At 48.3% G+C, this 71595-nt stretch overlaps 2 protein-coding genes across 2 annotated transcripts; both read right to left on the bottom strand.

The window, feature by feature from the left end:
- Positions 1-38190: 38190 nt before the first annotated feature.
- On the bottom strand, positions 38191-44222 carry LOC8027293 (glutathione S-transferase Mu 1). Its single transcript, XM_002407667.5, has 2 exons — positions 43392-44222; positions 38191-38984 (listed from the first exon to the last, which is right to left on the bottom strand). The coding sequence occupies exons 1-2, from the start codon at positions 43772-43774 to the stop codon at positions 38615-38617; spliced, it is 753 nt and encodes a 250-aa protein (XP_002407711.2). The 5' UTR covers positions 43775-44222; the 3' UTR covers positions 38191-38614.
- A 739-nt stretch (positions 44223-44961) lies between these two features.
- Positions 44962-64082, bottom strand: LOC121832846 (glutathione S-transferase Mu 1-like). Its single transcript, XM_042291066.1, has 2 exons — positions 63606-64082; positions 44962-46221 (listed from the first exon to the last, which is right to left on the bottom strand). Exons 1-2 carry the CDS (start codon positions 63983-63985, stop codon positions 45852-45854), a joined length of 750 nt encoding a protein of 249 aa, XP_042147000.1. The 5' UTR covers positions 63986-64082; the 3' UTR covers positions 44962-45851.
- Between the last annotated feature and the right edge of the window lie 7513 nt (positions 64083-71595).

Here is a 71595-nt window from a genome sequence, read left to right as displayed (position 1 = left end):
GCATTAGTCAGAGCGAATCTTCGTCACACGTGCTTCGTGGCGAGGCGGTGCCGTTTAGACACCTCTCTTCTTGCTGGCGATGCGGTGCCGTTCAGACACCTCTCCTTGCTGGTGAGGTGGTGCCGGTCAAACACCTCTCTCTTTTTGCTGGCGTGGCAGTGCCGTTCAGACATCTCTCTCTTCTTGCTGACGAGGCGGTGCCGTTCACACACCTCTCTGTTCCTGGCGAGGCGGTGCCTTTCAGACACCTCTCTATTCTTGCTGACAAGGCGGTGTCGTTTATACACTTCTCTTCTTGCTGCCGAGGCGGTGCCGTTCAGACACCTCACTCTCGTTGCTGGTGAGGCGGTGCCATTCAGACACCCCTCTCTTCGTGCTGGCGAGGCGGTGCCTTTCAGACACCTCCCTCTTCTTGCTGGTGAGGCGGTGCCGTTCAGACACCTCTCTCTTGCTGGCGAGGCGGTGTCGTTCAGACACTTCTTGCTGGCGAGGCGGTGCCGGCCAGACACCTCTCGTTCCTGGCGAGGCTGTGCCGTTCAGAAACCTCTATCTTAGTGCTGGCGAGGCGGTGCCGTTCAGACACCCCTCTCTTGCTGGCGAGGCGGTGTGGTTCAGACACTTCCCTTCTTGCTGGCGAGGCGGTGCCGGTCAGACACCTTACTCTTGTTCCTGGCGAGGCGGGGCCGTTCAGACACCTCTCTTCTTGCTGGCGAGGCGGTGCCGTTCGGAGACCTCTCTCTTGCTGGCGAGGCGGTGCCGTTCGGAGACCTCTCTCTTGCTGGCGAGGCGGTGCCGTTCAGACACCTCTCTCTTCTTGCTGGCGAGGCGGTGTCGTTTATACACTTATCTTTTTGCTGGCGAAACGGTGCCGTTGAGACACCTCACCCTTGTTGCTGGCGAGGCGGTGCCGTTCAGACACATCTCTCTTCGTGCTCGCGAGGCGGTGCCGTTCAGACACATCTCTCTTCGTGCTGGCGAGGCGGTACCGTTCAGACACCTCTCTCTTCTTGCTGGCGAGGCGGTGCCGTTCAGAGACCTCTCTCTCTTGTTGCTGGCGAGGCGGAACCGTTCAGACACCTCTGTCTTCTTGCTGGCGAGGCAGTGCCGTTCAGACACCTCACTCTTGCTGCTGGCGAGGCGGTACCGTTCAGACACTTCTCTTCTTGCTGGTGAGGTGGTGCCGGTCAAACACCTCTCTCTTCTTGCTGGCGAGGCGGTGCCGTTCAGACACCCCTCTCTTCTTCCTGGCGAGGCGGTGCCGTTCAGACACCTCTGTATTCTTGCTGGCGAGGCGGTGTCGTTTATACACTTCTCTTGTTGCTGGCGAGGCGGTGCCGTTCAGACACCTCACTCTCGTTGCTGGCGAGGCGGTGCCATTCAGACACCCCTCTCTTCGTGCTGGCGAGGCAGTGCCTTTCAGACACCTCCCTCTTCTTGCTGGCGAGGCGGTGCCGTTCAGACACCTCTCTCTTCTTGCTGGCGAGGCGGTGTCGTTCAGACACTTCTCTTTTTGCTGGCGAGGCGGTGCCGGCCAGACACCTCTTGTTCCTGGCGAGGCTGTGCCGTTCAGACACCTCTATCTTAGTGCTGGCGAGGCGGTGCCGTTCAGACACCCCTCTCTTCTTGCTGGCGAGGCGGTGTGGTTCAGACACTTCTCTTCTTGCTGGCGAGGCGGTGCCGGTCAGACACCTCACTCTTGTTCCTGGCGAGGCGGCGCCGTTCAGACACCTCTCTTCTTGCTGGCGAGGCGGTGCCGTTCGGAGACCTCTCTCTTGCTGGCGAGGCGGTGCCGTTCGGAGGCCTCTCTCTTGCTGGCGAGGCGGTGCCGTTCAGACACCTCTCTCTTCTTGCTGGCGAGGCGGTGTCGTTTGTACACTTCTCTTTTTGCTGGCGAAGCGGTGCCGTTCAGACACCTCACCCTTGTTGCTGGCGAGGCGGTGCCGTTCAGACACATCTCTCTTTGTGCTCGCGAGGCGGTGCCGTTCAGACACCTCTCTCTTCTTGGTGGCAAGGTGGTGCCTTTCAGACACCTCTGTCTTGTAGAAGAACTTGTAGTTGGGCTAGTTGGTAAACGTTGGTATTCATGTTACAAAGCGCAAAAACACGGACACAAGAGAGAAAGAGACAAACAGGCGCCTGTTGGTATTCATGTTACAAGGCGCCTGTTTGTCTCTTTCTCTCTTGTGTCCGTGTTTTTGCGCCTTGTAACATGAATACCTCTGTCTTGCAGAGCCCTATATGTAGAGAGTTTGGTCATTCGTTGGGAAGTGTAGGAGACAAATGAGGAGGCGCCATTGGCTGAAAGCGGGCTGGGCGTGTTCCAGGGCGTCTTCAGAAATTCGAATGTGACCAACCAGAAGCCGGAAATAATACACTGGCGGTGGTCGCGAGAAACAAACCTGATAACGGCATCGGAGTGACTCTCGGTGACTGAAAATATGGTAGACGTGATATTTCAATCACGCTCATCCAAAATGATGGTGGAAGGGTGCGACTAGCGGAACAATCGACATAATCCATACGCCAAGCGCCGAGGGCCGGGAATCTGCCGTCCGAGCGGTCACACTCTGTCCGAGCAAGATAGAGTTCGAGCGGCGCATTCGTTTCTTACATCTTTCTGCATGATCATAATCAAAACAACACGTGCACCCTATTTTCAACCACGAAGAGTTACTACACTTCGCTCTTGTGCGCTTATTACAACCATATACGAACATATACCTTTGATCAGCCTGTTTCTCGCTACCACCGCTAGGGTATTCATTTCGGCTTCTGGTTGGTGAAGAGAGCATGCCAAGCCCTCTTTCCGAGTCTGGCGCATGCCCTGGCTCTGCCCGCGGCTCCCATTGACCAAACTCTCCCTATACACGGTTCTGCTCTCTCCTTGCTGGCGAGGCGGTGCCGTTCAGACACCTCTTTTCTTGCACCGTAGTCTCCGTTCAATCCTAATCTGACAGTGCGGTGAACTGGACCAATGAATCACGTCCCATTTCATCGCCGGTCCCCTCTCCCTCTTTGCATTGGTATATGGGCAAGAACGTGATCATGTGGTGAAAAAAAAACCGTTGCCGAAATCGTCTCGTCGTTGAAATACGACAGCATTTTGCCCCGAAATTTGCTGCGTAAACTTAAATTGCGTAAGAATTGTAGAAATTCTGAGAACCTTTTTTTTGTCGACGTTCATAAAACATTTTTCCATACATAAAAAAACAGTCACCGACAGCTAAAAAAACAAAAACAGGGTGTGTTTTTTTATATTTATGCTCCTTGATTGGTTCTTCGGCGATCAGTTTATGCCGCCATCTGATTGTGTGCGGATCGATAATAAGATGCTCGGGGTAAGAAAGACCCTTCCCGAGCTGTCAGTGAGTCCATCAGTTCCCATAATTTTCTGATCAAACTGTTTACTTCCCGCGGCTAACGACTTTTGTTGCAGCATTACTGCAATTCAGAAAGGTTCTCTGTTACGACAACCATATACGCGTAATGTGTATTAAAAAAACTAAGACCCTTTGTAATTGTAATTTGTCGTTAAGAATCTAATATATCATGCTCGTTTGGCACATATTGCCCCCCCGTATGCATAAATGAAGTAGGTACGTAACAAATACATGCCGCCTGCTTCGTTGATCCATAGCTTCCTGTATTCTCACACAAGCCTGGCAGTTCGACGACGGAGCCATAGAGCGCCCGGTCGCAGATTGGGAGCGCGGGGATCTGGTAGCAGAGAGTATTTATCGGGGAACCTAGGGGAACCTGGTGTTCAGCGCACAGCTTTCGCAGCGGCGAGGGCCCGAAATATGGCTTTCAAACCCGACGAGAAAAGGCGCGGTAGCTCGAGGAGCGCGAGCGGACATTCCATCGCTCGGGAGGAGTGTGTTTCGGCGTCTCGCCGCAGCGGGGCGCCAGTCACGTGGCTCTCCTCTCCTCCGTTGCCTGCTGCTCTACCTTTTCACTTTCGGCGACCGCGCCTCGTGGCGATCTGCCAGGCTTTCTCAGTATAGGTCCGTAGCTCTCATGTTTTGAGCAGCGCTCCAGGCGAGCGAAACAGAATATTTGGCTCGCGTTTCGAACGTGCGTCATCACGCTTCGCCACTACAGTTTTGTATACTCCGTTCCATTCTACGTGCAAGCGTAGTAGAGGCTATACTCCATTTCACCTTATGTTGTACCGCAGAGAAGGCTAGAAGCGTGAGCTCATAGCGTTTGGAGCCGCTCTTAACGCACGAGAGCTTGTACCGCCGAGATGTGCCATAGAGCAAGGAGCTCGCGCTTGCAGCCTTTCCTGCGGTACAGCATAAGGTGAAACAGAGTATCCGAGACTACAAGAGCGAGCTCCGAGCTTGCAGTGTCCCTTCAAAGCACGCGCGTTCGTGCAGTGCGAGCACCGTCCAGGGGAACATGTTTTTGCAAGTAGCCTCAGCTTCGCTATCACGTGAACTAAAATATACGGGCTCACGGAAGCTGTGAAAGAACGAAATACAATATTAAAGCTGAATGGGACGCTGAGGCCGCGAGCTGCATAATTCTTGTTCTTTTCCCTTTGTTTAGACGTTTTGTTGTCGCGCGTCTACAGATGGTAACAGATGCCTGCATTTGAACGTGACAGGTGCAATATCGAACGTTACAGCGCCGCCTGGAAAGTGCTGCCAGCATAACATGGTCGCGTCTTGCGGACGCGCTCGCGCCCCCTGCCCGAGAGCGACGGGTCTATAGAGGAGGCTATGGTTAATCACAAACCGGGGCGCGGACGCGTAAGTGCGGAGGGTTCGCTCAAAAACGCCGTCGCATTTGAAATCGACGTGCGACTGGTGCGACCAGTGTTGCACACGTTCCTCCAAAGCAGGAACGAAAGCTCGTTTCTCCTTTCTTCTAAATCTTTGAACGAGTTCCTGTTACAAGTTTCAGGGGTTCAAAAGGAACACGTTCCCGTAGCTTTTCTGAGGTCGGAAAAGGTCGTTTTAGTAATGTTACATTTGCACGGTGTAATTCAATATTGTTCCGGATATTTCGTACACGAAGTAAAGCGAACAAGTGAGAATTCCCACGTCGAACTGGCAGTTCTTAGTTTTCGACTATCTCTCGGACACTTCTCGCTGGATTGGGAAATGGTCGGTTATAAAAATGCCCGAATTAATTCGGGTATAAGAAGAAAAACGAACGCCGTTTCTCCTGTCGTTCCCTATACGTAAGGAGTTCCCGTTCGACCGTCGCTACCGCGGCATCCCTCCGTTTCCCCAAAAGGAACGCGTGCCAAAGAACGCCGTTACTTGGAACCAGACTGCTCCCGTTACTCCAAAAAAGTAATTAATTACTATTGCAATTATTAATATTATTATTATTATTATTGGTCTAAAAGTAATGGATTACCTCTAGATATTACATCTCGTAGAAAGTAATTGATTGATTACTTCATTACTCTACTCGGTTACTTTTAAGTTACTCCGAGTTTGGCATCGGCGAACTTCGAAACGCGATTACCCCGAACATGGGGTTTTTCTATCGTTGGTGTGTGTTGTTGAAATAGGGGCTGACTTACCCACTAAAACCAACTGGCTGAGAGACAAGATGCGGTATGTACTTGCGTTTGGGTATATTTCGAAGACTCCCGCTGAAATGGATACTGAACCGAAATTCGGAGCTCAGAAAACAAGGCATGGAGCGATAGGCGGGACGCTGCAAAACCCCCCAAAACATCGCTCATGCAGCGATATCTCTAACGGACGGCCGTAATTTTGGAAAAGAAGTGCGCGATTGAACACGGCCGTCGAGACACGCCACGTCCCACGATTCGCATTCCCTCCCTCTTCGCCTCGTCCCCTCTAGCAGGCGGACCGAAGCGAGTTGAAGAGAAGCAAGGCCTCATTCTCAACTGTTCCAGGAGGATCGTGACGTCACAGTCCTGGCTTGATTGTGCCATTCTTTTCCAAAAAGACAACCCTTCTGCGGCCTATTTATTTTGCAAAAACGAATGACCCACTTGATCTCCTTTGTGGATCACCACGTTCATCAGAACCAAAACATCGCATGAAATATTAATGCACAATCTTTCAGCTGTACAGAATTTGCCGTTAATGAAAAAGAAGAATAATAATAATAAAAAAAAAAAAAAACTTTTGTCAGTGATATGGTTTCACGTCTTACGCGTTTACAGCCGCCTTCGCTGCATCTACTCCAGTGTGCAAGTCAGCCACTGTTTATTCTCAGAAACCTCGAGCTGTACGTGTTCCCTTTCTGTAAAATTTCGGTCTAAGTTCCCGCAGGCAAAATCCGCTGACAAGAACCCCAGCTTTCTCGTTTTTAAGAATGTGGCTTCAGTTTTGAAGTCCCAAGCCGTTCTGGTTGTGCTCCCCGGCCAGCTTATTGCCCGCTGTCTAAAGTTACTGTTTAAACTGACACCAGGGTTGATGCCAATTTTTTTTTTTTCCAATGGATTACTGCTATGCACCCCTTAGGTTTCTGTCTTACGCACTCGCTAGTGCGAAGTCAAGTGGCGGAAGCCACACAGCGAGCTGGTCCAGGCTGCCTTCAGCTTTTTCAGCGCTGTCAAGGATAAACAAGGGCGAGGTCTCGTTAGAGCTGTCTGTGTTTGCGGGGTGGGCGTTTGTAGGCAGAAACATGGACAAGCAAAATACGGTTTCGTGTAACAACGACACACGCACACACACACAGAAAACAGAAACGCTCATTAGTTTTTGGGTGACAAGGCGCGGGGGGAGAGGAAAAGAAGGGGGGAGAGGGGGCGGGGGCGCGAACATAAGCACCACGGTCACGGCGTCCACGGTCCTACTCCTCACGAACCCCACGCTACGGTTCTATGGGCTATAAGATGTCCGCTCTTTTGTGCACTCGAAGCAGTCCGTTAGTTTTCCAAGAAGTCGAAGCCTGTTGCCTTCATGTAGACAGTCGAATCCTCCCGGCCTGGCTGACCGTACGAACGAGTCGAGGATGGGGCTCAGACTTGGCTGTGGCGCTTTCCGTGAATACCTCTCGTCCTTTCCCTTGCCAGCACTCTCTTCGCTATAGCCAGCCACCATCAGGGTGTCGAACCGAAATTTTTATCGGTTCGGTTCCGGTTCGGGTTCACGGCTTTCGGTACGGTTCCGGTTCAGTTCCGGGGAGCCAAAAATAACGGTTCAAACCGGTTCGAACCGGTTCGAACCGGTTTGAACCGCTAAATTGAGAACATATTTTCCGCGTTCTTTTGGCAATATACACTATTTCCGTTGTGAAACGATTAACTATATAGTTTCTTCGATCGTCCGTGCAATTTACTTTTATTCTTAGGTACCAAAAATATTAAATTCAGTTATTTAATTTTGACGCAAGAGTAGAAGAAAATCTACATTAACATACATAACGTCGTGTTCATACGACTCAATATCTATTTGTTTACGAGTAAAATATATTTTGCCTGAATCAAAATGTTTAAGTACAAGAGTAAAGAGTGGAGCTTGTTGGTACATACCTGTAAATAGATCAGCTTCTAATTTAGAACTATACTGTATTTTTTTGTCCTTTCTTCGTGTTAAAGTAAAATTCTGAAGTTCAAGCTGATCTATTTACACGGTATAAAATGTTGTCGCGAAGTGTGGTAGGTTGTCTAAAATACCCGTGATTGGTACAACTTTGTGTGTCAGTGTTAAAAGTGAAATAGTGTCATTGAACCAAAGAATTAATTACATCACATAAAAATATGAAATGAGGTGAGCATGCACCTCGTGGCCATATATCATGAAATAAGGTTTACGAAATACACTTCACAATATATATATATAAATGATGACGACCCAACTGAGCTAAAAGCAATGAAATCTTCGAAATGTAACAAAGTTTCAGGATAACTCCTTTCAGTCTATCTTTTATAGACAATTGCAAGCATGGCGCCACAAGTGGTGCCCCATGCGTGCAAGCGCGTGCAACGTGCGGATGAACGTAGCTTTGGCAAGCTCGTAATCGCACGGGCGTGCCTGCTCGAGCAGAGACATGGCGGCGGCCAGTCGCCCAGCTTGCAATCGTCTATAGAAACACCGAGCAGCAATCCAAATGCCTGTTGTTCTAACCAAACATTGTTTACTCTCAGCACCGCACGCATGCGACTAATCATGGAGCAAGGAGTAATTGCAATTGTTCACTCTAATATATACGCACCTCCGCACTCGGATCGAATCTGGCCCAAAATAGCGCTGGCCCAAGTGAACATTTTTTTATACAGAATAAGCTGGCATAGCCTGGCTGTCGAGGTTTGTTGTTGACAAGATGCCGGACAATGTAATTTGCAAATGAGCATCACCCTTGCTAATTGATGATAATGATAATTGGGGGTTGTGGGGATATTTATACAGCGTGTAGTTGGTCTGCCATCAAAGTTGCGACGAGTCACACGCTGCAGATGAGCAATTTAGCCAGTGCAGTACAACCGCTAGCCTGGGGTCTTTAACGTGCACCACGCAGTAGTGATACACGACCGCACGCCGGTACGATGCTCATCCAGACCGAAACGGGCAGGGGTGGGGCTCGAACCCAGGATCCCTGGGTTCTGCAGCGCGAGCTTTCGCTCCACGCGCGTCGAGCTGGGTGTGCGCTTCAGCCCACTCGGCCACCGAACCCCAATAATTGATGATTTTAACACGATAGCGTTAACGAGCTCATGTCGCAGAAAAACAGATGTCGTTGGCGTGACTGGAAAATCCTGATGGGTCGATAGGTTCATGACGTCAGAGCTACATACCCTAGCGCAAGAATTTCAAACCCACAATGCTTACGTGAAACGTGATATCACGCGTAGAATGAGGGTGATTAAAACATGATATGTAATGCGAAATAAAGGTCAACGTATGTTTCAAATGATTTCACTTTTGAAAGCAATTCCTTTGCCTTAAAGAAAAAATTAAATATTTTAGGCAGGATTCGAACCCACAAGCCTTTAGTTGCGAGTCAGACGCACCACACGAGGCACGCTTGCGCGGCAAATGAGAATGCGATGCAAACGAGGCCCGTTGACGCGATCGCGTTCCACTTTTAAAGGCGAAGCTTAAGCGTCCTTCAAAATTCTTTTTTGTTTAGTAAAACGAAGTAGTATTTCACGTTCTACTCGACCAGGCAGCTACTTGATTGGAAACTTTCTGACGGTTTGCGTGCGTAATCATCATAGTTCCACCGCGCGCCCCTGTTTACTTTTTTTTCGTCCAGCCCACAGACACATAAAACCAATGTTCACCAGATCAAAAAGGCAATAACAGACTTCTATATGTTTGAGAAGTTATATGTGTGAGAAACACATAGTTATTTAAATTAGCTTTAAAATCAGAAATGTATGTAAGGCCGTCCCATATCACTTACAACGTGCCTGTCAAGGATAAAAACGCCGGAAAAGATTGGCAGAACCGCTTTCAAATAATTTGGGGGGCATTTTAATTAAATATATTTTATATTGATAAAAAATTTTACTTTATAAAGTTCACATAACCGCTTGAGACCGACGCGGAAGGACGATACTCGAAACTACGCGAGCTGTGGAGTCTACGTAAAAGTGTTTTTCTGTTTGCTGATTGGCAGTGTGAAACATCGGGTTGCAGGGTACGCTAAAAAGGACTCTATGCTCACATGATGAATTGGAAGTCAAATACACGAAATGTTCAAAAAGAGAGAAATAATTAATGTTATGTTTTCCAAATAATCCCTTCCAGAACGCCTTACTGCGTAAAGATGCACGCAATGATATTCATGATTTTACATAAATAGCGCGAAGGACAGACAAAGATTCTTGAAATCTTAGTATATTACATTTCATCAGCTTGCATGAGCTCGAAACTTCCGAAATACTGCCTCGGGAGGCGAATGCTATATTCGGTTTTACCTGCACTTGTTTTGGGCCCTCACTTTACAGCACTATGCTAGAATAGTCATGCGTTCTAACATTTCTCTATGCTGCCATATCTCATCGCGAGACTGCTATAAATACTTCACAAATTTACAATTAGGACATCTATGGCTAGTGTTGCGAACATTATATTTCACCAGAAAGCTGAACTATTTAGCATGGTATGCACGTGACGTTATCACACTATAGGCTGGTGGTCATTCTGATTCCTTCTTGCTGAGAAAGCCGAATTCGATGGTACAAAAGGCACGCTGCAGGAGGTGCAAGCTCAGTGAAAGCAAAGTATTTGAAAGGCTGGTATTATTATTCTTAGTGCATCGTCGTGAGGAACGGCGCCAGCGTCTGGCACGACAAAAACGTGCTTTTTGGCAAGAGCGCTTTTCCAATCAAAGTAGTTTCTGGGGTCACGCTTTTTGGTCTGCGCCAAAGATGCAGGGAAGAGGAACCTTTACAACACAGTATGTTTCTAAAACTCCCCCCCCCCCCCCCACACACACACAGACGCACTTCTTTATACAACGGTGCTGTTAAGGGCTAGTCATGCGTTACCGCCATCTATAAATGGCGACGGCAAACAGACAGCCGGCTTGCCAGTTGTTTGGTTGCCACCGTCGCTCATAGATGGCGGCAACCCCTCCAGCCTTTCCAGTCTAGCTTGCCGACTTGCGGCCGGCCATTACTTCATTCCCACCATAGTACAGCATTTCTGGCCTTCCTTCTTCACCAGAGTGGAAAGGCTGAAAGTATTCCTGAGGAATTGCCTCCTTCATTTGTGTCTGTTAATTCGACAATTTTATTTGACACTTGTTAAACGCAACCTTTCATTGCTTTTATTTTGCACCCCGTGAAGTTTAAAGGGGTCATGAAACGATATCGGATTGGAATGTGCATGACTTTTCCGAGGCATACTGGTCCCCTGGTCCAAGTGTACTCGCACAGGGCGCCGCTGATTCAGAAGCTTCTTTGTCGCGGTGAAATGGCGAGGATTGAACGAGACTATTTCTTTTAGTCTCGCCTTCTCAAATATTGATGTCGTAATTGTGGGATCAAAACCACCCGCCTGTCGACAGTCGAGCGCGACTCATGGATTGGGCAGGAGAACTGTGTGAGCACTGTACATCGGCTCGTAACAATCAATGCCTCGGCGGACACTTGGGTAGTGGCTCGTGTCCAACCACTGTGGTGATGAGAATAGTCGAACTCTAACAATGCCTGGAGCTCCAGCACGCGTTTTCTTCCCTTAAACTCCAGCGCGGGGGTATGATTAACGTTGGCGGCATAAGATAGGCACCAGGCCACGTGGCCGCTTCTGGCTCCGAGTTGAGGGGATAAACGATGTTCATAATTCTCTAATTTTTTCGGCGACTACCATTGCCTAGAAAAAAGAGCAAAGTCAAGTTCAATCAGTTATTAACGTTAGGGACTGATCCTGAGTAGTATTTAGTAATGTATAGAAATATGTTATAGCTCATTTAAACAAAATACAGAGGGGTCGAAACTTGGGCAATAACTTGAGAACGACGCTCGTGTGAGACTTACAGCGACTCCCATCGTTCGGCTCTTCCTCTCACGTCACTAAAATATCTTCTGTTTTGAGGTATTCCTTCCGTACACACGTGTAGTTCTATGTAACGTCATATTAATAGGTCGCATTTAGTCATTTCAAAACTTCTATTCTCAGGGACATCTTTCGGATATACTTCAGCAACAACCAAAAATGTTTCAATGCCTCAATTATGTAAAATTGGTCTTGCAACATTTTTTTTGTACTTTCAATAAATAGTGTTAAGAAATAACCCGTGACGTTGATAGGTTGCGGAAACATCCATTAGTTTTCCCCTAATAACAGATGCAGAAAAAATAAAGGACAGAGACAGCTGTCGATATCTCCTCAACTCGCAATTTGAACAAGCGGCCACGTGATCTGACTCTAATTATATACCGCCAGTGTTCATCACAGTCAGCCCTAGGCTGCAAGGGTTTGCAAAGCAAAAGCTTGGGCTGATCTTCAGATATTGTTAGTGCTGGGCTATTGATTATCATATCTAATTGACATGAGCCGTTACCTGAATGTTTGGCCATGCTGATTGTCATGAACCCGAGCACTCGACTAGGGGTTATGAAAATCGCTTACGTCACGGTGTCACGTGACTCTCGGTGCGAAATCGTGATGTCATGTTACGTCATGCTGTCAACAAGGATAATACATCTAGCGACTTCCTCAAATTAAATCGATTTAACGCAGTGAGTTACCTGACGTCACGAGGCCACGTGACATTACTTGACAACATGTATTGACACCATGACGTCACGTGACAACTTGACACATGGTTAATCACAGTGCCAACAAAGGTGCCATGAAAACCCACAATTTATCATACGTTGCAATTATCAACAGATAGAAATACAGCCGCAAATTGTTTATTCCCATATGTTCATTTTGTGATACTAGCAAAGAAGAAAAAAAATATTACCTTGAACCGTTTTGAACCGGTTACCGTTATATTTTTTTTCGGTTCGGTTCCGGTTCAGTTCCAAGATGGCGGCGAAGATTTCGGTTCGGTTCAGTTCCGGTTCGGCTAAAAATAACGGTTCTGTTCCGGTTTTCGGTTCGGTTCGGTTCCGGTTCGACACCCTGGCCACCATCTTGTGTTACCTTGCAAGAAGCGCGAAGGCCATCGCGCCGGACTCCGGCGCGGGAGGACTCGAGCGGAACTTCTACTGCACGACGTGGTCGCCCCCGGTGACTGCCTTGGTTGCCAGACACCGCGCCGTGCCAGCCACCAGCGCTTTCCCCTCCCCGCGCCCCCCATCTCCCGGAAGCCCAATATTTGACCAACTAAATTAATTAATTCTCCACGCACTTCCCCCGACATGACCCACCCCCTTCTCTTAGACCTACTCCTATATCCCCCTCTCTTTCCCACTTTTCTCCCACAAACCCCAACCCCCCCGAGAGTCAGTGACAAAAGCGCCCAGTGCGCATACACTATTGGCCCTCACCTCCCCCCCCCCCCCCCTCCCCCCAGCCTCATTCTCAACGCTTCTCTCTCTCTCTCGATTGCATCGCCCTTCTTCCACTCTTTCTCTCCCTTTGTCGAGAAGGAAGAATTGTTACGAGTACTTTCAGTGATTTGTTACTGAAAAAGTAATAAAAATACGTTACAAATTACATTTAAAGAAAAACTTGCGCATTAATGACTAGATTACAAGGAAAACAGTAATCCTCTAATGGATTACTACTAAGTCTGCATGGAACGCCGTTCCGTGGAACAGTGGGTCCAACGAGCGGGTAGCTTGCACCACACTGTCAGCCTGGGGATGACCGGAGCCTTGAGAGAGGCCCGGCGTCGACGTAGCTTCCTCGCTTCGCTCGAACTCTCCGAAGGAACACGGGCCCCGCCGTGCGCCGTTGCACGACGGGGGCACGTTACGGTGACGTCCTCTCGTGCCTCGGGGAGCAGTGCCGCGGAAGAGGCGTTCGTCGAGGACGTGCTCCAGCGAGAGCGGAACGCCCGCCCGCGATGAAGAGGAGCGTGCGGCGAGACAAAGGAACTCCGGAGAACAATGCTCGCAATGACCGGAGGGCGCCAGTGCGCAAGGTCAGCCCTCTTAACGTGGTGCACATGCCGCCGCCGTTTGTCTCTGGGGAGGAGCAAAGAGAAACTAAGTGCTCCAAAGTGTTTTTAGCGTAAGTGCGAGCGAAGGAAAAGCCGGTTCCACCCTCTTTGAGCGGCCACGCTGTGCACGAGAGAGCGCGGGGATTCAAAAACGCCGAGCTCGACTGGAAGGATTCGGGGCCAGACGCCTTTGTCTCTGCTCGCTGCTCGAACGCGTTTAGACGCGTACGGCGAACGTTGGACGCTGGTGTTTGGCATTCGAACGCTTTCGAAGAGTGAGTCAAGGGCAGCTAGCTTTGCGTCTGTATGCCTACGAATCATTCCAGTCAGAGCTCCCCTCCTCTACATCTGTTTGAACCCGTATACGCAGTTCCAATGTTTACGCAACGACAATCGTGTGCGAGGCATCGGTAAGCGAGCAAGAACATACAAAATGGCACGGGTCAGAAACATTTTCGTTTTCGCTCCAACTTAAGTAAAAAGAAGTATTGAAAATGGTTGAAGCTAGTTTCTTGTTGCGAGGTAAAGAGATTTGCGGATTATTGTTATTCTTATATTCTGGGGATGTTTTACGTTCACCAAGAAGTAAAACTTGGAGAATTCGAGCACCTTTGATAAGCTTTCTCACCGCCAAAAAGAAAAAAAAAAAAAGGCTTTTTTGTGGCATGGCATTGTTCGTACAAAAACAGCCTCGAGACACGTTCGAAGCCAACGTGCTTCCAAGTTGCTCGAGGCATATCCGCTGATAGGTTCTCTCATCGCGTCTGCTGCGCACATGGTGCCCTTTCTATGATGTATGGGCCATGTCACCGCCGCGTCCTTTCTGCCCACACCGCGTCCCTTGTATGATGCATGGGCAGCAGTCACCGCCCCGTTAAACTATTTCCGAGTCCTTCTGGTTCCGTCTGCAAAATCTCTGGGATTTTGGTTTTGGAAATGGCGGAGCATTCTGTTGGCAAGTGGCGTGGAATGATATTAATTATTGCGTCACAGTCTCGAACGCACATTGCTACGAGTCACAATGGCGCTTACGGTACAAAAGGATGAGGCACCGACAACAATGGGCGTTATAACGCTCGCGCTAAAAGGCCCTCCACGTAGAGGGGCTCCCCTCGTCCTGCCATGGGTCGGTGCGAAAATCCGGTGCCGGTTTCGTCGACGGTCCAGCGAAGATCTAAGTTCATCTCGCTTAGACATCTTGTTTGTTGCTGCCGTTGTTGTCGAGGGCCTATCGGAGCGTTGCTCGTCTCTCCAAGAGCGTCGTGGACCGTTGCGGAACGGGAGCTAGTAGAATCCGGCCGTTACTTTAATTGGGCGCCGTTAGGCTTTGTCTGCGGGGCTAGTTTGTACTGGCCCGTGTCGATGAACACCATGAAAAAAGAAAAAAAAAGAAGTAATAGTGGCAAGTGGCAACAGCTATATTTATAGAGACAGTGGTGGTTGAACTCGTCCAGTTCTTGAGCTACGCTATTTGGTCATATCTAAAATAGTTGCTTTGGGGACTTTTATCTTACTGGCCACTCATAAAGTGTTTACATGCATTTTGCATGACGTAAACACGTACGGCGTGTAGACACGAGTTTGCTATTTAAAATATTAAATAGAATTAAAGTTAAGTTGAGAATTATCGTAGAAAAAAATGTACCCCCTAAAAAAATGCCTAACCGTTTACCGAGGTTGACCGTTGCCTATAGACATTTGATTTGATTGGTTGAACATTACTATCGAACATTTGATATCCTACTTTTCTTTTTCGAAATAATATTTATATTCGAAGATAACTGAACAAGAAACGTGAAAACAGGTACGCGTAAAAACAAACATACAAAGAAGCAATATAATGATGGAAACAAAATAAATGGGTAAGCATATCTGAATTAATATTTAGGAGGAAAGTGCGCTACTGGGAAAGATACACCCATAGTAAAATGGGTGTTTGGGGAGTTTGTCTTGGAGCGAGGCTTGACTAGTTCTTTTGGATCCGTACTGCCTTTAATGAACCCTTGATACGATAGAAAAAAAGTATCTTTCCTCGCTTATAATATCTTGTGAGCATCCGTTTTCGTCAGAAGTTCGAATGTTCCTTTCAGGCGCTTTCCCATTATTCTTGCCCCTAATATCCTCCTGCGAAGGAGCGATCGGCAGTTCTCATCGACATAACGAAAACAGCATTCTTTCCAACCAAGATATTCTTCGCAGTACCATGTTTGAGAAACAGATTCTCGTGCGACTGCCCAGTATTAGCGCCGAGAGAAGTGCCGGTGGCGCCCTCTTACGGCTTCCGTTCGTGACGTCACGAGCAGAATTTGCGTCGCTGTGACGTCACGAGTTTTTGATGAAGCTTTACTTTTTATAGCAGTGATGTGACTGCTGCGCCAATTTCGCCAAACTGCTCCCACGGACTAACCCTGCTACATCCTGCCACATTTTGCCGAAATATGGGTAATCTGCGCCAAGCCTGCGCGAAAAGACCAAGCTTGGTCGTCTTTCAAAACCGAAACTAAACTGAGTACCGTAATTGAGCATGCATGAATGAGCTAGGTAGCGCATGCGGCCGCCCAAAAAAACGTACCCTGTATCATTCGTCCATCTGGTTTTGCACAGTCTTTCCCGCCATCTCTCGTTTCACGCTCTCGTCGTTCATGTGTCTCGTCTCGCGTCTTTTTTAAAAAAAATTCAACGATATACGCGGACGTGTGTTGAGGCTTCAGTGCTTCAGTCGTTGTACAAAGCGCTCCAAGTACTTTTTGACCCTGACTCGCGATGTCTTGTTTTGACCTGACTCGCTCAGGTTCTTTTTTTCTGTGTGTTTAGCTTGTACCTCGCCCGCCGGCCTGGCAAGCACGTGCCGCTGGACTGTTTTTTTTTTTTTTTTTTTTTTTTTTTTCGTATTTTGCATACAACTTTGGGAACCAGTTGGTGACGGAGCGGAGTGGCCTGGTGTCTGTTTCGATCGAACAGCCATCTCCGCTCGCGCGACGAAGCACGTGCAAAATCAAGCCTGCCGAAGTTGCCGTCATGTCATGTGCATGCGGACATGGCTGCACGACAGAGGCACCAGCCGGGACGCTTGCAACCCATTGTTTTACGTTTGCTTACTTTTGACGAAAATCTGGCACGTCGAGAACCAGTAAAACGGTGACAAGCGGTTTTTCGGAATTGCTCGGCAACGCCCACAGCACAGTTCACTTGTGGTATGTTTCAATGTGTCTTTGGAGACATTGAAAGTGGGAATTCATTACTAGCCAAAGGCAAAGCGAGGCTTGCAGCAGCCTTGTAGAAAGTTTGGAAAGGCCAAAAGAAAAGCACCCGCTAGTCTTAATGCACCTTTGTCTTGTATACAATTTCGCAATGCACTGCAGTAACGTGTTTCATCAGTCGGAGACAGCGTCCATTTATTATAATATAGTATAACTATGTAGTCAACCTAATGATGTGATATTTACTAATAAGCTGGTAATTTTCAAATAAATTTTAATATGTGCAGTTTGGTTCTTATTTTTTTATAACGGTAGATATATATGTATAATTTAACTGAAGCATTGCAAAACGCGTCATGTCATTGGTTCTTCAGTTAAATGTTGAGAGACTCCCAGTGGTCGAACTTGACCATAATTTGTTTATTGCGGCGAGCGAAGTGGCCTTCGTTCGTTCAGCACTTAAAACGAATATGTTTATTTTTCTAAGAATATCTGCTCCAAAAGCAACCTTTGCTGCTCCAAAACACTGTTTTGCCTGCTCCAAGGGCCAGTTTCGCTGCTCCAAAACAACTTTTTGGCTGCTCCAAAAGGTGCTCCAAAACGGCTTAGGCCAATCACATCACTCTTATAGGGAACAACGATGGATTGCGAGGCCGTAAACGTCACGAGTTTGTAATCCTGGCTACCTAAATCCCCGATGGCGAACTACAGGTTCGATGGTATGTGTAAAAATCACGATAGGAGCTTAGAGGCATCGCTTTCTTCGTTAAATCAAAACTCTCCAAATTGACAGATTGCCGTTGTTTCTGTTTCCGTTGATTGATGGAAGCAAAATTAATCCAAATAAAGGCGTCATAGCAGGAGTTCCCCCAGGAATTTAAGTTAGGGGGGGGGGGGGGGGCATTGAGATTAGAGGAGTCGTTGCGAATTAAGGGGGTGCTTTCAGAGAAACAGGGGGAGGGGGTTTACACCCCTCCCCCTAGAGGGAGTGTAGGTCAATCACTGCGTCATAGTGAGCGTTTTTGCCAATCACGAATGCTGATCGCAGCGACACCTGTGGTCGCGCACGTCGTCATATTGTACGTAAAGGGACCATGAAGACGATTCGGAAGTTCAGTCGAACGATGGAAATAGCTGCCAGATGTCGTTCAGGTAATGTTGACGAAGTTTTCGTCCGAAGTTGCGCCTGCTTGCCACATACTTATTTATATTTTAAGAGATCCAGCAATAATCAGGCCGGGACCGACATGGCGGCGATGTTCGAGACTGCGAACAAATTCAACTTTTGAGTCACGTGGACCGTGACATCAATGGAGGCTCGTCAGGCGATTGGTCGAAGCGAGCGGGCTCCGGTCGTCTTCGTTTTCCATCGTGAGTGATTAAAAAAATTAGTTTTTTTTTTGTTTTAACTCAATAACATCGCGAACCCTATATTTTTGTCAGGGTTATACTACAATAGGAATAAAACGCTTTCAGTCCGCTGACGGGTGGACTCAAATCGCCGAGCGCTTTCCACTCGGGAATATTGGGCGGGGACTGACTTGAAAAGTGTTGTGCGGCAACAGCGTAAGCTTTTCTTCTTTTTTCAAAAACAAAAATGGCGCAACATTGTGTTTTGTCCGTTTTATCGCGCGATTCTCGGTCCCACGTGTGAAAGGAGCAGAAACTGTCCCCGGGTGACAGGTTGCAGTTTACGGCGCACCTTCGAGTGCATGTCAAAAAGCTCCAGTCAGACCTAATAATAATAGTTAGGGTTGTGTGGATATTTATACAGCGTGTAGTTGGTCAGCCATATCAAAGTTGCGACGAGTCACTGGCTGTAGATGAGCAATATATCCAGTGCAGTAGAACTGCTAGTCTGGGGTCTTTAACGTGCACCGCGCAGTAGGGATACACGACCGCACGCCGGTACGATGCTCATCCACGTCGAAACGGGCATGGGTGGGGACTGAGCCCACGATCCCTGGGTTCCGCAGCGCGAGTTTTCGCTCCACGTGCTCCTAGCTGGTGTGCGCTTCCCGTCGGGCCTAATCTAGCACGCCCAGATCTTTGCTGCAGATCCATCCAGCCTTTATCCCCGCAAACGAACGACTCAGTCTCAAAAGTGAAAAGGGTATTCCCAACGTCAATCTGGTGTGGACGCCGGGACTCGAGTCCGTCGAAGGAAATAGCCAAGCACATGCTGAAGCCCGAGCGAGTATCCCTCCGGGCACCTTCACTACAAACGGACCGTCCAGAACCGCTACCGAATCAGTTCTCGGAGGTTTTTGCCCATCAGAGCGAAATGAGACATAATTGCCCCACCCCCGACAAGAACCTTTCTCGGCTGCGGGTTGGCGTCAAATACAGACAACTGCATACACACTTAGGTAACCTAGACAAATTCTATCCCGATAGATACTCCGATAAGTTCCCGCATTGTGGCGGGTATCCGACACTTTACCATGTAACGTGGGGATGGTTATATTATCTCTCTCTCCCTCCTAAACGCTACCCTACCTACGAGATATGGGAAGCTGCATGCGCTGCTCAGCTCGCCTGTTCAAAGCCAGCGAGAGCTGGTTGAGCGGGCGATACTGGTGGCGGAAAGCACTGGATCCCTAGACTAGGGGCCCCACCTAGAGCAAGTATCTTTTTCTTTCAATAAAGTTATTTCCTCATCCTCCTTCACCCAACGAGACCTTTCTGCGGCTATGGTGTAGTGAAATGTTCTGCATGCGCGAATCTGCGGGTGAACCCCCCTGATCGATCCCTGACTCCATCGCTTTTACGCCGAGCCTCCTCGAGGAGCACCATGCTTGTATCTTGGGTTAGTAAAGCTGATGGCGTCCGCTTTAAAGGGGTACTTCAACGAAATTCGAAATATACCCGTCGTGTTCAGAAATAGGCTGTATATGATCCACACTATCTGTAAATGACGATCGGACGTTTGTGTTCTGAGCCTGATGGCTGTATTTTCCGCTATAATCGGCCCACTCTGGCAAGCGCTCGGAGAGCAGCCAGCGGAGAGCACGTGACATCCGCCGCAATCGTGACGTAGATTGTCTCGGGGCGAGCAAAGCTGCGGCGAGGCTGACGTTGACAAGGTGTCCTAGCCGTTCCAGTCAACGACGCGGCCCAAGCACGCCAGCGATCGGGCCGCCGCAAATAACCCCAAAGTTGCTTTCGTACGAATTTTGAGTGACGGGTTAATCTTCTATAATCTTGTAGGGGGACCATAGCGATGTCTGGGACACACAAAACAGAGTCCCGTGGAGAGGGAAGTTCCTTCTCTCCCTTATCTCTCGGTTACGTCCCAATCCGGCTGAAGCCGCAATTCGGCTATTGCCTCGATTCGGCTAGAAGTTTCGATTCGGCAGCACGCTCCAGTTCGGTTACATCCTCAATTCGGCTAGAAGTTTCGATTTGGCTGAACGCTTCAGTTCGGTTACATCCTCAATTCGGCTAGAAGTTTCGATTCGGCTGCACGCTCCACTTCGGTTACATCCTCAATTGGGCTAGAAGTTTCGATTTGGCTGAACGCTTCAGTTCCGCTACATCCTCAATTTGGCTACAAGTTTTGATTCGGCTGCACGCTTCAGTTTGGCTAGATATTCAGTTCAGCTACAAGTTTCAATTCAGCTGCATGCTTCAGTTTCGCTAGATCCTCGTTGCAGTTCGGCTGGACGTTGCAAGTTGATCGAGTTGGACATCCAAGCGTAAGGGGCCTCCAATTTTCTAGAGAGACGTTAACTATATCCGCATCTCGCCTTAACATTGCAAACTGCGAGTTCGAATCAATAAGTTCAAGCATCTAAGAAGGCTTTAGGTACAGAAACATTAGTGTTTGTGTTGTTTGTTTGTGGAGCAGCTGTGGGGCGAACACCAGTTCTCTGCTTCAAAATAAAATAATTAATTCACTTGCCAAAGAATGGATATAACAGCAGTCCAAAGATTGCTTCTTCCATTGCTGGCCACTGTTCACGTAAAACGGACAGGACGCCTTGGCAGCTCCTACGTCAAACTGAGTTGAAGAAAAAAGAAGGTACCTGCATCAGTTTTGAAACAAAACAATGTGGTAGGGATTCAATCCAACAAATTTATACTTTCAGGAGGCTAAGAGGAACGTAGCAGTATCCCTGTAATGTTTTTCAAGGTCACGGATTTCAAAGGTTTTTCGATGCCCAAACTACGCTTTGAGCTCGTGGAGAACGGTTTCGGCTCAAGCGCTATATCGTCCCCTAGCAGTGTAGCCACGAAGAACGTTTTCGAATGAAAAAGTGGAGCTTAAAAATACCCCTTATAGGTTTTTCACGAAGAACCCTTTTAGGGGGTGTTTAAAATAACCTTTTAGGGTGCCGCATATGGACGAGCCCAAGAAACCCCTAAAAGGTCTATCATAACCTATTTTTTTTTGTAGTGTGTAGGTGGTAATGGTTGGCGACGTTCGAGCGCAAAGAAATGTTGACGACCACAGAGTTTATCTCACACGTCGAAGAGCAGCGTTCGTTGGTTGTTGGCTTAGTGGTAAAGGGGGCCCTTGCGTTGCGCTCTTCAACAAAACGCAACTCAGCCTTCCTGTGCACGCTTCTTTTTCAAAACTTTGCTCACTAAAACCAAACGTCGAGACCTCCATTTACAGGTTGGAGATGCAAGGCCGCGAATAGGGCAACAGCAAAACAAAAAATAATTCTTAGATTTTTTTTTTCGGGCACATTGGCACAGTGCGGGGGATGTAGCGTGGATTTATCCGTCTCGTAAATCTTAGGCGTCTAAAAAAGGCCACCTCTTATCTCTTAAAGTATGGTTTGGAGAGATGATGAAGCGACTACGTGCCCCAACAGAGGACTCTCGGTGTTTCTTCGCAGCCAGAGGGGAAGCCGAACTATCCGTTTTTGCGAAAAATACGCGGGCGTCGAAAGCGACGAAGGGAGAGAGAGAAAGAAAGAGAGCGAGTGGAAGAAGAAAGTTCAGACAGGAAGGATGCCCCTACGTTACGTCGCGCGGATAAATCTCGGGAACATATATCGGGGCCGTTATTTATAGAGTCGCCAGGGCAGCCTGCCCGCGCCAACATGGCTGCCGGCTGCCATCTTTCTTCTTCTTTTCTTTCTACACCTGGTTCGTCGCTTTGACTTATGCTATGGCGTTTCCGAGCTCACTACTTTCGAGACTCGTCTGTTGCAGAGAGAGAAAGAGAGAAACACATTTTTGTTTCCTCCGTTTTCCGTCGGTTTCGGTCGCGCGCGTGGGTGGAGTTTTCTGGGAGGGGTTCTTCGCACCCGTGTCGCTCGCCATGTCTCTGGCCTCATCTGCTTAGCAGGTGGGACTTGCGTATGGATGCGCGCCCAAAGCTTTTTTTTTTTTTTTCTTTTTGTCTTAGTCTTGCGCAGTGCGGATTCTTTCGGGGTGCTTTCGTACATACCGGGCCATTTGCGTTCCAATTTTTTTACCTGTTTTTCTTTTTTACAAAGGAATCCGTGCCGCCACTTCTGAGCTTTTGACGGAAGTTGTCCGGTTATAACGAAACCTGTTATAACGAAATAGCGGCTACAGCGAAACGATAACGATTTCCCATTCCCTTTTGTATTTCGTTATAGCCGAAGTCGGTTATAGCGAAATAGCGGCTACAGCGAAGTGATCATGATTTCCCATTCCCTTTTGCACTTTGTTATAACCGATGTCGGTTATAACGAAATAACGGATATAGCGAAGTGATTTCCGATCTCCGTTGACTTCGTTATAACCGGTCTCGACAGTACTCCAATTCTAACTCTCGTTTAAGTACGACCCGACGCTGCGATTGAAATGTAGGCAATCAAGCGGCGTCAGAAGTGCTTCGTCATGAAGCTCGGCTGCCTTTGTGCGCTTGCTATCGCCGACGAAACCAAATCCACCGAGGTCCTTTTTCTTTTTTTCGGTGCGTGATTGGCTTAGGTAGCGACAGCAGGGACAGCGACAAAGACACCGAGCGCCTTCACGCTGTCTTCTGACGCTGCCCGATGGGCTTCGTCAGACCGTAGCGACGGCTACACGGTCGGACTTAAAAGGACGGTGCAACGATTTTCAAACTCCGGCCGAATAATTCTGAGAGTTCTCGTTCATTTCTGGAACCAAAAACAGAAAAAAACATTTCTGCTCCTGTGCGCTGGTTTTTATTTAAAAAAAAATGGCAAAGATCTAACTTTTTGGCGCCTTCGAACTCGTGCGTCGGCGACAGAGTAGTTCCGAGTCACGTGCGCAGTGACATCTCTGGCGGATCATGTCACTTCCGGATGGGCTCTTTGACCTGTGTTTTTTGGTCCTCCAGCGCTTCTCCTGTGATTGTGAACACCGTGTCAATCGTGTTCTCGACCAACGTGTCTCCATGACGTGGTGGTCTCTGACACCACGCACCCCTGAGGAGTTCCTCAAATGGTAGACGGTTCTAGATGAGATTTTGGGTTTACGAACGAGACACAGCACCCGGTAGGCATCACCCCTGATCGCGGCGGACGACGCGATCGTACGCTGAGAAACACGACAAAACGCAAGTTCAGACACTTATCTGCTCCTCGATCGAACCAAACTGCTAGACGTTACTCGAGACGTTGCCGAAGCTCTTTCATCTATCTACAAATAGCTACGCAAGGTGTGCTCTTGGCACAGAACGGGACATCGGCAGTCCGTTGGGCAGACCAAGCAGTTCGAACATCGCTCACGCGTTGGCGCACGAGACTTCTTTTTCGTCGTCGTTTGTGCGCTCTCACGGACGCCGGAACAAGATGCTGTCTGAGATGCAAACACAAACAAACCCGGGAACGACGGGGTGGTGGTGGAAAACGGTTATTGATACATCAAGCACTCGCAAAATGCGGGGCTCTGTCCTGCGACGGCTCCCTGGCTGCGCAGGGGGCATGGTGTTGTTCACTTCCGGTAGATGGCGCCACGACAATTTAATAAATTTTAGGGATAATACTAGACTTTTCATGCATTGCTCTAACCTCACACAAGATTTAAAAAAAAATTCTTAAATTGAGCCCGAAATTGCACAAATCCCTAACTTATAGGCGACATCCTTCAGAGTACTTCACACAGTTGTTCCTGTAATCGCCACACGCAGTTGCGGATCGGCAAATGATTCGTTTCTTCCTTCGCGATTACGTGGCGGAATCGCTGTATATCGGGGGAAGGATGCATGTTTGCGTTTACTCGAGGAACGATAAGCAATATAAAAAATACGAACGGTAAATTCTTTGAACCTTAAAATTGTTGCACCGCCCCTTTAAAGTGAAACGGAGTATATACGGCGTGCAAGTGGGTCTGCTCCTTGCGCTCGTCGTGCGTTTGTCCCCCCCCCCCCCCCCCCCCCCCGCAACGCACCCACCCTAGTAAAAAATCTCATATGTATAAGAAATTTAATTGTCTAAAAGAACGTGTATGATCAAATAAGATTATATAAGATGATACAATAATTTTATTACAACATAATATTAAAGGGGCCCTCCGGAGCGTTCTGCGATGGTCTGTTTATGGCGGTAACTCAACCTACAGGCCCCGTCGTGCGCGGCGGATTTCCCTCTTAAAATTGCTATCAAAGTCCCCGGCACGCCCCCCTTTCTGAGATGACCCCGGAAAAAGGGAGGGGCATCTCTTTACGCGTCAGCCAATAGCAAGCGAAGGATTCCGGCGTCACTGCGCGTCACCAACGCGGCCGACCGCCGACCCGCGGAGGAATCTCTCGAACACGCGGGGACCGTCGTCAAGGAGCCCGGACTGCCCGGGCTTCGTGCTGGGCAGTCGTCGTTCGTCGCACCGCACCGTCGCGCTGCTACTGCAATACGCAGTCGCATTCCACAGATGACAAGGAAAAGTTTGACTCGTTGACGTGGAAGGATCGCAAAGCTGGCTTCGGAGTCGGGATCCACGGGAAGAAGGAACATGTGTCCCGCAAACGCACGCCTGCGGACGCCCCGGCAAGCAGACGAGCCGACGCGCCGACGCATCACCCCCTAGCAACACGCTTGCGGAAAGAAGACATGTGTTCGCTGGTTTTGGAGCGATAATGGACCTTTTCCTAGAAGCGTTCTGCGCACGCGCGAGCGCCCGATGCCAAGCGGCGGAAATCGGAACGAAAAATCGAGGAAATTCGGAAGGAGACTGTATATCAGCGAGTAGAACACGTAACTGCAGCATATATATAATTGTGTTACACAAAAAAAGAACATCGAAGGAAAGGAAAACACGACGTTTGGGTGGACGCCACGGATGCCCCTCTTTAAAGGGACACTACAACGAAATTTCGGCGCTCATTTTTTGGTCTATATGTGTTCAAAAGAGCAGTATCACCTGGAACATACCAATATCTTGTTAAAAAAGTCTCGAAAAGGAATTTTAAAATGAATTAAACGATTCGCAAAGACCACCTGGTGGATGTCGCTAACGCCTCGCTTTTTAACGCTCGTCTAGGAACCTTGACAGCTAGTGACGGAGGTTGTCTCGTCTCCGGCCACGGCGAGAGAAGGGGGGAAGGAGGAACTCTCCTCTTCCCGAGAATCCCTTTTGTGTGTCGCAGAAGTCGCTATTGTCCCCCTAGAAGATTATAGAAGATTAATCCGTCACTCAAAATTCGTACAAAAGCAGCCGCTTCGGTGGCTGGAACGACTAGGCCATCCTCTCGACGTCAGCCTCGCCGTAGCTTTGCTCGTCTTGAGACGACCTACGTCACGATTGCGTTGGATGTCACGTGCTCTAAGCTGGGCCTTCTCCGAGCGCTTGCCAGAGTGGGCCGTTTATAACGAAAAATACAGCCACCACGATCAAAATAAAAACGTGCGATTGTCATTTACGGATATTGTGGATCATATTCAACCTATTTTTGAACACGACGGGAATATTTCAAATTTCGTTGAAGTATCCCTTTAAAGTCGCGTTGGGCAGGCGCCGCTGCTCAGAGTGCGAAGAAACTGGTAGCGTAGCTCCCATTATCGATTGGTAGCGCAGGTAGGTCACTTCCTCGATTTTTAGTTCGTGCAGCCACCGCCTGGTGCCGTCGGTATCTGGGAAAGGTCCATTGCGGACTATGTTTCCCGCACCACAATCAGTTTACGTTTTTCTCAAACTCTAATTTAAAACAAGCTTAAGAAGTGTTGCAATAATAACGTTCGCATTCACCGCGAGATGCAGCATTTCCATTGGTCAAGTTTTAGCGAGGGGCAGGGAATGGGGGATTGTCTTCCAAGAGAAAATAGTCCCGATATATTTCTTCTGCCATCTGCTTAATAAACGGTTTTGTAATCTAAAACTTTGTGTACACATTAACTTGCACCTACTACTACGCAATATAACAACATAAACAGACGATCGCAGAAAGCTCCGGAGGGCCCCTTTAAAGGGATACTTCAACGAAATTTGAAATATTCCCGTCGTGTTCAAAAATAGGTTGAATATGATCCACAATATCCGTAAATGACAATCGCACGTTTGTATTTTGATCCTGGTGGCTGTATTTTTCGTTATAAACGGCCCACTCTGGCAAGCGCTCGGAGAAGGCCCAGCTTAGAGCACGTGACATCCAACGCAATCGTGACGTAGGTCGTCTCAAGACGAGCAAAGCTACGGCGAGGCTGACGTAGAGAGGTTGGCCTAGTCGTTCCAGCCACCGAAGCGGCTGCTTTTGTACGAATTTTGAGTGACGGGTTAATCTTCTTTAATCTTCTAGAGGTACAATAGCGACTTCTGCGACACACAAAAGGGATTCTCGGGAAGAGGGGAGTTCCTCCTTCCCTCCTTCTCTCGTCGTGGCCGAAGACGAGACAACCTCCGTCACTAGCTGTCAAGGTTCCTAGACGAGCATTACAAACGAGGCGTTAGCGACATCCACCAGGTGCTCTTTGCTAATCGTTTAATTCGTTTTAAAATTTCTTTTTGAGACTTGTTTAACAAGATATTGGTGTGTTCCATGTGATACTGCTCTTTTGAACACATATAGACCAAAAAAATGAGCACCGAAATTTCGTTGTAGTGTCCCTTTAATATAAGATGTATATGAAGTTATAAGAAACTGATAAAAAGTTTGTTATAACTTTTTATAGAATCTTATATCGTTCTCATACGTTCCTAAAAGTTCTTGTGTCCTCTGCTATAATCTTATTTGATCATATACGTTTACTGGACAAATACATTTCTCGTACTATAGGATTTTTTTACTAGGGCATGTCCTTTTGTTTACCCCTGACCTGAACCACTGATGGGACGATGCTTACCTGGCTCGTCATCCCACGCTCTCTGTGCCTTCTCTTCGTTGCCCTTTGGTTGGAGCGCTCCTCCTTCCATTCTGTTGCGCCTAAAGTCGCTTCTTAGAACACTCGCTCCCCGCGTATACCATTTTATTTTCCTCGATGATGAGCTAATGGTTTGTCCCGGGGGCATGCTCTGCCGGAGCTCGGTTAACGCGAAGGTTGCGCGTCTAGCCTGATCCACCAAATAAGCTGCCTTTCTCGGTCGGGACCCTGGAGCAATCATGGTGCTCGAAGCTCTGTCCGAGGCTCTATCGGCAATCGCAGGAAACGCTTTTCTGTGCTTCAGAAGTCTAAAATAGTCTGTGACGGATATCGCCCGCTCTGCGCAAAGTACCAAAAATGGCAGCCTCCACGAGGAAATCGAGGATCTGAGTGCCAGCTACTCTCTACGTTAAGCTTATGCAGTGGCTCCGCGCTTCGTTTCACCTTAAGTGCAGACGCAGTCGACGCTGCGAGCTAACGGGACCAACCAGTCAGCGTCAAAGGCATACCGTCATGGGCCGTGTTCCAAAATTTACTGGATCTTACTCCAGGGTAAGGGTTTTGTACCCTTGGCGTTCTAAAACCTACCCGCGTCCAGCGTTTTTCAATCTGTGCTGTCACGTGATACGATCCGCCGGAGTAACTCGGATCCATTTGGGTAAGATTTGGAATACAGCCATGGTGTTCGCCATGTTTCCATACGTGTTGTGCCATGAAACAAAGAAGAAAACAAAAATTTAGTCAATTCCGCTCTTGACGCTGCTTGATTGGTCTCATCAGCTGTACTTACGCTGAAACGAATTAAAAATTAAATTAAACACCATAATAAAAGACTTAGGAGTTGTATGGTCATTACTTGTCAGCCTTGAGTACTGATCAGGTATTAGGAACCGAGACAACTATTCTGGTAATGCATGTATGATACTATATTCCATGGATGAGGGGAAGGGGAGGTAGAAAGTAGATTAATTGGCAACAAAGTAATGCGCAGATCGAGCTGGGGCGATGGCCTCGTTTATATGGGCAGCTCCGTTCACCCCAAAAGCGTCCATAATATGAGTTGTCCGCAATAACGAGGTAAAAGTGCATGTACTAGTATTTCCCCTGCCCGTCTCCGAAAACTCTGTCCTGTATAGCGGGATATGCATATTGACGGGGCCTCTATGAAGGAGACACGGCTGTACTGAAATATCGCGGAAGGTATAGCAGCATGCTCAGACTATCGACTGCTGCAACAACAACAACAAAATGCATAACGGTGTAAAAAAAATATGAAGAAAAGAAGATTAGTTTTTAGTTTTTTTTTTTAGACAGCAAGAGCTTTGTTGGCCAGAGCATGGGGGCAGTGTTTACTGATAACAGAAAGAATAAAACACAGACAGGACGATACACAGGCGACTACATGCAGCCGCCGTATATGAGAAATTTAGCCAGTGTACGGTACGACCGCTATAGCCTGCAGGGATCTTTAACGCGCAACACGCAGTAGCGGCACAAGACCGCACGCGGTACGACACTCACCCAGATGCAGATGGGCACTGGGGGGTATTGAACCCAGGATCCATGGGTTCTGCAGCGAGAGCTTTCGCTCCACCTTCTCCTGACGCCGTTTACTGTCCCGATTCCTCGTACATAATCTGGCAGAAAGACTGAAGCCTGGTTCAGACAGTTGCGTTCGACTGCGTTTGACTGCGTTGTGGCAGTGAGAAATCAGGATATCCCTGCTGCCTGTATCGCGTGCCAAGAGGAATCCTTGAATTGGATTCCATGCTTCATGCGAAGCACAGATGTGCCGGTGACTCGCTTTCGGTTCTCGACGCAACGCAGTCAAACGCACTCAAACGCAAGTGTCTGATGAAGTTGCAGAGTCGAGATTATTCGAGGGCCGTACAGGTTGAATGCTATCGTTGCTCGAAGACCCTTGACGAGATTCCCTGTGGCATTCTGCGAATCGGTGTTCGGTCTATCTACATATTGAGCAGGCCTTGTACGAGTGACAGGGCTTGGGGCTCCTAACGAGAACTTGATGGTCCACTGCAATGTCGAATGCGGTTGAACGCTTCGGCTGCTTCTGACTCGGGTCATTTACGAAACTGTGACAGAACGTAAATAGCAAAGTTCTAATGGAGTTCGTTTGCAGTCGAGATGTGAGAGGGATAAGTGTTATCATGTGTTCGTCCTTTGTTATGACGGCACAGACGACACGTCAATCTAGAAATGATAAAAAAAACACAGATTCGTACTTTAGATATAAAAGGTGTTTACTGGCGCTATTCAGTCGAAAAGGAAAGTATAAATAAGCTAATGAAGGGCATGCAGTGAAAATATTTTACGAAGGTGTCTTTATGTGCTGCATTTACCACACTCAAATTTTGTGGGTGTAAGTTTACAAGTCTTGTGGGGCGGTGTGCCCGCAGACGTCCGCACGCAGTACCGCCAGCCGAAAAGGGGTAGCCGCTGTGTGTCATGTGCCACTTTGTTGACAAACAAAGAAAACTACGAAATGAAAAGTGAAAATTCGAGGTTTTACCTGCCGAACGAACGAAGTGCATCTTGCACGTCCCAGCAGAGGATTGCGGATTCATTTTGACCACCTCGGGATCTTTTGACGTGCGCCCCAAAACTTGGGTTACACGCCGCCCTTTCTGGAATGGGCCTCCGTCGTTTTCCGGAAACCTCGGCCTGGCTACGAACCCGCCGACTGGGGATCCGTATGCCGGCGATTCGCCTCGAAGCTACCAAAGCGGCTAAGGAAGCTTTATACTGGCAGCTTTTACTGAAAGCTAAACCGCATGCTTTCCTATCTTTGGACGTCTTAGTTTTGGCGGCGAGGCACGAGAGACGACTGTTCCGCGGGGTTTTGGTACTGCCAGAGCAGAATCCGGCCCCAGTGAACGCCGCAACAAGTGTGATCTTTTTGCGTCCCGTCGAGCCTTAAAGAGCTAGGGGATAGTAGTGCCACTAAATAAGCTACGCTTCAGAGTAACGACACTTGGCCATATTGTGGCTTAAAATCATGGTTGCCAGTTATCTGAGGCTTTATCTGAAATCACGGGAAACGCTTTTCCGTCCTCCACAAATGTTTAAAGAGTTCGCGGCAGAGCAACGCAATATTGCATGAGCTTCCTAACACCGAATCTAGTGCTCAGGAAGTCGCACTTTTGAATCGTGACGATCGGTAGCTGCGTCTGCTCTGAACAAGCCCCACAATGGCGGCGCCCACAACAGTGTCGGGGAACGGAGTGCCGATAATCTAAGCGCAGCTCATTTGGCGGCTCTAGGAGTGGAAAGGAAGGAGCGTGCAAGCTCAGGGTCGAAGCCCCGAGCGGTCAATGAATTGTGGACGTGTTTCTTCGAAGCCCGTTGCTTGGGTCGGCACCCTGCGATGTTCACGAGGAAGGCCTCGCCTATCTATCTTCAGATTTCATCTGGAAATTCTCGCCGCGTTAGGACGGGCATTGCCCTTCGGGCAACACGCAAGTATTGTACACGTTCCTCGTAAGTAATTGATTACAAATACAGTTACTCACGGTTAAAAAGTATTCATTAGATTACTCGATTACTCGAGAAGAAAAGTAATTGGCCGTTACATAAAAAAGTGACCGTTACTTCTTCGATTATGTTAACATTTTTTTTTAAAGCGATAAATTTCTCTGTTCGTTTAAAAACTAGTATTTTTTACTGTCGATTATTGAATTAAAACCAACAACTGTACTTCTATACAAAAAATCCGATTACAATTTGTTAAAATGGCCGCCGTACGACCGGAGTTTTATTATAACCATCCTCCTGCCAGGGCCATGGTTTGAGGATTCCTTGGAAGAAAACTTGCTCAAGGGCGCCATAAGAAAGGCGAGGGAAAACGGCTAGAAGTAATTTTATTTGTTCCAAAAATAACCAGATTACTCTTTTGATTACTTTCAGATGAACGCAATAGAATTACTACAAAGTTACTAAAAAGTAATGGATGACAAGTAATTTGATTTTGGTTTTTTCGGGTTAAAACCGCAAAGTATACGTCCTAATCATAATGGAATTAAACTGCGCGATGGGCTGGACCTCTCCGAGCGTTTATAACGAAGAACCAAACAGCGAACAGAAGAGAAGGACGAGGTAGAGACAGAAAGGCCACACGAAAGCTTTTCCGTGCCGTCTTCGTGTCTCAGTTGTCCCTTTCTTTTTAAGGATTTCAGTTTTTGCTAGGTCACCAGTTAACTAACTAGCCAACAATTAGCTTCCCTTTGGGAAACGTTGAATGGACTCTGGCCCTTGGGTATGCGGAGATGACAATGGCGTTTGCTATCGAAAACGAGTTCCGTTTTTCACGTTGAAAATGTCCTTGCATCGCTTAGTTCATCTCTCGAATGAGGCACCGGCGAGTTCGGAAACTTTGGCATCTGGTCCCAACCTCCAGCGTTACATTTTGATGGAGACTGAGCACTCGACGACGCGTTGTTTAGTTTGAAGTTGAGAAAAACATGCGTTCTCTTTTCTGTCGCCCCTTAATCCGAAGTCCCGCTCGCCCCTTTTCTCCCCCGTCTGTGTCGTTCTTTCCTTTCTCTCTCCCTCTTTGACACTCCCTGGAGCGTGCAAACAAAGGCACCTCGTCTACGGATGCTCGCACACCCAGTAAACGGCGCGATAAAAATAAGGAACGCGGGTACACAAAGAAAGGTGGATGCCTCCACGTGTCGTCTGATCTGGGAAGTCACCCCGGCGACGACGTGATGGATGTGCCGCGGCCCGGATAGGGAGCCGCTTCTAGTTGTATGTGAGTGCGTATGTGTGTGTGTGTGCTTGTTTGTTTGTTTATGTTTTCGAGCGATATATACGGACGCGGCGTTTCGACGGTAGGTGGGGCATGGCCGAGGAAGGGGAAATAACCTTTGCGGGAGAGTATAAGCTCGGGTAGTGTGAGGAGAGATCGAAGCCGGAATGCACGATGTTCGAAGGGGGCTGGCTACGGAATGTTGTCGGAGATTGAGCGACGCCCGTCAGCTATCTGTATTATCCGTGACGGGAACCGACGTGCGGCGTGCTTCGGATGAAATATGTGTGGATATATCGCCGAAGGTGTACGCGGGGTAAACGCTGGAGATTGCGCCGAAGATGGAAGTTCGTTGTTGGCGGGGTTTTGGTCGCCGGCCGTTATCTGACATTGATCCCCACGTTTCCGTTTGCGTTGAACGTTGTCGTTCCGGACTACGATGTCTTTTATTATACGTGCGGGGATGTCGGCCGTATGTGGCTCGAATCTGTGAGGGCATCGGGGTTTCAATTTGAGGTTCTCAACGTTCATCGTTCTGCTTTTACAAAATGGTGGAATAAACTCTACGAAATGGCAGTCATGTTCACTTGTAATCAAAGTTTACGAATTGCTACTTAAAGGGAAACGGGCAGGGGAGGTACTGCCTGCCATTTTTTCTTTTTCATCTTTATTGTTTTTTCCTTTCCTCGTTTATCGAATATCGCGAATGTATACATAGCTTGCAATGACGTCCCTTGGTCAGACATAATGGGGGAAAGGCAGAGGGTAGCTTCCGCTGCGGTAACAATGCGCTTGCGGCCACCAGAAAGAGGGGCGGGAGGACGTCGCGTGCGAGCCACGTATATGGGAAATAGAGGAAAAAAAAAAATGTTTTCACGTTTCTGGAAACGTTTAGTCAGATGCTGATACTACGGAAGTGACATCAGTATTTAAACTCGAAGTTATCACTGAGCACGTTACATAGTTCTCGAGTCATGCGAGGATGAAACACGCCCCCTGACAGATTGTTGTCTGAGATTGTCACACTGCACTGAGCCTGTCACACTGTCTGGAAACCGTCACGCTGCTGCAGACTGTCCCGAGACATTGTCCGACAGTTTCTGGAGTGTGGCTGCCGTTTCACGTTTTCACATATTTCACTTCCTGGAGTTTCAATCATGGAGCATAATCGATCCGATGTTTTACCAGCGTAATGTACGGCTTTGAACGAGGCGCGTTCAGATAGTGAATTGCGTTTTGAGATAAGAAAGTATACACTAACTCAAGTTCCCGATGTCACGGCGGTTCGTGTTCGCGGCGTTTGTTTCTAAGGTTTTCTGGAGGCAAGGATCTTAGTACTTTAAGAACGTTTGTCGCCAGATCAAAAGTTTTAAGCTTCGTTTCTCCGGATATGTTTTATTGACTTCGTCTACCAAATCTTCTACGACAAGAGAAAGCCTACTGATGTGCTTCGCTCCTCGGAAGCTCTGTCGCTCTTCGTGAAATATTTAAACTTGATTCCGCACCATTGGTTCGCTCATCGCGTTGAACCCACACGTTTTGCAAATCCATCGATAAATAATTCGTGGTCTGCGTGGCCTGACATTTGTGGCATTAACGATTCTTATGACAGACCGGATTCCGGACTTTGGTGGGCCTTTTTATTCACTTAAACAGGATTATTAACGGAAAACAGAACAGGGGGAAAAAAAGAACCAGTCTCATGAATTAACGTTAGCGTGTGACCAACAGGTAAAACAGGACGACTGCGCATATGCGACGGGACGCATGCTCGAACGAAACTTATTTTCTGTGTACTAGAGCCTTCTTCCAATAACCACCGATCACCAGACTCGATACGCCTAGCGTCAGTTATTGCTAACCATCGGGCGTTCCGAATGATAAATGACGCTGCTGCGACTGAAAATGTTTCATGGCATTTATAGAGGCGGAGCTCCATCACGTCTCCCACGCCTAGTGCAGCATATCCCAGGGACGCTGGGTTGATCCCAGCCCTCGCACGTTTCGCTCTGGATCGGCATCGTACCGGCGGGCGGTTTCTGCTGCCAACACTAGCCATGTACATTAAATGCACTGGCTAGATTTTTCATCCACAGCGTGACACAGCTGTCGCCATGCAACCACAGTCCGACGTCACTATTTATAAACGATTGACGTCTAATTTAATTTTACGTTCGGGCGTTCTTGACTGTTGGTATGTTACGTAAGTGTTAATAATAATAATAATCAATCGATCAACCAATGTTTATTATAGTGCCCAGGAACAACCTTGCGGTCTTGGTACTGGCACACTGGATGGAAATGAATACATAAAACACAAATACAGAAGAGCAATGCACGATACAGTAATTGAATATAACCCTACACGACATACACCGAGCTGAATGATAACAGAATATAATTTCTAGGTCTTTTGTACAATGAAGAGAAATCGCAGTAATTTAAAAACAAGTTTGAGAGGCACTCAGAGCGAATAATATAGGAAGCAGTAGCACAAGCACGAACCCAACAATGTCTGTGCTCTTCGAAATCAATTTTAAAGTGAACCACAATCATTATTTACCCGCCGGACAGGTCTTAGAAAGAAATAACAAATGCCCTGTAGCACGACTTGAAAATATTGAGTTTCTCAGAGTACTGATTCTAACACTCAGTCAGTCTAATAATTGGGCTTAAAAGACCAAATTTTTTTGAAAATATAAAAGGATGATCGATTCCGAGTAGGCACACGTGAAACCCTAAGGCACACTTCAGACAATAGGCTTGGTGAATTAATCGACCCATGCAACGTTTTAAACAAAAACAATAGGTCCGCCTTCTGCCGACGCCGGTGCTGGCTCAGCAAGTCAACACGCTCTGACGTTGCGTCATAAGTTGAACGATGAACGTCTTTTATAAGGTTTTAGATGTGTAAAGATGGATATAAACTTTTTCTGAACTCGTTCGATATCCAATGAGTTGGTTTTAGAGATTCCGTTCCACACAACTGATGCCTATTCTAACTGGGGCATGCACAACGAGCGGTACAGCGTGAAAAACGCAGAAGGATGCTTGATGTCCCTCGTTAAGCGAGAGGCAACACCCAGCGTGCGCAGAGACGAGTTAACGAGCCTAGTTACGTGACTAGAGAATCGCAGGCTAGGATCGAACATAACTCCCAGATCTTTTATTGCACATACCTGGGACAGGGGTTTACCATGAATACTTTGTGCTAAAAATGTATTCTGTGCCTTCCGAGTAAATGTCCTTGGTTTCAGCGCGGTTTAAGTGAAGATAATTGGCTGAGCACCACCTAATGAAACAACATGCATCTTCCTGATGCCTAGAGAAATCATCTAAAGTAACTATTTTTTTGTAAATTTTAATATCATCAGCGTATTGCAGGAACGAAGAATTAGAAATAGCATCAGAGACGTCATTTACAAAAATTGTGAACAGGAGCGGTCCCAGGACGGATCCCTGAGGAACGCCAGAACTTGCCCCGTACAATGAAGAGTTCATATTGTCGACTCTAACGTACGCTTTCCTGTTTGACAAATAGCTTCGAAACCAGCCGTATACTGTGCCACAAACCCGATACGTGGAAAGCTTTGACAAAACGCTCGTATGATTAACAACGTCAAATGCCTTGCTTAGGTCAAAGTAGACCACATCTAGCTGACCTCTGTTGCACACTACCTAAGCCGCGGTAGACGTAAATTTTACAAGATTTGTAGACGTTGATCTGCCGGTCATAAACCCATGCTGATTAGGGAGAGTGAAGTTTCGAAATTTGAGAGACAAAAATTGATGAATGACTGCTTCAAAGAGTTTGGAAAATGAGGAGAGAAGGGAAATCGTTCTATAGCTGAGAACATCACCTTTCTTTCCCGACTTCAGAACCGGAACGACCACGGCAGTTTTCCACATTTCGGGGAATGCTCCTGACCTTAATAAGTTGTTAAATATTGCACAAAGTGTACGTGTGACCTGTGAGTATATCATGAAAAGTGTTGAGAATTGCAGATGGTATACCATCGTGCCCCGCAGATAGCGTGACTTTAATTTTTTTTAATACCTAGCTCTACACATTCCTCGTCGACATTACTGTGACTTAGTAGGTCACCAAATTCGTTCAAGCAAGGAAATGTGGCGGTGGAGCAGACGGTACTGTTTTTGTAGGCTGAACTAAAATGATTTGCAAATAGCGCGGGCACGCACTCCGCATTTTTTTCATGGGGATCCAAAACTTGTCGATCGGATATCCTTCCCAGAACGTGATCTAGTGTACCTCCAGAATTTCCTAGGCTTTTTGACAAGGTCAGATTCCACTGAGTCACGATACGCCAGGCGGTCACGGTTTAACATTATGTTACATTTCTTTCTGCAACTCTTGAATTCTACCTTCCACTTTGGGAGACCACTTCTCTTAGACTTTCTGTGTAGGAAGTGCTTCCTTTTAAGTAGCGTTTTTAGTCCATTAGAAAACCAATTAGGAAAGCGAAGTTTCTTTAAAGATCTTAAAGGGATGAATCTGTCCATGGCCTCTTGAATTAATCTTGTAAAGAGAGCTACCTGCTCATTTACATCGGAGGATTCTAAGACCGGAGACCAATCAACATTGGAGAGGTGGTGGAACATCCCGATGTATAGTCTCCTGGTGAAATATTGTATAAGATGCGTGGAGGAGAAGCCTCAATAGGAGCGCGAATCGAGGAATCAATAAAAGAAACCACTAAATCAAGGGCAGGATGATACTTATCCAGAAGAACCATAGGGACTTCACCTCGCACGCAGTCCATGTTTGAGAGACATAAATTACCTTGGTGGTTAAGCATATCGTTGTGTTGTGCAAGGTCTAAAAGAAAAACAAAGTTTAGGAGGTGATTGCCTTTCTGCTTCGAATAAGAGTTGTCAGTAGAAACATTAAACTGCGTCTAGTTGATGCCTGGAGCATTAAAATCACGTAACGTTAAGTCATTACAGCCGTGTAACTCGTTAACGGTGTTCTCTATGCCAGCGAGACACGTACGAAAGTCGTCGGGCGTCGTTTGCGGAGGCAGGTAAAAAAGGCCAATAGAACGGCGTACTTTCTTTGCACACTCAATTTGTACCCATAAACTCTCGGGAAACTTTGAAGAGGCAGGAAGTTTTGAAGAGGCAGTATTTCGAACACACGGCAGGGTCAGCAAGTTTCAGAAATAATAGTAATAATAAAAGTAAAAGTAATAATAATACTAAAAGGAACAAGAGGAAAAAAAACTAAAAAACTGGCCACAATAGTTTCAACCCGCCCAAGAAGAAATTTCAACCGTCGTTATATCGTTCTTTATTGACTCGGAGATGGAGTGCTTCCTCATCTGATGAGTTGCATACACGTCGAAAATCTTCGGCGCGTGTGCCTGACCATGAGAGAGACCTAATACCTCTATAGACCTTTTCCGTTTACTCTCGCCCCCGACCGCCAAGTAGGCATGTACGGTATGGGCGACGAAAAAATATCAGAACGTTTTAACCTGCAAATAGTAAAAACATAGAGGGGACGCAAAACGAGAATGTGTGACGGTTACGTTTATGTCCTAAATGCCTTCTATTGGCGTGGCGACGGCAAAACAATGTTTTCGCCCATACTGGAAGTGACGACAATTCAAGATGGCGGCGTCCTTGTGGAAAGGGTCTATAGAGTGTTCAGTTAAACGGGGTTAGCCAATGGATGATAGCTGTTGTTCGAACGGGGTGTAAAGTGCGCGGTTACAAATAGCACGACGTGTTGCGCGTACATCATCGCTGGCGTCTCGAGTCCTTTAAGATGTAACAAAACATTATCGGTGTCACGTCGCTGGTTGGTTGCTTGGGCTGTGTACCGACTCCATCGTCACTGCTTTCGCTTGGGACGGTGTCCGTGATGGGCATGTAAGAATACCCCCTGGACGACGAGGCCACATTGCGCACGTTTCTACGTCACCGACCGAAGGCCAGCGTGGGGCATGGATTGGACAGGCGTGGTCCGTCAGCTTCTGCTGCCGGAGCTCGTGTACTCGTTGATGGAACACGTGTTCAAGGCGAAAGGGCATGGATCGCTCATTACCAGTATATGCCCCGCACTGGCCGCTTGCCGCTGACATAGAAAACAAAGCACTCCGGCCTTATCGTGGAGCTGTTGGCGTGTATTGCGTAGTTGCCCAGGGAGCCTGTCCTGCGTAAGCAGGTATCCCGTTCGCCTGATTTTTGTACCTGTCAGCTAACACTTGTTTCTTATCTTGAGTTCCCCGTTTTATTGCGATGTGTGCGGACCCGCGTGGTGCTTGTGTCGACTGCTCAGTGCACAAAAGAATGCAATAGACATACAGCGCCTGCCAGTGTGATTCTTATAATGAGCTCAATCAGTGGAGGACGCTGAGGCTGTCGCATCCCAGGAACAATTACGAATTTCTCGCGTATTTTGTGACGAGAGACAAACACATAATCCTGTCAGGAAAAACACCAAAACTGACGGGAATTTCGTTTTATGGTTTTATTTATACTCGCAGACGTTCAAACTGGACAGATTTATCCTCGAAAGTCGGTGTTCCGCGTGCGTCTCGAAGGAGAGTACATTGCGTGACACTGTTAGCGCGAACAAGCGGGAGTAATTTTCTTTTTTCTGTTTTTCTCTAAGATTTGAAAGGCTGGGATCGAAACTACTAGCATGATGTAAACTACTCATTTGGATACCTGACCCAACGGAGTAAGTTCGGTGCCCACCCATACCCTTTCGAAGTGATGCGCGAAAACGAGCCGATGTCGCGTAGTATACATGGCTGTCTCCGATTTTGAGTACAACACGAAGCTTGCGCAATGTTGCGTAAGATGTGCGCAGAATTTCTCGTTCCTTATTGTAAATCACGTTGCGGACGTGCCACTATTATATACAAAACGGGCCTTCAGCAGCTCTTCGTTAGCGTCTTGGGTGGTTCGTCCTGCGCTCCCCAGCGCGTTGCGTTGGGCAGCAGCACGGGCCAGGGCTTGAAGTCGCTGGACTCCAGGAAGCGCTTTATGGGCTCGAGGTTCCGGAACCTCTCGGTGTACGCCTTGAGGTTGGGCTCGGCGTCGAGGCAGCCCTCGCTGAACAGGGCGTACTGGTCGAGTGCCTCGTACAGCATGAAGTCCACGTGGGTGAGTCTGTCGCCCATGAGCCACCGGCGGTTCCCCAGGAACTGGCTGAAGCGGGACAGTTCCCCGGGGATGTTCTCGAGGAAGTTCCAGCGGAGGGCCTCGTACTTGTCTTCCCAACAGTAGTAGATGAGGCTCCACCTGTGTCGTTCGAAAAGAGAGGGAGCGAACAGTGTGGCATGTCACTCATCTCGACGCCATCTTTGTCTAATGAGCTGTCGTGATCACGAACCAAGAAGCCTGAACACCACAAGGCACGCCCTGCGTTCCTTAAGACTATAATACTCTTCCAAAAATTATCAGTGAGTTTCAACTGAGCTCCAAATGTATTCTTATAGATTACATTAGAAACTCAATTGAAACTCATTGATAATTTTTGTAAGGGTAATCTATTTTTATTCAACGTTTTAGGTTTTATTCTTTTTCGGCTTAATGGCTTCCCCACTATTGCCCTCTCACCTCACATGTTTCAGCAATTATGAAATCACCCCAGTAAAATATTATAGCTAATTCTGCGTTATGTTTCCCACGCCAACCGTCATCTGACTGTCATCTGACTCTCATCGTCACCACCTTTCAGTCATTATGCGACATGCTCCTTCACCGTTATGCATCGTACGCCAACATAGCGCGAGCGCACTTTGCCGCCAGCACGCGCTCACGTGTTTATGGAGATCGAGCCACGGCTGGCAGCAAGGGCAGCGTCTTGAGCGGCTGTGCCTGCGACTAACCCCTACCATGAACCCCAATTGATCTTACTGGCATCTGCAAAACACACACACACGCACGCGCACGCACGCACGCAGCGCGCGCGCGCGGATGCAAACTTTTTGTTTGTTGCAGATCTTTGCAGAGAGGGACGTTTTGCGTTTGTGATGTACGCCTTTTCGGTCATCCGTCATTCTCCGATCGGCTGGTTGGGAAGATGAAAGAATGAAGGGGGCGGCCGATCAGGTCGGTCGAAGTGTGGTCCCGTCCCCGAGGGGGTGCCGAAGAGGAACGGGCGGCGTCGACGGCACGCGTCTGGCCGTTGACCCGAGGCGTCGGCGAAGTGTGACCCTCCCGAACTCTCGACGGAGCCCCAAAGAGAGGCACTGTTACCGACTCCTAGACTGTCGTCGAGTGGAACTTGTTGCTGCCGTACTGGGAGGTTTTCTCTACAGCCACTGAGTAGGACCTTACAGTGTGTGCGAATTGTTCCCAGTGGCATTAAGCCTGCGGTGTTCGTTCTTAAAGCCCCAGTCACACTGCCCATACGCCATACTGTCGAGACCGGTTATAATGAAGTCGCTTATAACGAAATAGCTGCTACAGCGAAGCAAATCACGATTTCAGATTCTCTTTTGTACTTCGTTATAACCGAAGTCGGTTATAAGAAAATAGCAGATATAGCGAAGCGATTTCCGATTCCCGTTGACTTCGTCATAACCGGTCTCAACAGCATACGAAAGACACGATGACAGAAGTGTCTGAGGACGCGGCTCAGGCGTGTTCGAAGCGCTTCATGTACTTCGAATATGTTTGCTGACTAATGTTTTTATGACCAACGTAACATGACCGTCGCACAAGGACAAAGCACGCCTCAGAGGATGTCCGCAGACTTACGTGATGTATTGGAAGTGTTATCGCGACTTCTGAAAACAAGCCGCAAGTTCCACCATCGGGCCACGCTAAACTTGAGCCATATCAACTCGGAGAAGGGCTTCCCCCGTCTGGCCCATTATTCTGTGGCACATCGGGCGATTTTCGCTTCACCCGAGATAGCTTCTGCATTCCTTTAAAGTTTGGCGAAGCTCACTCTAAGCAAAGAAGCAAAACAGTCGAAATGTCCTAACTTGGTTCTTTCATTATAAAAAAAAAGCATGCTTAACCTACGTTTTCGAATACTTTCATTGCGGGAAGTATGCGCATAATATTCTCTTAGTGTACGTCGTATTTTAGCAGTGCTCTTCGCGCGTCGATCTAGTCTATATATTAAGTTGAATACCTACATCGCCTCGGGGGACATTACAGTATAGGACACCTAATGTGCACGTACTAAAAGTGTATTCCCGCGCGTGCAGCTGGCCAAGTAGGCAGCGCGCGCGTGACCTAACGGTTATCGTACGTACCTGGCTCCCACTCGAAAAGCCAGGGTTCGATTCCTGGGAGCGGCGCATCTTTTTGTTTATTCCTGCAGACTAGTATTCTGGTAAATTCGAGAATCATGTTGCTTATTCTGGTAACCGGACAAAAGCTCACCGGGCAGAAGCTCACCGGTCAAAAGCTCACCGGACAAAAGCTCACCCGTTTTTTCACAGACACGGACAAAAGCTCACCTCATTTTTTTTTCGTTACCCGGGCGAAACACGGGCTGAAATAAAATGCGGACGCGATGGACATTGCGCCATTTTTAAGTGAACTTGTTCCCCTACCCCCGCAAGGGTTTACTACGGTTGATCAAATGCCATTTCGTCGAAACATGTTTTAGAGAACGGGCACGTTCTATCGAAGCACGGTTTAGAGAAAGCAGAGCCTCAGTATAGAGAAATGCCGTTTATCGAAAAGGGGACGCTATTGAAAAAAAATGAAAGCCGTTTACAACTCCCTGTAACGCCGAATTAGAGCGCAGCTCTTGAGGAGGAGGAGGGAAGGGTACTGGGGGGTGGGTTAAGTGACCTCGGGGGGCGGGGGGTGACGTGACCTTGGGGGTCACGTGACCTTGTGGGTCACGTGACCTTGTGGGAGTCACGTGACCTTGGGGCGTCACGTGACGTCGGGAAGTCACGTGACCTGGGGCCACGTGACGATACCGATGACGTCATCAGTAGCGTCACTGATGACGCCATCAGTGATGATGATGACGATGCGGATGCCGGTGACGTCATCAGTGACGTCACTAATGACGTCATCAGTGATGATGACGATGACGATGCGGATGCCGGTGACGTCATCAGTGACGTCACTGACGACGTCATCAGTGCCTATGACGTCAACGGGGGGTCACGTGACCTCGGGGGGTATCCCCAGGTCACGTGACCCCAGGGGGGGTCACGACCTGGGTAACCATCGTGACCCTCGTGAGGGTAACCCTAGTAACCCTTGTGAGGGCAACTCTCGTGACCCTCGTGAGGGTAACTCTTGTGACCCTCGTAAGGGTAACTCTCATAACCCTCGTGACCCTCGTGAGGGTAACTAACCCTCGTAACCCTCGTGAGGGTTACGAGGGTGAGTAACCCTCGTGAGGGTAACTCTCATAACCCTCGTGACCCTCGTGAGGGTAACCCTCGTGAAGGTTACCCTCACGAGGGTTACTAACCCTCGTAACCCTCAAAAGGGTTACCTTCACGAGGGTTACCCTCACGAGGGTTACTAACCCTCGTAACCCTCGTGAGGGTTACAAGGGTAAGTAACCCTCGTGAGGGTAACCCTCGTGAAGGTAACCCTTTTGAGGGTAACTAACCCTCGTAACCCTCGTGAGGGTTACGAGGGTAAGTAACCCTCGTGGCCCTCGTGATCCTCGTGAGGGTAACCCTCATGAGATTAACCCTCGTAACCCTCACGAGGGTTACGAGGGTTGCGGTTACGCCGACGTCGACGCCGACGGCGACGCCGCTCAAGCCGGGAACGGGCCCCTAAGAGCTGCGCTTTAAAAGGCTTTTCTACTTCGCGCGTGTATCACTAGTGCGCACCCAAGCCCCCTGCTGCGCTCCCGCCGCTTCGCGGCGGCGGTCTGCGGCGGCTCATTACAAAAATGTTAACTCGCCTGACTTATCCGTACACGCCGCTTCGCGGTGGCCGAATTCGCTAAAAGGAGGCTCATCACCTTTTTCTCTAAACTTGGGTTCTCTATAATACCAACATGAAATTTTCTTCTGGTGAGCTTTTGTCCGGGTTTGTTAAAAAATGGGTGAGCTTTTGTCCGGTGAGCTTTTGTTCGGTGAGCTTTTGTCCGGGATTCGAATGTTCTACACGTCGAACTTTCTACGCTGATTATTCCAGAAGACCACGCATGTACATAAGTGGCTCCGCGTGGCGAGCCACTGTCAGTTTTTCGCCTCAGCGTTCGATCGTGCTGCTTCGCCGCCTTCGACGCCCGCGACGCTCTGTTGTTATCTTTCTTTCTCCTTTCATTTTTGGGCACAAGTTCGCCCCATTAAACGTTCAGTTTACGCAGTCCTTCGCCGCCTCGTCACTTGTCATCCGTGACAATATGTTTAATGTACTATCAGCCGAATGTTTCATGAAAGTACAAGAGAGTATAATTTTATGCTATTACATTTTATCGAGGGCAGGGTCATGAATAGTGACTGGAAGACCAGTAAAAGTTTGGCTTTCTCGAATTTTTTAACAATAGTTACTGATCGATATAACGAGCATCGACATTCTTTATAGTGGTGTTTATTACGTAGGTTGCCAACAGATTTAGAATCTCTGGGAGGGATGAGCACTGAGATTGACGACATCATTTAGATTCCCGGCATGGTAGTTCAGCTTGACCTATATCTTTTTATTTCGAATATTGCTTCGTTAGGGGCCTAATGAGCATTTTTTTTACCATGCACGTACCTGAAGTCGTTCACCTGGGCCTCAATCATGTCCAACCTGGCTGCAGTCCCCAGGTCAGCGTCTGGCAGGTCTAGGCCGTACTTTCTGGCCAGGTACCTCATGATGGCCAGGCTCTGGCTGAGCTGGACGTCGCCGTCGATAAGGTAGGGCACGTTCGGAAAGGGCAGCCCCTGTTGCGCTAGGACCGCGCTGTCCTCCAGCCAGCGCGCCTTGCGCTCCGCCGGCGTGGTCCCGCCTCGGATGTACTCATGGGTCTTGAAGCGGTAAGGCACGCCGGCGTACTCGAGCATGCAGCGAATAGGCACGACGATGCCCCGAAGGCCACCCCAGTAGCCCAGGGTGATCGTCGACGTACCACCAGCGTCGCTTGCGTTCGAAGGCATTGTTTGTGGGGAGCCGACGTGCCCGGCTCTACAGCTGTGCTCTCAGTGGCGTCAAGTGCGGCAGTTCGCAGAAAAGGGCTTTGGGGAGGACGCCAGACAGTCGGACGCTGATTAGAGATAAGCCGAGTGAACCGCCGATAGAACGCTGGGATCGTCGGATGGGGCATCACCTGATATGAACTCGTGCGACATAATTTGCACTGGGCCGGTTTTGCTTGCTGGGATACTGTCCCTATGGGACAGGGGTAAAGCGGAGCTCTCGCTTTTAGGTTTGTCGCGTGCTAATCTAAAACCCTGAGGGACGTCGGGTTATACGTGTTCTTTGTGTCGTTTGGCGCTTTCTTTTAAACAACACGAGTCTTGGTGACGGCCTCGCAGCTGTATAGGGCCGTTTTGTTTTCGATCTACACTCGTTGTCTGGCTCTGTATCGAATTACGAGCTACAGTCTGAACGTAAGGGCGACACACTTGACCATTCTTTAAAGGGCGCCAGGCGAGAAAGTTCTGATGAGAGTCAACGCCCGGTGCATAAAGACAGATCGTGTGCAAAACGTCAATCTCATATTTGCAAACAACCGGTAGTCACATAGGCCGGTATGCCGTAGCATACCGGCGTCGGCATGGGGTGGCTGAAAGGATGAAATATGTGCAGATTGCGCGAAGGTCCTGCTCACCGTTAAGGCTGAAAATTACACCGGAGATTACGTTTGCCCTCGAGAATGTCGTGTGCGGGCCCGTTCCCTTACATTGCTACGCTTTTCTGTTTTCACTAAACGGTCTGTTTTTGAACGTTGGTGTCTTGTGTCATACGCGCGGGCTGCCAGGGCCATACGCCTTGAAAATGGGAGGCCCTTACAGTTTGAGTTTGCAGCTTTCTCCTACTATGTCTCCTAACATTTACGAAACAAAAGTGTGTAGTGGGTGCGTTTTGCGGTACTCTGGGAAATATGAAAGGGATTCCAAAAGATAACAGCCACGTTCACTGGCATGTGCATTTGGCGAACCGCTAGTCATGACCGTTCATGTCCAGCTGCGTGCCGTTTTCCGCTTTTCGTCGTTACTCCTTTCCTCGGCTCGGGATGTATACAGGGGGAGCTTCGTTATATTCCCAATTTTACGGTATATGACGGATAACTATGCGACCAAGTATTACTTCGGCTGATTATGACACGAAAATACGCACCGGATATTCTTTATTGGACGCTTATTTTTTTATTATCGGTGTTTTTCAGTCTCGCGTGAATGGTACAAAGTTGACATCAGAGCGTACGCGGGAGTACATGCACCGAATTCTGTCACGCAAAGAAAACGAAAGGCCTTCTCGACCCTCCCTAGCACCCCCGAATTCGTTCAGCTGTGCTTCAGGAGCACATGTGTTCCGTGTTCACCGCAAAGAAGTACAAGGCGTTCACGAGATAGGAAAACGGTATGTTTCGACCCGCGGAAATAAACTGCGCATCGGAAAAAAACTCAAACACCGTGAGAATGTAACGCTATTGCTTGGGCGCGAAAGTTTGAGAACGTGACGGTACCTTGACCAGAATGTAAGAAAGAAATACGAAATTTCTGCATGAGATGACGTCTACGTAAGCCTTGCATGGTAAACAGAAGAACTGAAATTGTGGACGCATGTGGCACTTATGTCAGTGAAAAACATTTGTCAGCAAGAAAGATAATATTGTTTTCTTTCTGGCTGACAAGTTTTTTTTTCTTCAATGCAATAGGTGCTACAGGCGACCACAATCTCGTTTTCTTGCTTTGACATTATTAGGCTTCGGTGGACGTCGGCTCATCGAAAAATTACTTCTTTCTTTTCTATCTTTTGATCCAGGTAATGTCATGTTCTGAAACTTTCGCATTTTATCAAGACTGCCAGTGTCAAATTCTCAAGGTAGTTCAGCTTTCTGCGATGCGTAGTTTATTTACACAGACAAACAAAAGAACACAAAAAAATACTGTTCTCTTTTCTTACGTGCGCCTGGCTGTTTCCCAAGACAGTATGCGATCAAGTATTGCACTCAGTCTACGCGTATTCCATCTGGTTTCACGATTCGAGACTAACGAAACCGCGTGCCCTTTAGCCACTCTTTTTGAGGGCCTTGGGCAGCTCGTCCTTGGCGCTCAAGTGGGCAGCGTTGGGCAGGAACACGGGCCAGGGCTTGAAATCGCCCGACTCCAGGAAGCGCTTTATGGGCTCCAGGTTTCGGAATCTGTCCGCGTACGCCTTGAGGTTGGGCTCGGCGTCGAGACAGCCCTCGCTGAAAAGGGCGTACTGGTCGAGTGCCTCGTACAGCATGAAGTCCACGTGGGTGAGTCTGTCGCCCATGAGCCAGCGCCGGTGCCCCAGGAACTGGCTGAAGCGGGACAGTTCCCTGGGGATGTTCTCGAGGAAGTTCCAGCGGAGGGCCTCGTACTTGTCCCCCAGGCAGTGGTAGATGAGGCTCCACCTGTGTCGTTCAGATCGACAGGGAAATTGTGGTGGCATCATCGATTATTAAAAAAAAAAAAAAATAAATACCGGGTGCATGTAGACCGGCAATTATGAAATGTAGGGATTACTATGAGAAGCAAGAATTTTAAAGGAAAACTGCAAAAGTCTGAAGGGAAGCAAGCTGATTGTAAGTTGTGACTGTGCAAAAGACACTTCGTCAGAAAAAAAGACTGTGGGAATGCGCACAAACGGACACGAAAAATGGAGATGAAATGTTTCTTGTTCACGATAAGCTAAGAAATAACGACATAATGTTGTGCTGGGACGTTGAATGCAATCCAATGCGTCCAGTGTCTGATATAAAAAAGAAGACAGGCAATTACTTTCACAATCAGTTGCAGAGCCCATCTGAGTTATTAGATTATCACATTTAATGCTAGAGGTATAGCATACGAAGGGATATCTCTGGAGCGCATGATAATGATACACAACCCGCACATTCTTATCGTAACGGAAACCTGGTTGTAGCCGATATTATTATTCCACCGAACTACAAAACGATTAGAAACTAAAAGGGATCTCGAGGAGGGGGCGTTGCTATTATCCTGAAGAAGCAATATCTTTTTTTTTCTTTTCTTTTTTTTATTGTTAGATTGTGATTTGAAAGATACGTTGTCCTGTAAAATTTCATTTTGTAATGTATCTTTTGTGGTTGTGGCTGTCTATGGAGTGCCGAATGCTCCGACCGAGTGTCTTGAGGATCTTAATACCTTATGGAAACACGTAAATAACAATGCTCGACTAATCAGGGCAGGGAATTTAATCTTCCCGGTATTGATTGGGAACAGCTAACTGTTGGATGTTCAAAAGTTACAAGTTGCGAAAAGTTGCTTTACATAGCGTTTAATTATTGTCTCAACCAAATAGTTCAATAGTATACGACAAGTACTGAACATAGTAAGACGTTATTAGATTTCGTGGTTTTGTCAGATAATATTAACGATTATTCCACCGTAGTTAATTAAGGCATATGAGATCATCGAATGGTTTCAGTTTATATTACGTTAAATCGCAAGAAAAAAACAATGTGCCTCAAGGAAAACTTTAATAAGGGATTTTCACGGGGCAAATGACGCTTCTGATCTTGACCACCTGAAGATGACCTGGGATAATTTTAGGAACCTTTGGTATACCCTTGGTCTGGACGACATCTGGAGCCCTAAACTCGTCAAAAACACAAGTTGGAGCCGACCGTTCGCGGAGCGCGGCGATTGTACGCCGGCGACAAAAGCGCCAAGTCATCGTGGTGATAGTCCAGTCGGCGCGTTCCGTGAACTTCGGCCCCGACTTTGTGCTTGACGAGTTTAGAGCCCCAGGCTTTACTTGACGAGTTTGGTTTCGCACTGTATTGAAACTTATGGTCCTACACGTTTTAAGCAAATAGCAAAGCATAAACCGTGGATTACCCCTGAAGTCATTCACCACACGTCTAAAATAAAACAAATGCAAAAAGCAAAAAAAAAAAAAAAAGAAAAAAAAGAAAAGAAAATGATGTTATTTAGGAAATTACCTTAAAAGATGAAACGATTACTGAAGAAAGCGAAATAAAGATTCTTTGGGCTCACTCTACATGACTCTTTGAGGAATTCCCAAAGGAAATTCAGGAGGTACGTCGACAATAAAAAAAGAACAGATTTAGCAGATTATTCTGGGTGATGTGGTAATTACGGAACATAACGAGATTGCAAACATATTTAACGAATTTTTTCAATCGGTTTTTGCGGAGGGAGACGGACAAAGCATGTTCCCAATTTTTACCAGCGCGACGCATCCTCAGATGACTGAGTTGATAAGAAGGCGGTATTGGAATTTTCGTTAGATCGTTGCATATTGACCCGAAAAAGGCTCAGGGACCAGTTAACATGCCCGGAGAACTCCTCAGAAGGTACGATGAATGGTTACCCACCCATTAAGACGCCTGAGGACTAGGTAGCATTAAATTCGAGTTTGGATCAGATTAGGCAGTAATGCTTCCGATGGCAAATGTCAATTCACTTTAAAAAGTCATCCTGTACCCACGCCCCTTATGAGAAGAATGTATCTCTGTTTCAGTATCACATTGGAAGTGCACAATTGACCAAAACAGAAACTTTCAGGTATTCGGGGGTAACAAGAAGTCAAAACTTAAAATGGCGGCCACATATCTTAAAGATGTGCGCAGCTGCGTATTGGAAATTATGCATGCTTAGACATAAACTTAAAAACAGCAATAAAGAAATAAGACTTGCGGCCTACAAAGCTCTAATACGGGCTGGGATACTCTAGAATACGTCTGGGTCGTTTGGGACCCCGCAACCAAGACCGAAATAAAGCCGACTCGAGAGAATACAGAGGCAGGCCGCAAGTTTTATTTTTTCGAACTACAGATCAATTTTCGTCTGTGACAGAAATGTTGAATGTTTGTTGGCTACTACCTTTAAAGGTTAGGAAAATAATTGCACGTCTATAGAGTCTGTTTTGATTTCCAACTCAACATCAACCGCGACATTTATCTTAGAAACATTACCAACAGATAAAAAAAAAAAAAAAAAAAAAGACTGAAAAGTTTTAAAGCATTGCGGCCGTATTTGGCCAGAATCGATGTTTTCAAGTAATATTTTTGTTCAAACACGATTAACAATTGGAATAAGCTTCCCGAACAAATATTCATTATCAAATATGGTTCGATGGTTGAGGATGCTGTACGTTCGACTCTTTATTGCGTTTAAAATGTGAACATACTGCCTCGATTATTTTCTTTCTTTCCCCCTCTTTGAAGTTACATATGTTGCGTATATATCACGTGCTGGATCGTAGTGTACACGGCACGTGCCTTCGTTTAGTGCTGTCAATTTACTGCTCCTGTTCTGTTAATTATCACTCTCTTGTTACCTGTATTTTGTCATTTTCTTTTCCTTTTCATTCGCGCTTTGTATCTAACAGTGCAGATATTATATCGTGTAAGGCTTTATTCGAGGTATGAACCTGACTGTTTTGTTAAATGAATGTTTCTTCAAATCTTTTTTTCTTAAAGTTTTCTTAAAATTGTCAGATTTACTGTTCTTCAATGATTCTCAGCTAGGTTTTAATTGAGATTACACGTTTTTTTTTTACTAAGTAGAAAATTAGCGAGGAAAACTAATTAAATACATTTTTTTAACTCATCGACCTCGGTAGGTTATCTCATTAAATAGGCCCAATGACGGTGACTAACGCATCGTCGATACAGGCAAAACTTTTGTCCTTATTTTCCTTATTTCATGAAACACCGGATGAACGTCGACGGTACGTCGGCGCGGTATTCAAGGCAATCGGGGTATATAATGGTTAAAGGCCTGTTTACACGTGTACCACAGCGCTACCTCATTGCTATTAGTCAGCACTGAAAATAGTATTGAGCTTGGTGGTGACTTGGCGCTATTTTAGTGACGCGGTGCTGCATAAGTGTTGAGCCAGCGCCGCGATGTATGTCATTAATTCCGCAAGCTTCAGAGGGCCCGCAATATAATTGGGGCTAACTACTCCAGGGAGTAGGTGGCTATTTATGAGGTTTTACAGTTGCTCTCGGGGTTTCTTGAAGGGTTTGATCGGACCACGCTGCGTTTTCATATACCACGGACAGTTTAAGACACTTCAGGCATGGCTTAGCATTCTTTGCGTTGCCTGCAGCGTTTCAGATTTGCTTATTTCTTATCATGTGTCATTTTGCGCTCGGTGGCTTATGAAGATTGAAGAAGGATGAGGGAGGACGGCCGATCAGGTCGGTCGAGATGTGGTCCCATTTTCGAGGGGGTGACGAAGAGGAGGCCGGCACCGGCGGCACACGCGTTGCCCTTACTCTGTTGACTGCGAAGGGTTCATGACTCCCCCAAACGCTTGATGAGGCCCCCGAAAAGCGATGATACGGACTCCTATAGATTGTATCGGGACATGAGCGTCGAGTGCAGCTTGTTGCTGCCGTTCTGGAAAGTCCTACGAAGGCTCAGACATAGAAATGAAAGTTGTTGCGTAATGAACTTGTGGTATTGACTGCGGTTCCTGTTTAAGAATGAGCGGAGTATACACAGGTGCGCTACTCTTTAAGAACCATATCGTCTGGTCGTAAAAGAACTTGTAGGGGTTCTTCGGCTCGTCCGTATTTTGCACCCTATAATTTTTTTTAAGCACCCCTAGAGGGTTTTTCTTGATATAGAGACAAGGAGTTCTTTTAGGCTCCCTTTTGTTTATTGGAAAGAGTTGTTCATCGCCCAGTTGTCGTTCTAGTGCGTCAGGAGCCGATAGGGCTTAAGACGAAACCGTTCTTGTCCAGCTCGCTTGCACCTTTGCATTTAATTGCATTATAATAAAAATTCTTCACGAGCTGAAAGAGTTCTAGGCGTATCGAAGAGCCTTTCAAGAACGGATTTTTTTAGAGTGTAGGTGGTGGAAGCCTGTTGTGATAATATCAAGAAATTTACTCACCTCGCACAGAAAAAAACAAAACAAAAATACTGTTTTGGGTAATCTGCGGCAGCATTCGCAGACGGTGCCATAACGGTGCTGTGGCCTCCGATATTCTTGGCGCTCAAAGCTTTCCTCTGGCCATTGATGCGCGTTGAACGCCCTGGGCTACCGGTGGTACTGCACAGGCTAAATTACTCATATATGGTGAAAAAAAAAAAAAAAAAAAAAAAAAGCAGAAAACACAAGGACAAAAGGAGCAACATAGACAACTGGACAGGTGTCCTGTCGTGTGTGTTACTTCTTTTGTCCTTGCCTTTTGCACTGTTTTTGTTCACCATGTAGAATGACTACTAACTGTAGCTCAGCTTTCAACTTAATTTAAATTTCTCATCTACAGCGTAAATCAGTGTCGTCGCACTCCAAAAACAGACCGACTTTACGCTGTATAAAGAGGAACGTAAAATTTGGTTAGTCTTGCCTGGGGAAGAACTTGTATAGGGTGGTTCAACTCACCAGGCTCGATCTAAAATGGACCGTAAAGATCGACGCCTGCACGTAGCAATCTAAACTTTTCGTCAAAGGTGTATTTCACAGGTCGGTTTTTCTTGTAAAATTACAAAGCGTAGCTCTCTTTCTGTAAAAAATAAGGCCAAGAAACTTGTCAGGGTCTACGGCGGGCAGCAACGCAGACGATCAGGGGTCCAGTAGCGGGTGTGTTTGGCGTTCGTATTGATAGATTACGCTACCTCCTTTTCGCGACGACTCGCAAACAACCGTGGTTTATTAAAGTGAATATAATCTTTTTGAAATGTACCTTCGGTTAAAAAATATATGCGAACAATAAAAGCAAAACTTAAAGTAACAAAAAAAAAAAAAAAAAAACGCGTCTGCATAATGGCGGCGCTTTTGCTGCCAACGGATTTCGTCTGCGTGTCGTCTGCTTTCTTTCGCTGGTCGGCTGCACCTTCGCACGCTGCTCCCGACGCCATCTATCAATACGAACGCAAAACACACCCCACTACAGGACTTGGTCGTCTGGTTCGCCGCCCGTCGTAGACCCTGGCAAGTTTCTTGGCCCTATTGTTTTACTAAAAGGGAAGTACGCTTTCTGAGAAAAAAAACGACCTGTGAAATACACCTCTGACTAAAAGTTTAGATGGCTACGTGCAGGCGTCGATTTTTACGGTCCATTTTAGATCGAGCCTGGTGACTTGAACCACCCTATATATATACCGCGGCGTGCTAAGCCTAATCACGGCAGCAGAGACTTTTCCGACATAGTCGGGACTGCGTTCTTGTGTGTCAGCACTTTAGAAAAGTGATCGGATTCTTAGAAAACCTTTACAGAACAAGTGGCTATGGCTCTGTTAGCTCAGTGATGTGCGACACCGGCGTGCTGACGATACTGAGCGATGCAATCTACCCCCCTTGCCACAAGTGCAAATATTTCTAGGCGTCCGAAAGTCAGCTCGGAAACGCAAGGAACTTTCATCGTCCTCGAATTACACTTAGGGAAGAACGATTGCCCCGAGTGGGTTCTTTTATTTCGACGTTTACGTCGAGGCGTGCCGCGCTAGATCGAGGCGTAAAGCAGGGAACGCGTGAGCGGCCAAAACGGGCGCCTCGACCTGAATGCCATAACAACAGCCGAGGACGCTGTGACGTGGACCTATGCCAAGCCGCCACGTCACAACTTCCGCGCAGGTCGCCATGGAAACTGCAGCGCGGTGCCCGTTTTAGTCGCTCGTGTGTTCCCTGCTTAAAGACCGACCAACAAGCAGAAAAGAAGAAACTCTCCCTCTATTCCTCGTTTCCATTTGAGAAAAAAGGAGACTCTCCTCCTTTCTGCGGGGAGAGAACTGCTCCTGTGGGGAATGGAGGAGAGAAGAGTGCAAGGGGGAATGCGGAGAGGGAAACTGGGAGCCGGTTTTCTGCCCGGCAGAAGACGATTCTGTAGGTCGGCCCTTAATTAAGCGCAGCGGCAGCTCGCACGAGTTTTGACATCCGTCAACTTGAAAGCCGTAGACTTTCGCGCTTCTGCTCCGCGCTTCTGCTCGAATCTCAGCCTGTTAAAACCAGTGTACCACAAAACCTTCACTTGCAAGAAAGTTTATGCCGCTTCCGCGAAAACTGCCGGACAAAAACCTTGGGAAGACCGCAGTACTGGCGTGGGAGGTGCAATTAAAGGGCCCATGAAACGAATTTCGGGCTAGAATAAATCAGTTTATATTGGGATTTTACTAAGAGCACATTGTTCAGTGGACCAAAAGGAAAAGGGTATAAAGTCAAAAGCCTGAGTTTCGATACGAAAATTTGAAAACACAGCGGACTATTTCGTACCTCCTTCCCTTCGTAAGCTCTCTGCCTTTAACCGTTATACATCCGCGGTCCCCGCAGCGCGTCACCGGGCCCCCGCAGCGCGTCACCGGGCCCGAACGCACGTCACACTACACCAGACCTCACGTAATCCCTTCAACCCTAAGCTGACATTGTGGCGGAAGCTACACGCTTGCCAAATTAAACACCTCATTCTCTGCGCGTCGGTATACGCGAGAGAGCGTGATCACGTGGCAAAAGCGTGGCTGGCGCAACGAGCACGTAGCTTCCACAGCACTGTCAGCTTTGGGGTGAACGGGGTGGGGAAAGCAACTTCTGTCTGAATTTTGAGCGACGGGCTAATCTGCTAGGGAGAGAATGGGCTGTGTCCGGGCACAGAAACGAGAGTCCGAGCAGGAGGGGACTCCCCCCTTTCCGTCTTCTTAAACTGTTTGGTAGAATGCGCGATTTATGAGTTGAGGAGGAAAGCTAAACAGGAAAAAGTTTGAAAAGCGTTTCATGACTCCTTTTATATCGAGTTTTAGTAGACCGTGTTTCCCCCTCCGCTAAGCTTCTCCGCTACCCGGAACTCTACAGTCAAGGCCATCGGCGCGCAGGCGCAGTGGCGGTTTCTTCGTTGCGGAGGGTTAGCGGAGGGGGAAACACGGTCTACTAAAACTCCCTAATGTAACAGCGTTTGATGGCGCGTGGCGTAACGCGGGCCAGAAAAATCACAACATACAGTGAGAGACTTAATTGTTTAGTGACTCAGGATGTTTCCTGGACACCCTGCCTATGTTCTGTCCCAATTTCATGTAATTGCCGCTGGTTTTTAAAGAGTATATATCTTTGGAACTTTCAAATGCATTTTTCTCTTTTTGCGATTTTCGGTGATCGTCTCAGTTCCTTTACTAAGCTTTTGTTACTATAATCTGACCATCATGAAAATTTTAATGTATTATCTTCATGTTTGTTTATTGTTCTGTGCTGCTAAAGCTTACAAGCTGGGACGAAGAAGGACGACACTCACACACGAAAGGCGCAACTAGCAACTGGTTTGTTTTTCCTTCTAAACAAGCAAGGTTGATAGACAAAAAACACATTTATAAGACAGAAGAGGGAGAGGCATAATCAAATCTGACGCAGTCATGCCAGTGTAAACACGTCTCTTGATTAGATCCCGGCAGCAGCGGCCAATGCACGTGTCCGCTACTCATCATGACGCAGCATCTTTTTTCGCAAGTGTATCTTTTGAAAGAGAAACCAATGGTTTACCTGCACGCTGTGTGTCTTGAGGATACAGTGCAGGTACCTATTTGGAATTTAAATATCCTAATTAAATGGTTTGCTAATTTAAGCAAACTTTTAAAGGGCTTCTAAAAAGTAGGCTTTATGATGTCTTTACTTTCCTCTTCTAGATAAGAAAATTGTACACAACTTTTGTCTAGTTACTGGCACTCTGCACCTCATAGCAAACAAAATTAGCAGTTGCACTGTGCTCGTTATAAAAAAAAGGGTATATATAGATATATGCATACATAAATATATAAATAAATTGTGCGTAAATGTGTGCGGGGAAAAAACCCTTTCCGCATCATTGTTTCTGCCTCTGAACGCAAAACTATAGACGTTACATTAAATCTAATTATCGTTTAGAAAGTGAAGGCACACCTTTATAAGTAGGAGAATAATCAATATTCTAGAGCAAACATATGAAGCAAGTGTCTTCGCTCTTCCCTTTATATTAAGATTTCGTGTTTTCAGATAAATCCTAGAAAATCCGAAAAATTCTCGCCCGTGAAATTTCCGTCAATTTTGATTTATCTGAAGAAACTCGTAATTTTGCTTCCACTACATCAAAACTAAAAGTAAAAAAAAAAAAAAAATTGTCTTACGGATGCATTTCATGGGATCGGCTGGTCAGTGGTCCTGAGAAGAGGTACTTCATTTCTTTTGAAATCTCAAGCTAACACAAAGATGTTCACCTTTTTGATCGTCAATATTCGTTCAGTACTACGGGTCATGGTACCTCTGGGTCACGACAAAAGCCACTGTTTTCGTTTCCATTTTGAGCCATCCTATTTCTCCTTTTTGGATGAAGAATTTGTAGTGTTTTTCAATAACAGTGAAATCTATGACCCCGTAGGTTTCATCGAAGGGTTCATTGTCGCTCGGAAGCATGGCAGCCGAAGCTTCCATGTCTCCCAGCGACTGCGTCGAATTGCTTAGCTATTTCAGGGTATCCACTTATATTGTCACGGGTGGTGACCAGAATAACAATAAATAAACAGGAAGAACTAAACGTTTAATGTGGCGAACTTGTGCCAAAACAAAAAGAGAATAGAAAATAATAACAAAGCGTCGCGAGCGTCGAGGTCGGCGAGACAGCAGAGTCGAGTTGGAACGGTGTCATTCCCGTGGTTTCTTGAACCGCTGTGTTGTACGCAAACGTGACGTACGGCAGCACTTCGTCCCATGTCTTGTGCTCTACGTCGACGTACATGGAAATCATGTCGGCGATGGTTTTGTTGAGTCTCTCCGTCAGCCCGTTGGTCTGCGGGTGGTACGCCGTGGTGCGACGATGGCTGGTGTGGCTGAGACGAAGGACTTCTTGCGTCAGCTGGGCCATGAAGGATGACCCGCGATCTGTAATCAGTACTTCAGGTGCGCCGTGTCGAAGGAGAATGGACTCGACGAAAAATTTGGCGACTTCCACGGCTGTTCCCGATGGCAGGGCTTTCGTCTCGGCGTATCGTGTAAGATAATCGGTCGCGACGATAATCCACCGATTTCCTTGCGTCGATGTTGGGAACGGCCCAAGCAAATCCATTCCGACTTGCTGGAAACGCCTAGTCGGGGCAGGTATCGGCTGCAGGAGTCCTGCTGGCTTCGTCGGAGGCCTCTTACGTCGTTGGCACTCATGGCATGACCGTGTGTACAGGTGGACAGTTTTCGGGAGTCTCGGCCAGTAGTACTTGTCACGAATCCGGGCGAGCGTCCTGCTGTATCCAAGGTGTCCAGCCGTCGGGTCGTCATGGCATGCTTGAAAGATTTCTTCTCGCAGGCTGGCCGGAACAACCAGCAGCCAAGCAGGGTTGCTCGTTCCGAAGTTCTTCTTGAAGAGCACACCTCGCCGCAGAACGAAGCTTGACAAGTCTCGGGCCAAGACTTGCGGAACTGAACTTCCTTGGCCTTCGAGGTGTTCGATCACGGTGCGAAGTTCCGGGTCGTCTCGTTGAAGTGCTCCCATGTCGGCATCTGTCACTGCACCGAGAAAACGGGCGTCGTCGTCGTCGTCAGTGCTTTCGGGAGGAGATTCGACTGGGGCCCTAGACAAACAGTCGGCGTCGTTATGCTTGCGGCCAGACTTATGCACAATGGCCACGTCGAATTCTTGCAGTCGCAGACTCCAGCGAGCGAGGCGTCCTGACGGGTCCTTGAGGTTGGCGAGCCAACAGAGAGCGTGGTGGTCCGTGACAACGCGAAACGGGATCCCGTACAGGTACGGGCGGAACTTGGTTAACGCCCAGATGACAGCGAGACATTCCTTGTCGGTCGTCGAGTAATTTTTCTCTGCCTTGGACAGTGCCCGGCTTGCGTAAGCGATCACCCTCTCTGCTCCGTCTTGTCTTTGGACGAGTACCGCGTGGAGTCCGGCGTTGCTGGCGTCCGTGTGAACTTCCGTTTCCGCTGATGGATCTAAGTGTCCGAGGATAGGGGGAGACTGAAGTCTTTCCCTCAGTTCGTTGAACGCTTGTTCTTGCTCCTCCCCCCACTGGAAGTTCACGTCGTCCTTGGTCCCATGGCCCAGGAATTTGAGCTCGCCGTAAGCGAATAGACATTTTGACGGCTTTAGTGTCAGTCCAGCATTCTGGATAGCCTGTAGCACGGCTCGCAAACGTCTCAGGTGCTCGTCGAAGTCGCTTGCGAATACCACGACGTCGTCGAGATAGACGAGGCAGCTTTTCCATTTCAAGCCGGAAAGAACGGTGTCCATTACGCGCTGGAACGTCGCCGGTGCTGTGCACAGTCCGAACGGCATCACTTTAAATTCGTACAGTCCGTCCGGCGTGACGAAGGCAGTCTTCTCACGATCCCGTTCGTCGACCTCGATCTGCCAGTACCCAGTCTTCAGGTCCATCGACGAAAAGTATCGGGCATGGCGCAGCCGGTCCAGAGTGTCGTCGATGCGTGGCAGCGTCCTTTTTCGTTACGGCGTTTAGTCGATAGTCCACGCAGAACCGAAGAGTCCCGTCTTTCTTTTTCACCAGGACTACCGGTGAAGCCCACGGGCTGCTTGAGGGCTGGACAATGTCGTCATCGAACATTTCTTGGACCTGCTTCTGGATGACTTCTCTTTCTTTAACGGAAACACGGTACGGCGACCGATGCACAGGAAGCGCGTTGTCTTCAGTGACAATTCGATGTTTCGCAACGGTCGTTTGGCGCACCTTTGACGACGTGGAGAAGCACTCATTGAACTCGGCGAGAAGGTCACTGAGTTGTCGTCGTTGTGGGGTAGGCAGGGTTGGGTCGATGTCAAACTGCGAGGGCGGCGTTGTCTTAGGTGGCCACGAAGAGAGGTCTTCTGATATTCCGGCGATTGCGGCTGCGTCCGGGAGTTCCTCGGCGTGGCCCACGGTGGTGCCTCTCGTAAGGTGCTGGACCTCCTGTCGGAAGTTCGTTACGAGTGCGACAGTAGTGCGTCCGTCTTGGAGCTCCGTGACGCCTCTTGCGATGCCGATCCCTCTTCCTAGAAGCAACTGGAGGCTTCCTTCGAGCAAAACGTCGCCACAGAAAGTCTCATCGACCCCGACGGGTACGAAAACACTTGACTGCGGCGGTAGGTTCACGTGGTTTGCGAGGACTCGTACCGCGGATGACGTCACTTTGGGATCCTCCTGTGGTGGAGCAGGTTTTCGAAGCGTCAGCCGGTTTGCTCCGAGGTCGATGACGGCGCCATACTCGCAGAGAAAGCCCATTCCGAGGATAACGTCCCTCGAACAGTCTTGCAGAACGACGACAGGGCACGTCTCACCGTGGATCTCGACGCGAGCAGTGCATCTCCCGACCGGTGTGATGAGGTGCCCTCCGGCGGTTCGTATCTGAGGTCCATCCCACGGCGTCGTGACTTTCCGAAGGCGGCATGAGAGCCTCCCACTCAAGACTGAGTAGTCTGCTCCAGTGTCCACGAGCGCTGATGCGTCGTGGCCGTCGATGACGACGTTTAGGTTATTGGACACCGTTGCAGGGGCGTGGTTTCGATCGCTGGTAGCGTTCGAGTGGGGGCCCTCCGACGTTCGTGGAGGATCTTGGCGTCGGTCGTCTTCGGCAACTCCACCTCCAGGGGTTGCCGCGCCTAGTTTTCCCGGCGAGGAGCGAGGGGCGACAGGCTTTCACGTCGGGGTCGGTGCATCGGCGAAGCTGGACGTCGTGGCGACGGTGACCGGAACTCTCGGCGGGACGCAGGCTCGGGGGACTGAGGTCGACGCAGGTACTCGTCGATCTCGATAGGGCGTTCACCATGACGGGGGCGCGGGTCGTTCGGGTGGAACCCGCGTAGCACGAGTCGTCGGTATGGGCATCGGCGGTAGGTGTGGTCCGCTTCCCCGCAATGGAAGCACAGAGGGCGTCGGTCGGGCGTTCGCCACACGTCGGTCTTGCGGGGTGCGCGAGGCTCCGGGCAGGCGTACTGGACCTGGTCGTCGTGGTGTCGGTCGTGCTGCGGCGCAGGAGACTGACGTCGGGGCGGCGCGACATAGGTGCGACGAGGAGGAGGCGGTGGCCGTCGAGCCACTGCGGCGTAAGTCAACGTGGGCTCCTCGGGGGCTGCCACGACGACGGGAGCCTCTTTCTGGAAGGTTCTCTGGACTTCTTCCCGCACAACCTCGGCGATGGAGAGTGAGGCCGGGCGTACTGCAGCGGGCAAGAGCTTCTTGAGTTCCTCCTGGACGACTTCACGGATAATTTCACGGATGCCGGGGAGGGTGGTGCCAAGGTCGGATCCGGATGTCGTGGTTACGCCGGGGTGTCGCTGGTAGTGTCTGGCGCGTGCTTGTAGGGCCCGTTCCATATTCGTCGCCTCCGTGACGAACCCGTCGACGGTTGTCGGGGGATTGCGAATGAGGCCGCCGAATATCTCACTTTTCACACCCCTCATCAAGTGGTGCAGCTTCTTCTCCTCGGTAGCCTGAGGATCGGCGCGGGCGCTCAGGCGGAGAACATCCTCAACGAAGCTGGTGACGCTCTCATGTAGGTCTTGGGTCCTTGTTCGCAGGAGATCTTCGGCCCTCTCACGTCGGTGTTGGCAGGCAAACGTCTTCTTCAGTTCTTGCTTGCACACCTCCCACGACGTCAAAGAAGCCTCGTGGTTTTCCAACCAGTGCCTCGCAGTTCCTTCCATCGAAAAGTAAAGGTTCTGCAAGCAGTGCTCGGCTGACCACCCGTTATGGCGGGCCACCCGTTCGTAGTGTTGCAGCCAGTCCTCGGTGTCCTCGTGTGCGTCTCCGTGGAACGGCGTCGGAGTTTTGGGTGCGACGGGCAGGTATACGACGGCAGGAGCAGCCGGGGCCTGCGCCTGGTCGGCCATCGTCGTCTTCTTCGGCTTGGGCTTGTCCAGTAGCAAACCGTATTCAGGATCCTCTCCCTTGATGCGCCGGCTGGTCCGAGTTTCGGGTTCCGCGGGGAGTGGTCTTCTCACTGGGCTTGGTACCGGACTTGCAATGCGGGATCTTGGAGGGGAACGCTGCACAGGCATGCGGTACCCCGCACCTCCACCAAAATGTCACGGGTGGTGACCAGAATAACAATAAATAAACAGGAAGAACTAAACGTTTAATGTGGCGAACTTGTGCCAAAACAAAAAGAGAATAGAAAATAATAACAAAGCGTCGCGAGCGTCGAGGTCGGCGAGACAGCAGAGTCGAGCGCTGGGGCGAAACTGACTCGACAAGGTCGCGGGCGGCCTCTTATCTAGAGTGAGTCACTATCTCGAAGATTCGGCGGAGAAGGTTCGAGCGTAGCGTGCTCGGGGCGAGAATGAACAAGCACTTTCTAGAACAACAAAAACAAGGATGAACGATAGTTATGTCCGCAGCAAGAATGAACGAGAACTTTCTACAAGTCCGTGACCCTGCGCGCGGCAATATTGAGACAACACATTGCAATATTTGAGGTGCGATAGCTAACAATGACAAGGGCGCCAATGCCAAATGTAGCTGCAGAAATATTCCTCGATAAAGGTAAGTTCTAATAAATTTAGGGTGCGTTTGTCCCCAAACTTTATTTATTTTTAATTTTTTTTTATTGGGAATACAGTAAATATAGCTCCGAATATTAAACTTAAGAATGTAAAAAAAAAAAAAAAACAAAAAAAAAAATAGACTCCCATAACCCCCGATTTTTCAGCAAAAAATAAACTCCGAACACCCTCTGAGTTTCGTGGCAAAAACAAACTCCGAAAACACGGAACCCTATATATATATAAAACACCATCCAGATACTTTTCTTGTTTTTCATTCACGGTGGCTTTTATTATGGAAATTGAATGCACGTATTGCGGGTCGGATCCGGTTATGAATTTTGCGAATACGGTTCGAATGCGGGTAGGAAGTGTGCCGATGTGGATTGGATGCAGGTGATCAAGCTGTTATCCGCGTAGAGAGTCCAGCCATAACAGATTTCACTGGATCCTGGGAAAGTAGCGCCAAACCTCCCGTATGGTCGCCATTTTGGTTCATGGAATGAACAGTTTTTCCTTGACCTCTGTGTTCTTGGTGAGTCGATCCGAATTTGCTTGTGTCGGGCAGCTTTATAAGGACATTTCTTGAATACCGAGGCTTTCGTTATCCACACAACGGCGAAACGAGAGCATCTTCGTCCCACCACCACCTGCGGCGCCGGTGCTTGGCGGCATTGAAAAAAGTATTTGACTGTCTTTATAGGAGCGAGCGAAACAATACCATTGTTAGAGTATGCGGAGATAGAAATCATGATTGGTAAGTGGTCGCATGCACAACGCCAACGACGCCCACATTCTCGAGGATCGCTTTCAGTACGATGAGACTTCATAGCGATCTTGGTGCGACTGGTTCAGGATGATTCTTTCGAAGCTTCGAACAAACTGAAATGGCGATTGGCCATGGCAACTGATACCGATCAGATAATCACCTATCGATGTTTGGTCGCCTGTATGTCAACATCTGTTTTGTTTTTTTTTGTATACGGCTATACTCGGCGACAACTTTTCTTGGCAATGCAGTGGAAGGTACAGGTTTGTGTCCCCTCTCCCATTTTGAGTGTGCGCAGGCTCTCCTCCTCCCCCATTTTCGGGGAGAGGAGGAGAGCCTGCGTACACTCAAAATGGGAGAGGGGACGCGGGACGTACCTTCCACTGCATTGCCAAGAAAAGTTGTCGCCGAGTATAGCTGGCAGGGAAGGCAATGGCGCTACTTTCCTAAGATCAGGTGCCAGTCCAGAAGACAGCTCGTGTCGTCTCGTGTTCTACTCGCACAGACCCGCAGCGGGGTTGTCGCGCGTTCAGAAAGACTACAGTTTCTACGATGCGTGCAGCAGTGGTGGCGCAGCGAAACTGACCGGCATTAGAATCTCAAAGGTCCCCCACAAAGCGAAGAATGCGTATTCATGGCTATTATTATGTGACTCTGCCCACTGCAAAGGGCCATGAGGATCTCATCATGTTGAGCAATAGCCATTTCTATACTGACAAAGCCTGGCAGATCGCCACGAAACGCTGCCGCCAAAAGTGAAAAGGTAGTGCGGCAGACAACGGATGAGAGGGGAGGCATGAAACGGGCGCCCCGCTGCGGCGAGACGCCGAAACACACTGTCCCGAGCGATGAAATGTCCGCTCGTGCTCCTCGCGTTCCTCGCGCTGCCGCTTCTTTTGTCGTCGGGTTTGAAAACCATGTTTGGGGTCCTCGCCGCTGCAGAAGATGTGCGTTGAATACCAGAACTGCTCTCTGCTGCTAGACCCTCGCGCTCCAAATCTGCGACCTGGCACTCTATGGCTCCGTCGTCGAACTGCCAGGCTTTGTGAGTATAGAGGAGGCTGTGGTTGAGGGTGCTTTCTTCATATGCCCCTCGTGAGATACGCGCTGGGCATGGACATTTTATATCAGAGATACACTTAAATGGGGGCGTGCTTTCTAAAGCACGAAGTTTCGTGGGATTTATTGTTTACCGAGAATAACGGATTTTGCGGTGAGAAAGCCCTATACGCGACCGGCCGAGATTTCCGAAATCAGGCGAGATGTGCCGTCACGTGCGCGTATAGCCGTGAACGTAGCCATTGCATGAGGCCGTATGGCCTCGTGCAGTGGCTACATTCACTTCAACTGAAATAACAGTGGGCCACCGCGACAATGGCGAGCAATAGGATTCCTGTACGAAGGATTTGCCTAGAAGGACATTGAGGCACCCTAGATTTGCCGACACAAAGATTCCAAAAAAAAAAAAAAAAACTCCCCTTTATTTTTTATTGTCCCGGATTGAAAGTTACCCTGAGAATGTTTTCATAGATCGCCTAAATATGGCAGTAACTTACTCTGCGGTCTCTAATCATCCTAGAAATCCATAAATCATAGCGATGCGCGGCCGATTTCCCTTTTAAAAAAAGCAATCAAAGATTGAACACACCGAGGTCATGTCCGTCGATGGGAGGAACATTGTTCCGGCAGTCAGGACGACATGTGACCAATGAAAACGCAACATCTCGCTGAGATTCCAAACGCTGTTATTACACAATGTGCATGCTTTCGTAGATGATAGAAGCAAGTAAAAGTAGTTCAAAAATGAAAATTTTTCGCGGAGAGGAAATACAATACTGCAATAATCGTCTCAGAAACAGCAGTCTATGTTCTTGTTTTTTTTTTATCTGTCCGGTCGTTAGCTTTCATAGTACCCGAGGGACCCAGTGACAGCGATATTGTTCCTAATTCGATTTGACTGTCTTGGTTAGCGATCGTTCCTGACTTATATATCGGTATTGGTGTTCATTATATCGATCACCATCGTTTACACCCACTCACGGCTCCGACGTGCACGCCGCTCTGATGACACTGTTGCTGAGATGCTTCAGTTGGCGCGGATCTGGCTCTTGCGCACTTGCGGTACCCGCACTTGGTGCGGGGTGATGCGAAAATAAAACATAAATGCACGTAAAATGTTTAGACAGCGTGAGTTCAGTCTGCATGATTATGGCAACGCTCTTACACGCTGTAGGGGCGACATTTGGCCACTTCTGTTCGACTGCGAGCTTGAGGTCTTTAATTAAAACGCAGCACGCCGCAGTTATTCCACGATCGCATGCCGGTACGGGGCTCACCGGATCGAAAAGGGCAAGGGTGGGGAATTGGACCCAGACTCTGCATTGCGGGGAAACGCAAATTGTTTGTAAACAGAGTGTTGGTCCACAAGCGGCCAACCAATATAATTCCTGGCAGCAAGCGCTGAGATCGGCGTCGATAAGAAATTCCCCCGATAGTGGTACAAGTTGAGCTTATACTTCCTTCTTTTTTTTATTTCATAATACGGCCAGTCCTGTTTGGTGCCAAATCGGGTGTTGATTGACCACACACGTACCTGAAGTCGTTCACCTGGGCCTCAATCATGTCCAACCTGGCCGCAGTCCCGGGGTCAGCGTCCGGCAGGTCCAGGCCGTGCTTTCTGGCCAGGTACCTCAAGATGGCCAGGCTCTGGGTGAGCTGGACGTCGCCGTCGATCAGATAGGGCAGGTTCGGGAAGGGCAGCCCTTGTTCCGCCAGGGCCGCCCTGTCCTCCAGCCAGGGCGCCTTGCACTCCTCTAGGGTGGCCCCGCCGCGGAAAGGGTAGGTCTTGAAGCGGTACGGCACGCCGGCATAGGCGAGCATGTAGCGAATCGGCACAACGATACCCCGAGCGCCTTCCCAGTAGCCCAGGGTGGTCGTCGGCGTCTCTATAACGTTGCTTGGAGTGCCGGCCATTGTTGGTCGGAAGCAAGGGGCGCGGCTTTCTGGTCGCTGCGACTTCACGTGCGGGAGTGCGTGGATGCGCTGGTAGAGAAGAGCTTTGACAAGAATGCTATAGATAGCCGGAGTGGCCGAAGGTTGATAAGATATTGGCCGAGAAGAGGCTGCTTTCGACGGGGAGACGTACCATGCTATCTATCCAAATGCGACATTGCCTGTATGGCGCCGTTTCTGGATGTTTGAACCCACGCACGTAGCCAGTATTTTGTTTCGGGGGGGGGGGGGGGGGGCACCCATGACGAAATGCTGTATGAGGGGGAGGGGGAGAGGAGGTCCCAGCAAGATGGAACACATCGGGGGGGGGGGGGGGGGGAGGACGGGTCCCATGCCCCCCCCCCCCGGCTACGTTCCTGTCTGAACCATAGCCTCCTCTACACTCACAAAGCCTGCCAGTTCGACGACGGAGCCATAGAGTGCCCGGTTGCCGATTTGGAGCGCGAGGATCTGGTAGCACAGAGCACCAAGGAGTCATTTCTCGGGGAACCTGGACGTCTGCGCATCGCTTTTGCAGCGGCGAGGACCCAAAACACACTTGTTCGGTCGGGAGTGTGTTTCGGCGTTTCGCCGCAGAAGGGCGCCAGTCACGTGGCTCTCATCTCATCCGTTGTCTGCCGCTCCACCTTTTCCATTTCGGCGTCCGCTTCTCGTGGCGATCTGCCAGCCTTGGTCAGTATATGAGGCTATGTCTGAACGTGTCAGCAACGAGTTTTCGCCCCGTCCTTCAGCGAGGAGTGTCCTGTTTGCGTTGTTGTCTCGGGTTCTGTATCGAACTGTGGGCGACAAGCATGACCATTTTCATAAGTGCCATCCAAGGAAGTACTCGTGAGGCTTTACATATTCTCTAACAAAACAGCCTGTGTATATAATACAATCTGGAAAGAACAGCTAATATCAGCCGCCGGTTTTAGGGATTCGTTCCACTAAATGCAGCAAATATCGCTCGCAGTAGACACGTTAAATACACTTTGTTAGCCGCCTTGTTTTGAGAGGCTCGAGTTTTACCGACTGTAGTCACCGACAGCCAGTGTTGTAGGCGTTACCGAAATGAAGCAACGACGTTGCTCGTTGCTTGCAAAATAAACGAACGCGTTACAGACCCACGTTATCTCAAAATAAAAGGAACGCGGTATCGTTACCGTTACCAATAAAACGTAACGCGCGTTACTTTCGCATTACTGTTAGGGAGTTTTCGTAGATCGCGTTTCCCCCTCCGCTAAGCCCACCGCAACGAAGAAGTCGCTACTGCGCCTGCGCGCCGATAGCCTTGGCTGTAGAGTTCCCGGTATCGTAGCGGGTTGCGGAGAACGTTGCGGGACGGCGAAAACGATCTACGAAAACTCCCTATTATTAATAAATAGACGGTAACTGTAGGGATGCCAGAAATTGTCCCCTCGTTTAGACACGACAGCCCGTCAAGTCACCCGACTTGAGGTATCCGTGAAGAGCGCCCCCAACGGTTCACCCCTTTCTTTTGGTGGCACCGTCCAAGGGGATTTACGGGAACGGGCTGACATGGCCGCGTGGGAAGCGAACCGAGTAGCTGTTCCCAGAGACGGTTGGAGACGTCTTCGTGGAGTGGGAGCAGAAGGGGTGGTAGGGAGACCTTGGCGGCTCCCCTTGGTGTGCGTGGAGAAGGTGCTGGCACTGGGGCCAATAGGAGTGTTTCATCTCGCTGATTGGACAGGCCCAGTGCCAGCACGCTGGTTTTGAGGTCCTGGCGAGCCGGGACGAGTTGAGTTGAAAGGGGTCTGCGGATCGCTACGTTTGTCTCCCCTGGGCCGAGGGCCGCGTAAGTTTGCCGTGCGCGACGAAAGAGTTTGCCCGCACCGGTGCGCGGTTGGGCACCTGGCGCCGAGGCGCATCATCGTTAATTGAGACATTCGCGAGCGACAGTACCGCGAATCGCGACGTTTTCTTCCTTTGTTTTGTTAAAGGCTGTTCGTCATTTGTAAATATATTCATATTTACTGAACCACTGAGTCTGAGAGTCACTGAGGTCACTGGAAACGAGCCACCCTTCAGCCAGCGTATACCCCACGATCGACCTGAAACATTACTGTAACGAAAAATTAGTCAGAGTGCAGGCGAGCTGGTGTAAGTTGAACATGATTGTAAACCTGAGACTGGGGCAGAAAGAGAACACCACAGAAGGTAGTAAAAGAGGAGGCAACGTCTCAATACTGTAACCGCGTTTTATTTTTTGCGACTGCGTTTTTTCACAGCGGGACAAAGGGCGTGGATGTTGGGGTATTTCTAAAGTGGGACTTTTTGCGTAGGAAAAACCCAGGCAAAATTTTGAAGGCGCGTGGAATGAGTGCAATAATTAAATAGTAACTGAAGTGGTTTTGTATTTGAGGAAAAAACACTTAAATCGTGTTCACGTGGCCTCCAGGATCACGAATATGAAGAATTTCTTTTTTTAACTTGGTGCACGAAGGCTGCAGAAAATCCTTGTGAAAGTGCCGCCCCAGCCCCTCCTTTCCGGAGCGTGACGTCATATACATCGCTTTAGAAATCTCCTCCCTCTCGCATCTTCAGCGCGTATCAAAGCTATTCACGCTCACTCTCGCTATCTTCAAAAAGATGAGGAAAAGACCTCACGGACTCTTGTCTGTGCGGGTGAATGGAGACATTTCCAAAAAAGGGCTCCTGGTCGCCTCCATCCATTTTCAGTGTTGGTGCGTATGGCGCGTGATTCGCTCGCTTTCCGAAGCGACGAACATGCGCGTGCTGGGATGAGGAGATCGCAGCTGAGGATAGGAAGGGCGTATTCGCGACTCCAGCGAACTATAGGGGGCGCGTTGGTCAGGCAAAATGGCGGACGAAAGGAGGTCATTTTCGTCGCTCAGCACGCGGAGCACCATAAATTTCTCGCACTGCAGCGTAAAATCGGTGTTGCATATGAAAGCAAATAGATTTTTCGACGGTAGGAACCTTCTTCTAGACAGTGCGTAGGAATGACACGGCGGAATCACAAAAATAATTACTGGAAATGATGTTTGTTTCTATGTTGCCCACGAGAACCAAGCAGCGATACCAGAAGCTATAGAGTCGAAACGACCTCCTTTCTTGAGCTTCTCGGCGTTGCCGCTACGCGGCGTCGATTCCGCTGGCGTCACCCTTACCATGGTAAGCTGCCCACACGAGCGATATGCGCTTGGCGGCCGAAGGATCTGGGTATGACGTCATGACTGGTCGGAGGTTTTTCGTGTTTTCTCGCGTTTACTTACGTTTAATCACGGGATAAAAATACTACAAAATTTACCTCTAATTCGTTTTTTTTTCTCAAGAAGTTCAGCTTTCCTTTGATGACTTGGTGCATCCAAAATATTAAAAACAAGACAGTGCGGTGTAGCGTGGGAGGCCCAGACAATTGGCTCGTCATGCTTCGTTTTAGCTGAAGTCGAGACGCAGCCGGTGCTACGAGCTAACGGAACCAACGAAGCAGTGTAAAAAGGGGAAGTCACTGGGCCTTTTTCTGTGTAGGATTGGTTTAGCGACGATAGAACACTTTCAAAAACATGACGAACATAATGATGGTGCCTTTTTCTACTTTGATTCGTCCCATCAGTTCGTAGCTGCGACTGCGTCTGGGCTACAGGTAAAACGAAGTATCGAAACACGAAAAAAAAGATGTAAGTATAGTTCTTTCGGGTTTCGGGAAAACGATGCTACGAGTAACGTGACTATACGTTGCCTCTTACTTGAAACAAGTAACGTTAGTACTTTACCGGTTACAGTTTTGAAACGTAACGAGTCCGTTACTACGTTAGGGAAAACATCATTAGTCATTGCCCTCTGTAAAGGTGCATGACCAGCGGAGCTGTTTTGCACACGACGCAGACCCACCCGGAGGAGCCGGAGGAAACTGGACACGCGTGGCGGGACCGCCACCTGGTGGAAAGTAGACACGCGCGACGGGACCGCCATCCCGGGAGAGCGGAAGGAAAGGAAACTAGGCACGCAAGCGGGAGCTTGGAACGGCGATCAAGAGAGGGCGGTGCGAGCGTAGACATGGCCGACGCGGCTCGCACAGCGGCAAATCTTTGAGAAACCTTCATTATATCAATGAGGGTCTACTGACCTTGGAAATGGTGCCTACTGATAACTAATCTACTGAAAATGAATATCCAAGTGATGGCACGTATAAGCTTTTGCTTAGAATGAATCGATTTTGCATCAAATTCGGGACCCGAATTTTTGTTGACGCGCACGAAAAATCCACGGAACCCCAGGCATAAACAGCTTCGCTGTAAAAAGTAACGGGTAGGGGTAACGGCGTCACTTGTAACACTTTACCGCCAACACCGCCGACAGCTGAAGAAGAGCGTTGCGTGGCGAGTCCGGGGCCTGTTCTCCTTGTTCTGCAGCCAACCATATTGCGGTGCTACGAAGGCCGAAAACCGAATGATGGCTCGAGAAGTGCGATGATGATAGCGGGAGTGCCGTGCATTTCTTTAGCCGTTCGTCAGCATAGAAGGACCGGAGCCCGTGCATGAACATTTCGGCGTCATCTGAGCGCGATCGAGCACGGACACCAGTGTCAGCTGGGTGTCGTGTGCAGTCAGTGCGTCGAACGACGCTCGGGCCCAATGGCCGAGTTGCTGCCATCCGAGTGTGATTGGAGTGACGTGGCTCTTCACGGGCCTTGATTCTTCCCAAGCATCGGCTCCGCAGCCATTGAGATTGCAGATTACGCCGAAGAACAAAGCGCAAAGCAAGAACCGTTCACATCATGCGCTACGCCCAGCCGCTCTTCAAAGAACACTAACACGCCGAAAAAACACTTTTTTTAAAACTTTTTACTAGGAGATTTACTATGATGTTGGAAGACTACCCAATCAATATTTTGCTACTGTCACATACATTTTTAATATAAAAAAAAGAACGCAACTGCTCAAAACCGGAATCGAAACTGCACTGGGGAGGAAGAGGAAATATAAAGGAGGAGAAAGATACCGGAAGTCACGTGGCCATGCAACTTTTTTTTTTAATCAACGTTTTTGGAGTTTTTTAGAAGCCGCAAAAAATTGGTATTACATTTTTTGTCCATTTCTAGAATTGAGTATGTACTTTAGATGACCCACGACTTTGGTTATCTTTGGTGGTTGTGTCTAAACCATAGAAAACGTCACGTGACCACGGAGAAGAGAGTGAGCGCGACTCAAAACGGCCAGTTCTCGATCGTTGGTTTTCGGGCGGAAAGAAAACGAATTTTGAGCCGGAAATTGTGTTTTGGGTCGTGGTGCTCTCATGTGTCATGTACAAATAAAAACCTTGGCGAGCATAAATAGCCTGTCAGTGTCTCTTTGAACTGTAACGAAATTCGAGCGCATATTTTATTGTCTAAATGTCAGCCACGTTCTGGCCACACCACGGAGACAGCAATTGGTTTGGTTCAGAAAGACACCGAAACATCATTTAAAATGAATAAACGGCATGTCCTTGCGTCGAACTATCCACCCTCTGAAACTTGTCGGAACCTGATTTTCCTTGTCTCCCCACCCTATTCAACTCCCGCGGGCAACGGGGAGCGGACATCCCGAACGTCTAGACTGACAGGCCTTTCCAGGACCTCCTCTTCACATCGGCGTGACGTCAACCGATGTGTCCATAGAGTAATACCATAGGCCCCAGCGGCCCAGATAGTTGAGGGACAGGTAGGACACCTAGTGATCGGCAGATAACCTAAACTAGTTTCGCTTTCGATTAACGTTAGTTTCGGTTCCGTATCTTAAAGTTTGGCTTAGTATCGCTTGCGAGCTTTTTTTTTTTTTTAATTTTTCAGATAATGTTTTGTTTACTATTTATGTCACTATTTAAGGCTAATTTTAGAACGTCGTTTCTTTACGAACACAATATATTTTTCAAAAAATGACGGTAGGGGCAGTATTTTCAAATGGTAGTTTTCGTTTTCTAATAGAAAACACAGCCCCAGTTCTAAACAATGATCTTGTCAACCTTTACAACGAGAACTACATGAATGCCCATGTGCCTTAGCTGCGCCAGACAGGACGTGAGTTAGCTGCGCCAGACACGACGATCCTCGGTCTGTAATCAGTACTTCGGGAGCACCGTACCTGAAGACGATGGCCTCGACGAAGAACTTCTCGATCATGCCGCGTGCATGATCGAGAAGATACGCTCTTACCCCGCGCGTAAACGATAAGGAGGCCGGAATGACCTTGCCTAGTCAGTGTCGCCCTAGCTTTTTCCCGAACATTCTAGGTCGAATATTCGAGATGACAAGCATAGTAGGTAGAGCCGAGCGCCGTATTGCCGATTCACTCACTGACCCTCTCTCGTGATAGCCAGCTGTAACGCCGACGCGCCGTCGCTTGCTGCTACCGCAGTTCGACGCTCGCTGCTGCTTTCGACGTGTGTTCTCCTCTTTCTATTTGTGGCACAAGTTCGCCCCCATTAAATCCTTAGCTCATTCCGTTTTCTTCTGCCTCATCGTATGTCATTATAGATTATTTTGTATACGAAAAAGACCACCATGAAGTGGTTTGCACAGAATGATCTCTTTCAAGACAAATCTTCAACACGGGAAAGCATGACCGCATTGTAGCACCTTATTACAACTGAAGGACATGAACGTGAAGCATAACGCCTAATGTTGCAAAACGAAGGACCACGCATAAAGAAAAGGAAGTGTCAAAGTAATTCTTGTCTAAAAGTCAACCAACCGTCAATAATATTTACTCGCTCGCAATAGTCTTAACACACCTTAAGTACATATCGTCTACGGTTGGTGCCATCAAACAAACAATAGGAAGCTATGGAAGTGACGTCTGTCGCGTACCTTGCGACACGTGGAAAACGAAAACAACGTCGTGCCTTGCTTTCTGCGTTTTGCCATTGTTGGGGCACCAAGGCACGCAGCCATAGTTGCCGTAGGACATCCTGCAGCCACCTGAAAGCGCGCTACAATGATTATCATATTTCTCAAGCCAGTGGATAACTAATTAACAAATAGATAACAGAAATAAACAAACAACAATGCCTAAGAAAAAAAAAGGAAGACGCAGTGCTATGTGTTGAGGAACTGAGGGAGAGGAGGAGACCTGAGCAGGCGGGGGCGTCAGAATGCCGAGCTCTGGTTGGACTGATTAGTGGGTAGACCTAAAACTAGCTGCCTTCGTCTCCACTCCACTCGTCGGATGCGTTATGCCACAGATCGTCGGCGTCTGGTGTTTGGCTTTCGCATTTGAACGCGTTCGATGATTGCAGTGGAGACAAAGGTTGCCTTTGTCTTCACTGCACTCGTCAAACAAAACAACCTTACCGCTAAAAAAAAATAGAGAAAAAAAGCTTTCAGCTTTTCCACTTCGGTGAAGAAGGAAGACCAGCGAAGCTGTACTATGGTGGAAATGGAGTAATGGCCGGCCGGACTACTTTCTTTTGTGAGCTGTCGTGCTCAGCAGGATTCTAACACTAGACCTAAGCTAGTCAGTGAACCGGAGAACAATTGTGTGCCTTTGGGTAAAACTCTACGAGTTAAGATTACATTAACACATAACAAAACAGTATAGCGTAGTTGTCAAGAAAAATTACCGCCTGCG

The sequence above is a fragment of the Ixodes scapularis genome, unplaced genomic scaffold (genome assembly GCF_016920785.2).
Source record: "Ixodes scapularis isolate PalLabHiFi unplaced genomic scaffold, ASM1692078v2 PGA_scaffold1__304_contigs__length_218370807, whole genome shotgun sequence".
NCBI classification, from domain to species: domain Eukaryota; kingdom Metazoa; phylum Arthropoda; class Arachnida; order Ixodida; family Ixodidae; genus Ixodes; species Ixodes scapularis.
The sequence above is the reverse complement of the archived record's forward strand: the minus strand, read 5'-3'. Positions and strand labels throughout refer to the sequence as shown.

Bases quoted from the DNA above. Each gene is read 5' to 3' on its own strand.
- LOC121832846 (XM_042291066.1), bottom strand. From the start codon at position 63,985: ATGGCCGGCACTCCAAGCAACGTTATAGAGACGCCGACGACCACCCTG. The intron at 46,222-63,605 runs GTACGTGTGTGG...TGAACGACACAG, and splicing joins GCCCAGGTGAACGACTTCAG to GTGGAGCCTCATCTACCACT.
- LOC8027293 (XM_002407667.5), bottom strand. From the start codon at position 43,774: ATGCCTTCGAACGCAAGCGACGCTGGTGGTACGTCGACGATCACCCTG. The intron at 38,985-43,391 runs GTACGTGCATGG...CGAACGACACAG, and splicing joins GCCCAGGTGAACGACTTCAG to GTGGAGCCTCATCTACTACT.